The sequence below is a fragment of the Lactuca serriola genome, chromosome 2, assembly GCF_051521515.1.
Source record: "Lactuca serriola cultivar US96UC23 chromosome 2, Lser_US96UC23_V15, whole genome shotgun sequence".
Classification (NCBI taxonomy): domain Eukaryota; kingdom Viridiplantae; phylum Streptophyta; class Magnoliopsida; order Asterales; family Asteraceae; genus Lactuca; species Lactuca serriola.
This window is the reverse complement of record NC_136409.1, coordinates 193,129,968-193,202,056: the sequence shown is the minus strand read 5'-3', so window position 1 is coordinate 193,202,056 and position 72,089 is coordinate 193,129,968. Positions and strand designations below refer to the sequence as shown.

The 72,089-nt window shown below is 35.3% G+C and overlaps 3 protein-coding genes across 6 annotated transcripts; all 3 read right to left on the bottom strand.

Annotated features, from left to right (window-relative positions):
- Nucleotides 1-945: 945 nt before the first annotated feature.
- On the bottom strand, nt 946-4,655 carry CNGC15 (cyclic nucleotide-gated channel 15). The gene is made up of 6 exons (XM_079026049.1): nt 3,845-4,655; nt 3,063-3,606; nt 2,757-2,969; nt 2,325-2,617; nt 1,906-2,254; nt 946-1,833 (listed from the first exon to the last, which is right to left on the bottom strand). The coding sequence occupies exons 1-6, from the start codon at nt 3,871-3,873 to the stop codon at nt 1,132-1,134; spliced, it is 2,130 nt and encodes a 709-aa protein (XP_078882175.1). The 5' UTR covers nt 3,874-4,655; the 3' UTR covers nt 946-1,131.
- An 18,440-nt stretch (nt 4,656-23,095) lies between these two features.
- On the bottom strand, nt 23,096-25,389 carry RRP41L (3'-5'-exoribonuclease family protein). Its single transcript, XM_079026047.1, has 7 exons — nt 25,145-25,389; nt 24,508-24,586; nt 24,132-24,234; nt 23,888-24,011; nt 23,720-23,808; nt 23,484-23,633; nt 23,096-23,373 (listed from the first exon to the last, which is right to left on the bottom strand). The coding sequence occupies exons 1-7, from the start codon at nt 25,281-25,283 to the stop codon at nt 23,284-23,286; spliced, it is 774 nt and encodes a 257-aa protein (XP_078882173.1). The 5' UTR covers nt 25,284-25,389; the 3' UTR covers nt 23,096-23,283.
- Nucleotides 25,390-37,882: 12,493 nt separating this feature from the next.
- Nucleotides 37,883-42,503, bottom strand: NCRK (Protein kinase superfamily protein). 4 transcript variants are annotated; one of them, XM_079026043.1, is made up of 10 exons: nt 42,059-42,503; nt 41,889-41,961; nt 40,553-40,636; nt 40,335-40,451; nt 40,132-40,239; nt 39,527-40,053; nt 39,144-39,446; nt 38,828-39,064; nt 38,452-38,679; nt 37,883-38,379 (listed from the first exon to the last, which is right to left on the bottom strand). In XM_079026043.1, exons 3-10 carry the CDS (start codon nt 40,620-40,622, stop codon nt 38,155-38,157), a joined length of 1,815 nt encoding a protein of 604 aa, XP_078882169.1. In that variant the 5' UTR covers nt 40,623-40,636; nt 41,889-41,961; nt 42,059-42,503; the 3' UTR covers nt 37,883-38,154. The 4 variants fall into 4 exon arrangements, with proteins under 4 accessions (XP_078882169.1, XP_078882172.1, XP_078882171.1 ...); XM_079026046.1 differs by lacking the exons at nt 41,889-41,961; nt 42,059-42,503 and adding an exon at nt 41,350-41,524; XM_079026045.1 differs by lacking the exons at nt 41,889-41,961; nt 42,059-42,503 and adding an exon at nt 41,192-41,335.
- Nucleotides 42,504-72,089: the final 29,586 nt, after the last annotated feature.

Here is a 72,089-nt window from a genome sequence, read left to right as displayed (position 1 = left end):
TGTGTGTGTGTGTGTGTGTGTGTGTGTGTGTGCAGGAGTTTTTTTTCTTGGATAAATCATTTAAGATGTAAGAAACAAATTAATATATTTTAGAACTACAAATATGTATTTTTATGTATTTAAAAATATACATATCAATTCATTCATAAACATGTTTATATAAGTATATACATATACTTTTAGAAGTGTAAATATGTATTTTGATATATGTTTTTTTAAGTATAAATATACTTTTAGAAGTATAGATACATATTAATATATATATATATATAACATTAAAAAAATATAAATACAATATTTAATTAATATTTTTTCGTATATAAATACAATTTTTCTGCATGATTATGTATATTATGAAAAAAATATACTTAGGGTAAAAGTGTAAAAAAAATTATAAACTTAAGGGTAAAAACGCAAAAAAAAATGGTAACTTAAGGGTTTTTTTTTTTTTTTTTGCGAATTTAGTATAATGGTAACCTTGAAAACCTATTATCACCGGTAAAAGAGTAAAACCGAATATTTTTTTCGAAAATGTTTGGGTAAAAACGGACATAAATTTCAATTTTGGGCAAAACTGACAAAACTCTGAAAACTTGATGGTTTTATGACATTAACCCAATAATAAATAGATAAATTAAATATTCACTTACTTTTATCACATAAATTTCAACTTTGTCTCTTTATGTAAGAGCTCTTGTTCTTCTTCTTTTTATTTCTTTTTTCTTTTTCCTTTTTCTTTTTTTGTTCCCCTCTAGTTCCTTGCTAGTTGTGGGTTCCTTTAATAAAATATTCGTTTAAAAAAAAACCAATTAAATGATAACATGTGTCACATTTAATACTTATTTAATGATATTTTAGTTTACTAAAATGACACAAATAATTATTTAATTAGGTAGAAGAATTTATAAGAACAAAAGTAGAAGGATATTTAATTTCTATAATAAATTACATGTCAAAGTCGAATTTATAAACGGATAGTATCCGATTAAAACAAAATTTATATATTTGCATCTATGTACAATTCTAATACATATTATCATTGAATTATAGTGTAAGATTGAACCTCAATTCCTAACAATATTCAACAAATAAGACAACGTTAACCCCGTTCTTATTTCGATCATCAAATAATTATTCTTCATCTACAGAAAAATCAGGTTCTGTTGGTTTCTGTAATGAGCTACCACTACTTGATTTCGTCCCTGAGACCGAGTGCAGGTTCCCTGACCTCCTTGTACTCGCACGATACCCACTCAACCTCGGCTCCGGTGAAACCATTTGACTGACATGCGCCGGCGAATTAACTTCTGACTCATAATCAACACTCGTAAAACTCTCTCGAGCCCTAAGTTCACTTGCATTTTGCCTCCGTTTATACCTTCTCCATGCCGCCTGCACAAAACACGCCGCCCAAGTCCGCCACTGGTGGCTATAAAACCTAAACTTATGCCGCAATTGCTTACTATGCAATCTCCGATACTGCGACGCCACAAACTTTAGATCCTCCGCTATGAGCGCAAAAGCTTCCACTTCGGAAATCGCCTTCACGGTTCTAGTCGATGACGGAATCACGACACTCGGCCGTGGGTCCAGGGCCCACGTCAGAAGCTCCTCGCCGCAAAAGTCACCTGGACCAATTCGGCATGAATTGAAAAACCCTGTCCGGCCGCCGTTTGTGGTGTAGGAATCTAGGTTTCCTCTAATTATAAATAGCATCTTGTCCACCGGATCACCTTCCCTAACCAAACACGTGCCTTGCGTACACAGCGCCGGTTTTAATCGCTCGCAGATCGCATCCAACATCCTTCCGTCCATTTGATCAAACAACGGAACCTGCACCATCATTATCAGAACATCTAAATTTGAAGGTATTATAAACTGTAACTATTTGGGGATAAAACTTACTCGTCGAACTAGATCATAGCAAAGGTGTCGTTTGATATCTCGTCGGAGATCTAAAGGAAGATCTTTGAGAAGCGATTCTTCATCAACCCCTCGTGTAGCTACCCATTTGTATTGATCGTATCTCCGAACAGATTCCCGGAGTTCCGGTGGCAACTGCCGGTGACGCATCCATTGTTCTGTATCAGTTCGCCGGACCCTCCATTCTTCTAATCTAACTGTCGTCGATTGGAGATATGTCTGCATATTTCCGATCAACAACGCAAACAGAACTAGCCCCACAATCGCTATTATGATTGCAAAAATGATTTCCCCGACGTAAGTACTCGTTAACAAATTCTGCCCTAAAGAACTGCAGACGAAAAATCAGTGACAATTTAACGATGATGTAATTCAGTATTTGTAATTCATATGATTGTTACCTAAGATTCTTTAAACCGAACCAAAGACAGTAGAAGTATTTGTTGAAAAACAACGCAGAAGTAACATTTGATGTTAAAGCTTCACCATAGATACCAAATTGATAAAACCCGCTTGTTGGAACACATTGTGTTGAGACATTACTTGAATTGAACCAAATCTGTCTCTTATTGTCGCCAAATGTTTCACAGTCAAAGAATTTATCCTGACAATGTGGATCCTCAAGTAGGCATGCGTGTCTCCAACAAGCTTCTTGTCTTTCTATCGATAAAACATACCAAGAAGCCCCTAAAAACTGCAACAAAAAACAACAACAATTTTAGAACAAGATTCTTTCTTTTAAATCAATCTTTTGTTACACAGGACATGACTATACAAACTGTGATATATATGTCACGTAACAAAAACAACATGAAGGTTGATTAGATGATTACATGGCTTGCTAACATGTATAACATAAGATTATATGCAGCTCCAGCCCATGCAGTTTCAGTTATAACACCCGTAGCCCCAACGATTTCTGATGTTAAAGGGAATATAAGATAAAGTCTCGGGAGATATTGAAAGATGATGATGAACCGAAGAACGTTTTTCGTGTTAGCCATGGTTGAGCCACTTAAACTCGGTATAATGAGCCAGATTAACATCTACATTAGCCACAAAAACAAACAATCAAAACATGTTACTATTTCATATTTCATTGTAAAAACATGAACACAAAACCTTAAAATCATGTATACCTGAGGAAGAGGTAAGGCGGCGATGACATCGATCAAAAAACCACCTCGTATGTATTTTTTAGCGATCTTGGAAGAATCTATAACGAGTTCGCCTCTTCCAAAAACACGGGAAGATGGTGCAACATAGGCAGTAGAAAATCTAATGTAGATATGAATCATGTAAAAAACATCGGCTATTGATCTTACTATGGTGAGACTGATCTCCAGGTTTAATCCAATATGGATGCAAACGTTTTTTGTTCGAACAGATGGAAGGTAAAAGAATAAAGGGTCTACAAACAAAGAGATTAAACAAGCGAACAAGAAAATATTGTTCCATTTTCGAATTGCTAAGCCTCGAGGATCAAAGATTTTCTTTTTAACTCTCTCGTAATCTTCTGAGAAAACTCTTGAAAGAACTTTTGATTTTAATGAAGACCCCCCACTTTCATTTTCCTCTGTTCTTTGATCAGAAACTTGCTTGTTGTCAAGATTGTATTTGATCTTAAATAAGTTGTCTTTGTTCGTGGATGGAAGTTTTGATAGCCCACCATCATCTTGAAATCTAAAGAATTTGATCAAAGCAAGAATTAAAAATCTCATAATCGTAAACCCAATTTTTTAAAATTTGATCAACACTCAAAAACTACAAGAACTAGAGCATAATAAATGCCATTACACAAAACTAATTCAAGAATTTGACCAAGTCAAAACGATTCATAATTGAGCATAAAATTGAAACGATAGTTACCAAGTACACAGCTGAATCTGAAACTGTTAAGAAGATTCGATAGGAAAAATACCTTACAGATCTTGAATTGGCATATGACATGGTGATAATGTGAAAAGACTGAATCTTGGAATTGGGTTTCAGTCTTTTAAGAGGAGGGTTTATGGTTTATGGTTATGGAGAAGAAAACTGAAAAGGGGGATGAATCACCGGAAAATTGACCGGTGATGAGTTGCAGACCACTATTGATGAATACCCATTAATGGGTTTGATTCAAAAAGTAACAAGAATCATGTGAAGTAGGTGAAAATAACAACACAAGTTCTAATTCAATAACTTGAACACGAAACTTAAAGTAGTTCCCTTCCTTTTAAACCATGAAGTCCAGGTCAAACATGTGACCAGTTCTTCGAAAAAGAAAGATTAAAATTTTATAAGAAAAGTTTTCTTGTCAATATCTGAGCTTGACTGAAGTTGAAACAGAGTCATATTGCTCAGTCAAAACATCAAAATTAAAAAGAAATATTCAACGGGAAATGAGATACCATAAAAATCGAGGCTTTCGTAAAGAAAACTTGAAAGTGAAGGTGTAGAAAACATCTGTGATTTTAAAGATGAAAAATCATATTTTATGCACGAGACAGCTTTGATGAATGATGAAGCTCTATGGCCCAAAATAAATTAGTTCATCCACGAGCAATGTTTCTGTTTTGTCTTGTCTGTGTCTGTGTCTGTGAGGCATTTCATCGAACAGATTGTGCGCAGAAAAACAGAGCACCTGATGCCAGTTTGAGTGCGTGTCAATTTAGCTCACAGGGATTCATGGTGATGGGAGAATAATGCTCCTAAACCAATATTAAAAATTTAAAATGTCAAACGGGGAAAATGTTGAAGAAAACCTATTGTATGTTATATCTTTTCCTTTTTATTAATGATTTTGGTAATCAATTTTAATAGAAGAAAAAGAGTTTGATAAAGAATGCTTATGATTAAACTTAAAAGTGTATATATATAGTATTTACCTGCCGTCAGTATTATTCGATAATTTAATAATACATATATTACTTTGAAAATATGAAACAAAAGACACAGATCTTTGTGACCAAGGTGCGGCATACAATTTGTATTATTTACAGCCGGTTTTGGCTCATATGCTTGTGTTTGTATCCCAATAAAATATCCAAAATCTTTTTAAATTTTTTATACATAAAATAATTTATGTTTTATAAAAGTTATATATATATATATATATATATATATATATATATATATATATATATATATATATATATATATATATATATATATATATATTGTTAACAAATGAACTCTATATATTTCTATCATTGAAAAAAAAATTATATTTGGTTTATCATTAAACTTTTTTATTGTGTTTTATAGAAATAGAATTGTAACCCAGTATTGTAGGTTTGGCTGTTTTTAGATATTAGTTGTTCAGTTGCACTTTCGGTCATCTTCTCAAACCAACATCTCCGATCACCTCTTTATATATGATTTTTTGAGGTACATTTATGTAAATTGATTTTTGGAAATACAAGCTCATGAACGATTGAATAGAAGCTCATGAAGATTCCCCAGATCTTCATTGTGTTGATTTTTGGATCTCTTTTTGTGTTTGATTTTAGAACTAACAACTACAACTCATGAAGATTGTGTTGATTTGTGGATCTCTTTTTGTGTTTGATTTTAGAACTAGCAACTACAGCTCATGAAGATCGACAGATCTTCATTGTGTAAACTAACAAACTCAAGAACTTTTGATCCTAATTTCTAAACCTACAAATTGCTTTGGTGCTCGAAAATCAAACGAAGATCTTCACCTAATATATTAATTGGGTTTTAGTGTCCGAAAATCAGTTTTGTTGGTTGAGAACAAGTGAAGAAGATGATCGAAGATGTTGGCCGTTGGTGCAACTTATACCAAAAAACGGTTAAACCTATAACACTTAGTCACAATAGTATTTTTTAACATGATATGTGTTTAATGGTAAATCGTATACAAAAAAATTATCGGCTAAATTTATACACTGTGCAAAATACATTACCTTTATAAGTCACTAACCCTAAATAAAAAACAAGTATATATATATATATATATATATATATATATATATATATATATATATATATATATAAAGTTTCATGCATAATACATAAAATAACATTGTTTGGTTGAGTTTTAGTAAAAAGATATATGGTGACATTTCATAAAATGGTGTATTCTTGTGTTAGTGACTTGGTGTTAAAAGATGCATAATCATTTAATCCTATGTTTATCTCTTAATCTTTTAAGGATCTATATTAGTCAAAATGACGTACTCTTACATGCACTTTCAAGTTTCAGTTGTGAGTTTCAAGTTTCAACTATATATTGGTTAAAATTTAACTAAGGCATGAAGTAAACAAGAGCCACTCTAACAATAGTCTCATCTAGTGACAATCCTACATCTAAAACCTTAATATTATTTTAGAGCACACGTTTCATGATTGAAAAACAGAAGTAAACAAAATGTATACGTACAACATACGCTTTATGGTGAAAATAATATTATTAGATCCCTTAAAACTTACAATGGTAAAAAAATTTATAGAAGACGGTTTCTATTTTTGGTGTTTATACAAATAGAAATAGTTCAAAAGTCGGCATTTAAGATACTAAATGATTGAAAATCTTGACCTAAGATGCCACGTGATCAAGGAAAATCCCAGATTCCACATGATTTACATAAAAAATGGAATAAAAACCCAAAATTCTTAAAGGTTTGGTGTAAATCGAGTTCGGGGTCGCAGGATTTTGGCCCCGATGATTGTTCGTAATCGTAGGCCCATAACCAAAGTTGAACATCTTTTCCACTAGTTTCATGTGTTTCCACTTATATATTATCCGATCAATTAAGTTATTTGTTTATTACTACTTACTGTTGTTAACAGTTAATTTATATATATAGTTACTACTTTCAAGTTTCAACTATAAAAACATATTAGTATATATGCAACATGACGTCTTAATTAGCAAGCATATTATGAGAACGATGGAGATGCATGCAGCATGCACCAAAAAGTCTCATTTAGACTCTATGTAAACAAATATTCAAGTTACTCGAAAGTCTTTAGACTCCTGAAACTTTGAGATTTTTCAAGTGATGTTAGAAGAAAGGATAATTTATAAACAACTTGCATTACATTGGTTTATGTGGTAGGCTTATTATTTACAACAATTTTAAAATATGATTAATTTATAATGATAGGTTTTTAAACATAATAATCAGCTTTTTAGCTTATCTTAAGACTCGTTTTAGTTGACAGCCTTGCATCTTTCCAATTTAATTATCAAACATAAAGAAAAAGTTCTTTGACTAAAGGTTAAAAAAATGCAATTGATATGATTATAAGTTAAAGTATTGAAAGATATATGATAGGTATTCTTTTTATAAATATGGAATTAAAAAAGTTAGAATAAATAAAATTTTATCTATTTTATATAATAAATTTTGGTAATAATATTATCCACCGTCGTTCGGGAAAAGAATGTAGGTGAGATAGAGCTGGCATGACATTATGCCATTAAGGTCGTAATGCCGACTCCGGCAACAAACGTGGAAGATGTTTTTTAATTTATTGTAATATAAATAACTTTAAACGTTATATCAAGAAATTATAATAACTTATAGAGTAAATTACCCAATGGTTCATGTGCTTTTGGGTAATTGTAGGTTTGTCCATAATTTTTTTTAGTAAATTACGTGAGTCATCTCTCATACAGGTGTTGTAAAGAACGTTTAATTTTTATTTTCAAAAATAAACTCAAATCGTCTATCGTTTGGTTAAAAATTAGACGTTTTATCTCTCATTAATTTAAATTTGCACGTTTCTTTCTTTATCAGATATAAAATGACTATATTGCCCTTACAATTTATTTTGAATTACTTATAAATTATTTTGTATTTATCGAAAAAAAGAATATAAATTTTCACAACACCCTACCCACCCTAAAGCATGATATATATAGGCCACACCATGCACACACCCACCACTTATCTTCCTTTCCCAATATAATCTTCTCCGCTTAACTCAAATCTGACTTCGGTCATCTTCTCCGACCACCCCGATTTGCACCCTTTTCACCTCCGGTTCCAAAATTAATATCTGAAACCGATGATCAAAATGATTCTAGAAACTGGAAATCATTTCAGAAATCTCAAAATTGTTTCAAAAATCATACTCAAAATGAAAATCAACCTAAAATCCAAATAGTTCCAAAAATAAAAATTGTGGTTGATCTTTTTGAAAACCTGCTAAATCGGAGCTTTTTGAAAATGATTCTAGAAAAAGAAAACTTGAAAAATATGAAATCACCCTTATCTCTCTGCCTCTCTTGCCTACTATATCAGAGCTAACACATAGAGACCAAAACATCACCGTCGTTTATTGCCAAAAAAATCGTATGAAGCAAGCAATCACGTTCTTTTCCCGGTGAGAGGGTTGCAGGCTACAAATAACATTACCTAAAAGAACAACATATGTCGAAAATCAAACCGTAATCACCTCTTGTTTTTCCGGCGAGAGGGGGTCACACCCCGACCGTTAGCGTAAACGTCAGGGTTGCGATGCCAAAGTTTGATCACAATTAACAACATGTATTGAATAATACAAGGACTTATAATACATTGCATTCTTCTATAGATCCGGTACGAGGAATCACATTGTTGTCAGACTAAAAGACAATAATTACTAGAACATGTTTTGCAAACGAAAGTCAAAATGAAACAAAAGGCCTAACAGATTGGTCAAACATTTAACCAAGGAAATGCATAATTCTAGGACACACATAGTGTGTCTTCCAACTCCTAAGTTCCTGAAGATACATACGTTTGAAAATAATATGCCAACAATAATGTTGGTGAGCTTTACTGGTTTTGCCTCTGTAAGTCTTAAAATCAAAAGTATGTTTAGACTAATAAGTTATAAAAGTAAAATGCAACATTTTTTACCCTTGTAAACCTATAAAAGTAAAAGATATTTGTTTGTGGTTTTGACTTTGTGTATATTTATAATCAAAAGTATATTTAGACTAATGTATTATAATAGTAAAAAGTGCAACATGTTCTACCATTGTAAACCTATACAGGTAAAAGAGATTTATTTATCGTTCTGATGTAACACTCTGTTCCGAATCGTTTCCTAATTCGGGGCTTTGACCCGAAGATCAGGCATCATAAGGCTTAGGGCCTTTGGAAAAGGGGGATTTAGACCCATTTGGGTGTGGGTAATGTAAGTTAGATGATCCGGGAGTTCGGTTTGTGATTAAGAGCCCAAGGGTATAACCGTAAAATGGCAGTTCAGGATTTTATGAATATTGGATTTTAGTTCGGGAAGTTTTAAAGCAAGGATTAGTTGATAGAAGTGTAAGCTTCTCGTTACCTTTTTGTGGATATAAAGATCGTCGAAATCGGATTTAGAACCAAAAAGTTATAGCATTCGGAAGTTGATGGGTTTAAGGCTAAGCCTAGTACGCGGGGTGTACTTAGGGAGTACGTCGGGCGTATTAGGGATAAGGATCGCGACACCTTTGGGAGTACGTTAAGCGTACCGGGGGTACACAGGGCATACTTCAGTTTCATGCAAACCCTAATTTAGGGTCTTGGACCCTATTTAAGCTCTTTAACTCAACACCAAACCCTATTATCTTCAGTCTCCACTCCTTTTAAACCCTATATTTGAAACCCTAAGTGCATTTGGTGAGATTAGAGCTAAAAGGTGAGTTTGTTGGTGTTTTATGGTGAAGAAGAAGAAGAGGAACGCTTGGAGGCAAAGCTTGAGCTTGTAGATCCAGGACTCCCTTCTCATTTGCAAGCTTTTTGAGGTAAAAAGCTTTCACCTTGATGATCTTTTGTGCTAGATCCCTTTTATAGAGTCTTGTATGCATTTTGAAGTCTTTTGAGTTAAATTTGAGCTTTTGATCTACTCCAAAAGCTATGGAGGTTGGATCTTAGCTCCATGAGGGTCCCTAATCATAAAAATGTGAACTTTGTGAGAGATTTTGGTCCATGCAAGCATTAAGACCTTTATTAAGCTTCATTTTAGATGTTAAGTCCCTTTAAGGTATGTAAGAAAGTAAAGTTGGCAACTTTATTGTTTAAGACCTTGTCTAGGGATTATATAAGTATCTGGGACAACTTGACTTAACCCATTAAGAGCTTAATGTTGTTTTTATGGACTCTGATTCTGGATACTTGCATCAACGACTTACCTATCGGGACCACAACTCATATTTGGCTTGCTCCTGAGCCCACAACATAAGTATGTCTTGCCCTCGGGGCCCACAACTTATGTATGGCTTGCTCCCTGACCCAATCAGTCATCAGACTGAAATATCCTCAAGCCCTCAGTATGAGTGTGGTTTATCACTCGGTCCTCAATTCGTATCTGGAATGCATTTAAGCCCTCAGTATGAGTCTGGCATGCCCTCCCCGGTTCTCAGCTCATATCTGGAATGCTCCAGGGTTTATTGGCTACAACATGAAGCAGTACAACCTCAACCCAACACAATATGTCGAAATATAACAAATAACAAACATATACAGATAATCATGCACACAGAATCACAGGTAGTCCTACAGATCTACCAGACTATCACATCAGCAACTAGCATATAACCATGTAGATCTATTCCATACTCAACATATCAGTGTATAGCATGACATCAATCCAATTGGCCGGCCTTGGTGCCTTCAATTTTCAGTTTATGTTTTCAAGTACTTCTGGTTCGAAGGGGAAGAGCCCAGGATGATTGCAGTGCACACACCATCTCGTTCCGTGTTTCATGTTACTCTGATGTTTTGTGATGTTGTTGATACACTTGTTTCACCATGATTTTTATGACAATGTTTTTTATAATAGTTTTATTAACTTAAAAACGAAAATTTTTAGTCTTAATTTTTGGGGCATTACAAGTTGGTATCATAAACTTAGTTTAAGGGATTCGGACATACTCTCGGGTGTGTCTGAACTCAAACTGAGGGTTTGGTAGAAATTTTTCAATAAAAATGTTTTATAAAAAGGTTTTTCTAATAAAAGAAAAAGGGTGTGGTGCATGCAATCGACCGAGCTCAAGTAAATGTTCCCAAACTACCCAACATGTTTATGTTATGCTTTGAATTGTGACTCTGTGAATCGCATGCTAAATTAGGGCTAAGGATTTGCTCGGGATTGCATGATAGAATGCTAGGAGAGATGCCTTTATATGCCTGTTGTATGAGCTTGTAGGCTTTCATGCTAGTACTGATCAGTCAATGATTGGATGCTCAGTTAGGTTTATGCTTGTTCCGATACTCAATGCTCGAATGCTGCTTTGTTTGTGCTTTTTAGGAGTTCCCATTAGCTTCAGCTAACTAGTAAGTGAATATAATATGTTACATATTATTGAAACTAAATAATTTTCGAAGGTTAGGTTTTTACTTTATTGTGCAGCTCTTATTTGAGTCTAACTGTTGTAGTGTGAGACCTTTTATTCGAATAATTATCTAATGTCGGCGATATGTAGCTATATCCATGAGCTAGTTAGAGGAAGTTAAGTGGAGTTCTTTCTGCATCTAATGGCAGAGAGTAGTATAGTATTTGCCCTAGGAAAGCCTAGGAAGATATTTAGTGTGGGGAGCCTTGTCTTGTTGAGGATTGTATGTATGGATAGGAAGTGACTTGGAGGATTCAAGGTGATCATTGAGGAAACAGGAAAGTACGGATAGATATGGAAGGTAGTATGGGTCCGTACTAATGGAAGCAAAGGATCCTTACTTGAGTCAAGGAGAGCTACGACGAAACCAACGAGCTTGAAGAGTGTGATACTCCTCGATATTATTTATGTGTATTCTGATGGTTTATATGGTATGTTTTCAGTATGGTGACTCTTCAAGGCAGACCAGTTGGTGGTTCTGGTGCTGGTGAGGTTTCAGGCTCGGGTTCTGAGTCGGGCAGTTGGATGATCAGACGTGGGAGTTCATTTCGTCAAAGATTACCTACAACATACTTGAGCAGACTCATGTGATCTTTGGTACGATCAAGGAGTGTATCATGGAGGTGTTGGAGGAGCACTTGGGCTCTTTCCATTCTAAGATGGTGGCTTTGATTGGGGCAGGTTCGTTTACCTTTAGGGAGTTCCAGGCATACTGGGCTCTAGAGTACGTCGGGGAGAAGGACCCGGTCGCGAGCATGCATTGTTAGCAGATGTTGCTAACGCCTTCCGCACCAGCAGTTGCCTCGATGGGGGCAAAGGTTAAACTTGCTTCCTGTCTTCTGAAAGACAGAGCTCGAGACTGGTGGGAGGAGGTTGGGCACTCTGTTTTGAGGCGGTTGATTCGATGACATGGTATGATTTTGTGACCAGATTTAGAGCTGAGTTTGCACCAGTGATTGAGGTGCAGCAGTTGGCGAGTGAGTTCTAGGACCTTTGTCAGACTACTGAGACGGTGGCTGAGATCACCATGATGTTCCGTGAGATGGAGTTGTTGGTTCTGCAGTATGTAACAGACGAAGAGATGAAAAATATGAGATACCATGAGATGTTGAGGAGTGATATTCGGTTGTTTTTGAGCTGATCTAGTTGCAAGACACTATAGGATATGATTGCGAGAGCCAGAGAGAGGGAGATTGATCTTGAGATGGAGAGGAAGAGGAATCCGGATCAGGATCAGGTTTCAGGGGGGATTGGGCAAGAGCCCAAGGTATTTGATTCGAGATCGAGAGGCCAGCAGGGTCGGAGCCGCTGTGGCAAGTGAGGCAACACTGATGCTATTATGGGGAACTTACTAAGCTTTGTGCTTACGGTTTTTAGTTTATGTTTTCAGGTACTTCTCATTCGAAGGGGAAGAGCTCGAGATGATTGTTGTGCACATATCACCTCGTTTCACATTACTCTGATGTTTTGTGATGTTGTTGATACACTTGTTTCACCATGATTTTTATGACGATGTTTTGGATAATAGTTTTATTAATTTAAAAACAAAAATTTTTAGTCTTAATTTTTTGGACGTTACAGGTATTTTCAAAACAAAGAGTAAGGTTGTTGTATCAAATATTTGTTAGCAAAATGCAAATCAAAATTTATTTATAGGATGCTTAGAGATTGCAATTCTCTGATTAGAAGCACGGTTTCAAAACTCCAATTTATGTAAAATTTTAGCATTTATGTTTTACCCATTAGAAACATTTTCAATCCTAAAATTGATTTGATCCATAAAAATCTCAATAGAAGGAAAGAAAAAAAAGTTATTTATTTATTTATTTGAAATAATTGAAAAACATCACTTCTAGGGATGTCAACAGGGGCAAACGGGATGGGGATTGCATCCCCCGCCCCCGTCCCCGCCCTACCCTCGAAATCTCCATCCTTTCCACCCCCGCCCCCGCCCCTGAATTCCCCTTCTGACCCCCACCCCTGCCCCCGTTCCCCCGCCCCCGATTGATTTTGGGCTAACTTATTTGGGCTAAAATAAGTTTTTGTTTGGGTTAAAAGAAACTATTTTTTGGGTAACAAATAGATATTTATAACATAATTTTACATGTTATAAACAATTTAAAAACATGTTTTTTGTTGAATTTTTGTACGTAAAAATCATTTTATTGTTTATTATATTTATATAATTAATATATGTAAATTTATATAAATTATTAACGGGGTCCCCACGGGGGTTTCGGGACGGGGCCCCGACGGGATCGGGGTCTCACGAGACTTTTTAACATCCCTAATCACTTCTATACTAATGGTAACATAAAAGTTAAAAGGGTTTATCTTTCATAAGCATGTGTTTTTCTTCTTTTTAATTTCTTTTCTTTTAATTTCTTATGTATTATTTTCTCACTATTTACCAGGTATTTCATTAAAGAGTACCACTTGTCTGAATTTCTTTCATATGAATGTTCATTAAAGAGTTTACCCCACTAATTAATCTAATTATGTTATTTTGACATTAACTTCTATTTTGTATTAGTTTATTTTTTTAATAAGTACGTCATTTGTACATGTGGAAACAGCCCCCTTACTTTCATGCCCTCTTATCTCTTTATCCCGTGAAGTGCAAGTTAAGAAAAGTTGACTTCCAAACAACAAGAATAAACAACCCAATGAAATAATGAAAATGTTTTACAAAAAAAATAAAGAATTATAATTTCCAACTGTACCATAAATATCATACACACAGACGGCACGTATCAATTAAATATTGGCCGGCAGTGCTTTGCTTTTATTTATTTCTTAAGAAAAATAAGAAACTAAAAAGTTTTGTTTATATACGAATTATAAACATTTACATCAAATAGAAAAACGCACAAATTATAATGTGTTATATGTATGATAATTGCAACTCCACTTGCAAGTTGATAGAATAACTGTGACACCCACTTTTTTTTGTTAAGCTTGTGGTTTTGAATATGGTTGATAGGTATAGAATTCTATGTCCAACATTTATATACAAATGTAAGGTGTTGTTTGTTTTTCTGAAGTCAAAATGTATGCAGTCTGCGGACCATATCTGCAAGCCTCTGCAGCGCAGCAGAAGAGTTTGACCAAACGTCTGCAATCTGTAATAAGAAGACTGTTTATTTTTTAACGTCTACAGGCTGCTGAAATAAACTGAATTTTAAGTAAAATGATTTTACAAACTTATTTCCAAAACCAATTAACATTCATATCATTATTTCATAATTCTAAATCAAAATAATAATGTTCAACAACAATTTTTAGCACATTCAACAACAATTTGAAACAATAATAAGTATTTTCAGCCTCCTATTTCAACCACAAAAAAAAAAAAAAAAAAAAAAAAAATCAACCTCCTATTTCAACAATTTGAAACAATTTTTAGCATATTCAACATATTCTAACACCAATTTCAACAAAAAAATATTACTTTCAGCAAAATTTATAACCATTTCATCAAAAAAAAAACAATCAAATAACAATTTTCATCAACATTTAACAACAAATTGAAACAATTTGAACAATTTAAAACAAATTTCAGCAACATTTAACAACAATTAACAACAAATTGAAGCACTAGAATTTTCAGCAACATTTATCAACAATTAACAACAATCCAACAATTTGAAGCAAGAATAATCCTCAATTAACAACAATTTATCAACAAATTAGTGCATTAGTGAGTTTTCCATCAATAGTAATACTCAATTTCATGTTGGAATTGAAAAAAAAAACACCCGAACGAAACAAACCTTTTTCGTTGTTGGTCGCTGATAGCCTGGTCGGAGGTGTCGCCTGCTCGCCTGGATAATCGGAGGATGACGGCGACCGGCGGTGCTAATCGGAGATTGGTCGACGATGGATTGAAGATGGAGTGGTCAAGGTATCGACTGGGAAGTGTGGGATGTTTTGACGATGGAGGCGCAAACAAAAGAAAGAGACGCATTTTTTTAGGTTAAAATCAATTTGCAGACCTTAGAAGAGGTTGACCCAAGTCTATGTGGTGAAGACCTCGCGCAGATGTTTTTATGTCTGCGCACTTCAAAAAAACAAACGCACTGCAGACCTCTAGGTCTGCACCGCGCAGACAGAAGACACCACGTAGATCTGCAAAGAAAAAACAAACGCCCCCTAAGTAAACCCTAGATACATGGGACAAATGAGGATACAATGCCATAACTGGATAATTGTAATGATGATGAGAAGTGAATTTGAACACTTGTGCAATGATGTTTTATTAGGCAAAATGACATAAGATAAATTTATAGGAAACTAAGTAATCTAAATTATATAAATTAGTTTTCAGAAGAAAGTAATTTTTTTTTTAATTTTTGAAAAATAACAACTTTTTTCGAATGCACATTTCACACACTGTTCATATTCTGGAGTTTTTATTTTTTTTATTTTTTCATTTTTTTTAAAGAATGCTCCGGTCCAAATGCTCTTTTCCGGTTTGATCTTCAAAATCCGGAGTTGTTTTTTGGTTTTTTTTAAGAAATATTTTCACTTATGTCCGAAACATCCGTTTCGAAATATTTAATGTTATCGTTTTCAATAAAAATGTTTTTATGCACTAATATCGTATGTAGTTCACATTTACTATGTTTGTTTAACCTTTTTTTAGATTTAAGTAAAAAAACGATTTTTTTTCTCGAAATTCCAAAGATGTACATCGGACTTCGGACGTGTTCTTGAAATTCCGAAGTTTTTTATTTTTTGAAATCCGAAATTTCTGTACGGAATCCGGAATGTCATTCTGAATTTTTTTTCCTAGAAAAAGCGTTTCTTTTTGTTTTGAATGCCCATTACGGACCAAATGGTTATTTTTGCTAAAAACCAAATTTTTGGGTTATTTTTTTTAATAAACATTTAATTATGGTTAGATTATTTAGTTTGCCTAAATTTATTGATGACTTAAATTTGAGGTTGGAAGCAAGGTTAAAGTAACCTAAAATGGTGGATGAAATATGTCTAAGTAGACATAAATATGTTTAAGTAGGATCGTAGATGAACCGAATGTTTAACGAATTGTTCGTGAACCATTCAACGAAAAATTTGTTTATGTTCGTTTATTTAAAAAATGAACTAACATGAACACAAATTATTGTTCGTTTAGTTATATTAAAGAACATGAATAATGGTCTTGTTTGTTTAATTATGTTTGTGAACATTCCTTTCTGTTGTTCATTTATGTTCGTTCATAGTTCCTTTTATGTTTAAATACGTTCAATTCTGTTTGGTTACATTGTTAAGTTATATATTTGTTTACGTCTATATATGTTCAATTATATTTGTTTATCTCCGTTCGTTTATGTTCGTTTAGCATGTTTACGAACTTAAACGAACGAACATAAACAAGTAAACTCGTTCATTTATTTGTTCATGTTTGTTTATTTTTTCGGCTAACTTAAACGAAAAAACACAAACAACCCTTGTCTGTGTTCATCCGGTTCGTTTACAACCCTATGTCTTAGAGATAAAAATGTACTTTAATATTGATAGATTGCTTCAATGAGCATTTTGATTGCTATAATGAGGAAGTTATACATAAGGAAGTTTATGGCTAGTGAGGTGTAGGGTATATTCCTAACCTTTATCAAAACATTACCTAAAGAATTTTTTTTTTCCTTAAAAAAAACCTTGAATACCCATAGACGGGTCATTTTTGAATTGAAAATTTTGAGTCTTAACCTTACACATTTAATATTTGTGTCGTGTTGTGAGCTGTCAGTTTTTGCCAACTCTAATTATATGGAGTAGAACTTTGTTGGGTGAGATTTCAAATGTATCTATAAAAAAACTTGTTGTAAGTGGCATAGAAAACCGAAAATTGAGGTAAGGACGATTGAGGTGGTTTGAACATATCCTAAGGAGGCTATAATCATAAATGATAAAGAGGGTGGAGTCGATTATAATTGATGGTAAAAGAAGAAGAGGATCTCTTAAAAGAAAGTGGGATGATAGTGTTAGGCTAGACATGAATAAGCTTACTATTTCCAAGGGCATAATCTCATATACAACGATGTAGAGGTTAAAAATCATGGTTGATTGGTAGCCTTTCTGGCATGTTTTATTTGTTGATTTGTATTGTTGATACATCATGTTGCTATTTTGAATTTATCCAACTCACATTGATTTAATTCTCTTGTTTGCATCTTTTGCGGATTCCCGGATTCATATTTTACGAATTTGATCTATCTACATTATGTCTTACTACTCATGTTGGTATCCTTTCCAATGTTTACCTCTTTTATAGATTATGGTTGCACATGTCGAAACTAGAGAAATCATTAATAAAAACCAGTCATTCTATTCGTACGAAGATATAATTATTGACATCCAACTCCCATCTACCATGAGATTATCATGGTTTGTTGTTGATATAAATCAACATACTTAAATAATTTGATTTTAAATTTGGTAGCATCGCAGTTAATGTTGTAACATTTATACGCTTTGACCCCATACATGGGACCACTACCCAATAGCATGTCGCCACTTAGAGAACCTCCTAATTGTTCTAGAGAAACTAGAAAGATGTGACATCCCCATTTTTACGGCCAGAAAAGACCGATTTTGTTTATGCTTTGTTTAAAAATCAGAGTAACATTTTAAATAAAAGTGTTACGGAATTTGTCCCAAAACAAAATATGATAAGATTTATCAAAAGCATTTCCATAGAAATGTATTTCATTAAAAAGACTCGGGATGTCATGTTCGATACAGATCATAAGCATAAACAATACATCATAGGCCTTACTACATTATTCCGTATTTACAGGCCTAAAATCCCTTAATCTCTCATCTCAAGACATCACATCTATGCTCATGCGTCACTACCTGTAATACAAGAAACTGAGTGGGTCGGGCTTGGGAGCCTGGTGAGCACATAGGGTTTTCAACCCACAATAAATAAGTTTATTAACTTTATCAAACCAAACAAACCCGATTACCCGTTCCCGTTATCCTCACTTTATGTCCCTAAAACATCTAACACAGGGGACCTAGTCTAAGGACTATCATCGGGATGGACACTACTGCTAAGGGGATTCCTCAGCAATAAATGCCCTTAAGGTAACCATGTGGGGGATGGAGTACACCTGGTGAGCACACAGTTCAAATAAACACCTACAGGTTGTGAGCCTGCTAGCATTCCACTGGACTGTCTAGAATAGTCCGTGGTCGTCATCTATACTCCATTAGATGACTAGATCATCAATAACATCTATACCGAGGCCTCTCATTATTTTATTTTGTCACACAACTATTACATCTACCCATGTTTTGCCCAACACATTTTGTAGATATAATATATATATATATATATATATATATATATATATATATATATATATATATATATATATATATACAGTTTAAATCATTTAAAACATATATAAAATCGTTCATCCAACATAGATAGCAAGTATACAGATAATTTGCACACGTAGCACGTAATTTATATAAAATACTTCATATCTATGTGTAAGATGAAAGTAAATATGTACTCATTTGATAAGGCGGTGATTCTGATCTCAGACAGCGCATCGCTTCTTAAAAAAAATAATTTCCTTCGACGAAGCCTACTATTATTACCACCAGAGTTTAGTTTATTATTCGCCGAGACTAATTAATAGTCTAGCTATTATTACTATTATATAAGCGTTAATCAATACTTATATAACCCATAATAATATCCAAAGTACTTATTATAAGTTCCTAATAATGTTACTATAATTAATTAAAAGCTATTTAAAAAATAGCGTAGGCGTAGCTCACTTACAGCGGGTTTTATAGAAAACTGGGCTTCGCTGGAGCAGCGTTTCCGAGCCGAAAGCTTTTCTTCTCGGAGCCGTCGGGCGCTCCGTGGCTTCCTTCTTGTGCTAGGGAGGTTCCCTAGAATTAGGAGGGGTTTAAGGAGGCTAGAGATAAGTTAGAGAGAGAAAGAGAGGTTATGGTGTGAAGAAAATATGATGAGTTCACCCTTTATTTATAGGAGTTTTATAATAAAGTAGTCTCTAAGCTTTGTCCGTATCTTCCGCGTACGAACTCCTTTTTCTACGTTATTTATATCCACGCGTTGGTATTTATGAGTACTACAACTTTCATTTAGACCCCGTCGGCTAATTCTTATTGTATCTCAGATTTACAAAACTGTATTCGAATTCGCCGCGCTCGAAAAGTAGAGACTAAGCTTCGTCCATATCTTTCACATACGAGCTTCGTTTTCGACTGTCTTTTTATCGTTTAACTCCTACTAACGATATCTTCATTTCTCATTTAGATTATTTTGGCTGAAAATCGACCGATCTAAAATTCGAATTTCTGGGTTGTGCACTGCTATGCAAAATCTTAGAAAATTCATAACTTCCTTATACGAAGTCAGATTTGGGCGTTCTTTTTATGGATGTTCTCGGTTTAACATATTCTACAACTTTCATTCAGATCGCTAATGCTAAAAATCACTCTATCATAAATTCACTATTTATGTCTCCCGGTGTCGTGCCGGTTTTGCCGTAAAACTTCGACGGGCCATAACTTCTTCGTTATAACTCGGATTTTGGCGTTTTTTTATATGTACAGAACCCTTGAGACATATTCTACAACTTATATTATTTATTCTAAATAATCTTTTGTCGAAAAGTTGTTTTCGACCCCTATTATTTCTAAATTGACTAGCCCGGATCCACGGGCGTTACAAAAGAGATTCTTTAACTAGAAAGAATTCGGTTCAGATGTAGGGTACCTATCCATAAGTTTTTACAACTCAATCATGGATGATGGAATCATCAAAGTTTTGGCCTTTCGAACTCTATCTATAACTAACTAGAGGTCCCAAAAACAAAGAGAAAACGCATACAACCGAGATATGCAACAACAACAAGAAGGAAAAGGATTGCGAGGAACTCCAAAAAAAGGTTGTCCATTCTAATGAGCCTTTTGTACACCTCTACTTAAATGTACCCTTTACTATCAAAGTCAAATATATTTTGTATGGCCATGCCCATGCGTTTTTTTAAGTCAATATATGCAAAAATAATTTAAAAATCTAAGGTTGTAAGGGATCTATTTTTGTAATCTCGCTATTACACATATGCAACATTTGTAAGTTTGCTATTACACATGGACTATTTCGGTAATATCTTTAAATTAACTATTAAAGAGGGATTATTTTTGTAAATTTACTATTTTACAAGGACCATTTCTGTAACTTTGAAAAAAAAAAAGATAATGACTTAAAAAGTAATAAATTTTTTGATTTCTTTTTTTTTCTACATTTACCTCCTTCAACTTGCTCAATTGTACTCATTCAGTTCTTATGACCAGCTACTCCAGGTAAACTGAAAAAAAAATGACTTAACAAGGTAATATGTTTCTTATTTTGTACAAATTTAGTCTTTAGTATTTTTGTCCACGTTTAATACTTAATATTTTTTGTAAAATAAATCTTTGTTGTTTTTGTACACATTCAGCACTTATTATCAGTTTCTTTAGGTTTTTCTCACAACATCGTATGTAGGACAATAATTAATAAAGTGTTCGAGGTTGTTGATGTTATAGTCACCGTTGACTTGGCTACTTGGTTGCTTATGACTTATGGTTCGGCTTAAGCCTTTTGTTCTAAACGTCGTAAATTCTTAATATGATCTCGGATTCTAGCAATCTTTATGTATGCATGTTTGTATTTGAATCTACAACATCTTTTGTTTAGATTACTCCCGTTAAAAAAGTAATATATTTTTACTTATGATCTTTATATCCATACGTTCTTTATAAATGTATGTATAAACGTTTTTTTTATAAAATCGTAAGTAAAAATATATTATATTTTAACGGAATTAATCTAAACTAAAATTGTAGTAGATTCAAATACAAACGCATAAATATAAAGATCGTTAAAATCCAAAATCATATGAAAAAGTTACACTTTTATAACACAAGACCTAAGCAACCAAACAACCAAGGTTGCGGTGGCCATAAGCATCAACGGTCCCAAACACCTTATTAGTGACTGTCTCACTTAAGATGTCGTAAGAAAAATCTAAAGAAACCGATCATATATACTAAATGTGTATAAAAACACAGATTTATGTTGCAACAAAAAAATATTAAGGGCTAAATATGCAAAAAAAAAATATTAAAGACTAAATGTGTACAAAATGAGAAATATATTACTATATTAAGACTTTTTTCCCGGTTTACCTGAAGTAACCGATTGTAAGGACTAAGGACTACATGTGTAGGGATGAGATTTAGAACCGGAAAACCGGACCGGAACCGGACCCGTTAGAACCGGAATATATAGAACCGGGTCCGGTTCCGGGTTTAAAAATTGGTTTTATCCGGGTTCCGGGTAATCCGGGTTTGGGTCCATTGGGTCCGGGTAAACCGGGTCTAAAATCCGGAACCTGTTTTTGGAACAGGAACCACTTTTAGGGCCGGAACCACTTTTTGTGAAACGTTTACAAGATGCATATCTTATTCGTTTCAACTCCAATTGACATACGATTTTTTTCAACATGTAGTTTAGAGTTTGTATATGATTCTAGACTATAAATTTGTCATTTTTAGTTTTATATTCATTGACTTACAGTCCTCAAAAGTTGAGATACCAAAGCTAAAAGTTTTTAGTTTTTTAGTTTTTTTGTATTCGGTGAAAGTTTTAAAACATGCATATCTAATTCGTTTGAAGTCGGATTGACATGTGGTTTTTTCCAACTTCTAGTTTACAGTTTATACATGAGTTTAGACTATAGTTTTGTCATTTTTAGTTTAACATTCAATGATTTACAGTCCTCCGAAGTCGGAATATCAAAACTGAAAATTTTCAACTTTTCAGCTATTTGTTTTTGTACTTTGTATTATATTAAAATATTAACACAAGTATATCTCATTCATTTAAATTCGGATTGACATGCGGGTTTTTCCAGAGTGTATTTTAGAGTTTGTACATGATTTTAGACTCTAATTTTGTTAATTGTGGTTCCGTATTCAATAAGTTACAGCCCCCCAAAGTCGGGATATCAATATGAAAATTTTCAAAGTTCAACCCACTAAGTAGTAAGTAATTACCAAAAAATTCCGGTTTTTTCGGGTTTTCCGGGTCTAAACCCACTTTATCCGGTTCCAACCTACCCACTTTGATGTTTCCGGGTTTTCCGGTTCTAGACCCACTTTACCCGGAACCGAACTGGAACCGGTTCCTATATACCGGTCCGGTTTCCGGTTCTATAAAATCCCGTTAACCGGGTCCGGGTCCATCCGGTCTGGGTTTGGACCCACTTTCATCCCTATACACTTTAACAAGTTGAAGAGGTAAAAAAAAAAATGTGATATCTCAATTACCAAATGTGTCCGAATCAAAAAGTATATGACCTTTTAAGTCATTATCCCAAAAATAAAATAAAATAAAATAATTGATGCAACCATGTGAACAGTAAACACGACTTCATAAATGTTGGTTATATAAGATAATACAATAAACCATATGATAGATATATAGAAGAAAGTGGCATGTTTGATAACTACATCATATCCAAGATCTACCACTCAAAGATTCCGTATGTCCACTCAAGTAACAACAAATGTTGATCCGGTTGAACGTATCAACCCATAACAACAAAAGTCAGTGCAGAGGTAAAACCTAACGTGCTTCAAAAAGTCCTTTTAAATTGATTTTTTAAACCGAAAAGCCCCATTCAAATCTTCATAACCCAGTCAAGGTGGGCTAAGAAGTTTCCATAATTAGAAAGGATCAAATACACATAAATATTTCTTACAATCTATAACAATCTCATACCTCCAAAAACAGGAAAGAAAAACAAGACATTCAAAACCAAAGAAGCAAAATTTAGGCCGCCAACAACAAAAGACCATGTTTTTTTTGTTTTTCACAGGTTCAAAACTTGGACATGGTAAAAAATAATAATAAACAAGATATTCAAAACTAAAGTGCCTATTATGTATCTTTAATTGAGAAAAATAGAATCCAAACATATATGTCATGTTTTGAGCAGCTACTCTTGTGAGGTGGAGGCTGATTCTTTCAAACATGATCTCATGATCTTCCCAAGCTTGGAACAGGCATCAAGACATAATTCCATTGCCTGTTATAATTTATATATATATATATCATATTTAACAAATTTTTATCAGTTCAATGACGTAAGTAACCCGTTAAAACATCAATTACAAAAATGCCATTTTGATGGCATACCTCATGAATCTTTGGGGAAGACCATTCTCCAGTTATTGTCAACTGAGTTACCTCATTACGTGAGGGTAAACATGTAATCATAAGACTACCATCTTGATAATTTTCCTCTTCTGAAACAGGGTCAATCACAAGATTCTTCCCCAAGCAAGACTTTTTTTTTTTTTTAAAAAAAAAAAAAACAAGTGTCAAAAACCTTACACAATCAATCAAAAAATAACATTGATGTGCATACATACCACAGAAACTGCAGCAACCAAATCAAACATCATAATCCCTGCATCAGCTAAAGCAAGACTGGCACATGAGATTACTACAGGAAGATCACCTGCAATTATTATATAAATTTTTAAAAAGAGATGAAAAATTAGAAACATATGTTTTGAATAAAAGAGTTAGGAAGTTACAGCCACCAGACTCCAATACTAATGCAAAAACATCAACAGTTGTTTTGGGAAATGTATCAAGCATTATGGCACCCTCCAAAGACTTGTGCAATTGTGATGAAATCTCTTTGTTGTCTGATGATGCCTAGCATGTATAAAACATTGACTACAAATGAAATATTTTTAATAGAGCCTATTTTACTCTAAAGAGAAGTAGATCATTATTATCATTATTATTATTATTCTAATAATTCCATAAACATACCTGTCCTCGAACTGGAGTGGCAAAAGTTGTATAAGTAACATTACAGTTTAGGCGACCAGTATCACTGTACATCATTGCTTTCTTACTTTCCCTGGGCCCAAATCTGAAATAAAATTATAATGGAAAATGATATGTTTATTAGTAAGGATAACATTTAAAAGAATTGTGTCCCTGTGTTATAGAGAAGTGCAGCTTTTGTATGGAAACTGTGGTTTATAAAAGAAGCTGCATAAATCAGTTTCAATTTCTCAAGGATGTATGTCAGCTTGTATGAATACACATGATTGTTTAGTCAACAAGTAGTATGACTTGAAAGAATCAACAGAATATATCTTTAAGAAACATCAAATATCTATTACATAAGAGGTGAACTTACATGGACACAATGACCTTAGTATTACCAAACTCTGCATAAGCAGATCCTGATGCTGCATTTACAGCTCCCGTTCGTAAAACTGAAAAGTAGATAATGCAGCACACAAGTTATGCATAATCCACTGTGTAAACCCCTAAAAAGTAGTAAATTATGAGCAAAAAGAACAGAACTAGGAAAAAATCAAGTCAATTGGAAATATATCACATCATAACCTAAAACATTAAGGAACCTCAAATGCATGTGATATTTTCATGTTTAAGCCAAAATAATTGTTCATATGTCTAAATTAGGGCGTTAGAAATTGATTCTTATAGAAAATGTGCAGGCTTTATATAGAAAAAACTCACACAAGTACGTTATCTGGCCCTTAATGCTGAAGATAATACGTATCGACAAGAAATCGCCTTGAAAAGCCGATAAAATTAGGGTTTTATTCTTCTTATATTGTTTCTCCCACTCTTCCTTGAGTGTAGGGGCAGAAAATACAGCATGATTAATCGAAAGGTAACAGAAAATCTACTTACAGAACATCATACAACAAAATATCATACTAATTTTCATATCAAAACATCAATAAACAAACGAGTTGAGCAGATGATTATGGAGAGGAAGAGCGATATAGGATACTAGGACATACATGCAGGTCTGCACTGGTGAAAATCGCGACCGTCGGGGCGTACCCAATCAACATCGGTGAAAATGGGAGGTCTCTTCTTCTTAAAGGTTGTCGGGGACGGTGAGTACGTCGCCGGAGCTGCTCCTCCTTTGGCGGCCATGAATCGTATGTCAGACTGGGACCCTTCCGCTTCTCTCTTGTCTCCCCTCTCCGTCGGCTTCAGGGACGCACTCTGATAGTCTTATGTAACCCCTCCGTGGTTCGAGTTTGAGCCTTGAGGAGTTGTTGAGTTGAGGTGTTTGTATACTTGTAAATGGGCCTATGTTCAGTCCATAGATTGGGCTAAGCAGCTTAATGTCATTCACTTGATATCCAATAAGGGCCCAGCATCGTTCTTAAAATCCAGATCAATAGTTATTATTGCTATTTTGAATCCAAAAATTTACACAATTGTATTGTATCCCAAAAAATGTAATTAATGATGATCTATTGGAAATATTGGATTTTTCTTCAATAACTTTTAGGACATGAATTGTTACAAAAGGCATGATAGAGTATGTCGATCATATAATGCAAATGGTTTCAAAGGAACAATTAATAAATATTCTAATATTTTTTTCCACACAAAAGATGGAGTGAAGTAGGATATACACTCCATCTCGATCTCTTGTTTGCCTATGATATGTGTGTTGCATCCCCGCCATCAGAAGTAATATTAAAAACTTAGTCTTTTTGTCTTGTTCAGTATAACAAATATAGACGATGTTCATTCATTTATAACTTTTGAAATCAATAGGCTATTTTCTAAAATAATTTTTTTTTCATCATATACTTTTACATACCTAGTCAATTATATTTCTTTAAGCAACATTTTTAGTTTCTAATGTCATCTATCATCAAAATCCTCCAACAAATATGTCATTGTCATGCGTTTTGTCATTTTTTTTCATAATCATTTTATCTTGTATGATCATCTGAAGAATATTTATGTTTTATTTTCATAATTTACGTTGTAAAATGCTTGCTAAATAATATGGTTGAGTAACATATACTATATAAATGTAAATATTTGTCGTATGTTTACTTGAAAGTTGGATGTTTACTTTAAACGGATAAAAATTCATAAGCGGTGTATGAGATTAAACATGACTATCACGTTTTTTTTGCTCTAAAGACATTTTATTTTACATCATTCATGTTGGTTGTAAGATTGGATGCACCCATCATGTTTACCTTCTTTCACAAATGTGGATATCTAGTTTAACCAAACATACCAAATATACCATTTTAAAGATTTAAAGTCTTTTCTCAATTTTTTTTTTTCTTTTTGGATAAACTTCTTTTAGGTTATCCAACCAAGAGTTCAAGACCATTCTCGGGTGAGGGTTTTTTTTTCTATTGCGGTTAGCTTATTTTTCAGAAAGAATTATATTGTTATGTTGTTTAAGTAAAAAAAACTTTGATTTATAAGTTAACGTTTTGAAAAGTTACCTAGATAAATATTTCAACGATTTTATGGATTTTTTTTTAATTCTTCTAAATATATTTAATTTATTAATTATAAAAAAAAACTTATTCCTTGCATGATTTTTTATGCCCTTTTATATTTCCAGCTAATCTATCATTTATTTTTATCAAAAGTCATTTTTTTATTAATTTTTTTTAACCGGCAAATCTAATCTACTCCTAAGCTAACAACACCTATTCCACCTATGTCCACAAGGGGACTTGAACCCTCGACCTCAAAGAGGGAGGGCACCACCTGATACCGCCGGGCTACTTTAGTTAGTCCACCAAATATAACACATACCTATTTCATGATTTATTGCTCTAGTTTATTATATTAATAATTTTTTTCATGTGTAACAAATTATTGTCAAAATTGACAATACTATTCTCTTTCGGTTTTAAAGACAAGATAGGATGAAACATAACAAAAATAATTTTGATTTTTATCGTTTCCCAACTTTTCAAACTTTTCATCTTACATACATACATATGTATGTATATACTATATAACATCAATACAGCATTTTCCTTTGATCGTGGTCTAGCCTTAGGATTGCCAAAAAAAAAAGTTGATCAACTGAAAAATGTGTCTTGAAAACCATCCAATAGCAATATTCTTAACTAGAAACCAACGATTTAAATTCGATTATTATTATTATTATTATTATTATTATTATTATTATTATTATTATTATTATTATTATTATTATTTTTGATGTTCATCAATACAAGAAAGCATTACAATCTTTCAACAATTCAATTGGTCAAACCTCCATCTACCGACTACCATTCAAATACAGTAGCTACCATTAATGAAAGCTTTAGTAGCACCAGCATTGAACTATTTCCATTCAAATTTATTCAGATACAATAAAATCCAAAGTCAAACTTGTAAATAAGTTATTTAAATTTCTGAAAACCTGAGTGACTAGTATACATTTTCAATGGTATTCTGACATCCAAACTTATTTCTTATATTATATTTAATGAATAAAGTTGTGGGGCATATACAAAACACTCGACTCACGTGAATTCGAAAATCCATTAATGGCACAACACAAGACCCAAACAATGATCGAAATCTAACTCAGTCTTCACAGAAGAGTTTTTTGTGTTAGTAGGTACTTGAATAAAAAAGTATGAGTAATCAGTTACCTATAATTGTTATTTATTAGTTGTTACGTATCGATAAATGTCAAACAAATTACTATATGAACACATATAAATTTTGGGTGAAACAATTATTATATCAAAACATATGACATACGCTACAAATACAAGTACAGTCGATGTTAAAAGTACAAAAAATTAAAAAGTATTAATTAAAACTAAACAAATTTCCGCAAGTTGCACAGAAATAAAACTTTGTTGATTAAAATTATAACAAATATATTATGTATAATACAATAATATAATTAAATTATTGAAATGTATATTGTATTAAAAATAATTATATCGTTGTTATTAATTTAGAATTGATAATTTTACACTAATTTGTTATTGCACATTCTAATTATCTTAAATATATGATAAAATGGATACGTATTAAAATCATATTAATCGTCATTACCCGAAAGTTAACGATGAAAATAAAAATAAATTATTTTTCTTTTATTTATAGCAATATTTAACTATTAATAACTAATCAAGTTAGTTTGAGATTTTTTTGATCAATTTATATTGCATGTGAATTTGACATCTAGATATTTAACATTATATTTAAAATTTTATTATTTTTAAATAATTAAGAAACTTCTTTTATTTTTTGAAAAAAAAATATTATAAATAATAGTTTTTTTGTTGAATTTTTTTGTTATTTTGATAGTCAAATTTAAGTTTTTCATTTAAAAATTAACCAATGTAATCATTATATTATTAAATCAATTAATCATTACTAGTTAAAAAAGTCTTTTGAGTTGTAATAGTAAGACGAAGCGTCGTGGAAATTTCAAATGCAAAAGGTTTAAGAAAAATATCATTATAATTACCATAAATTTCAATGAATCAATTAATTATCATTAACTAAAAAGTATTTTGAGTTGTAGTGGTAAGGTGAAGAGACATAAAAGTTTCAAGAAAAAATACATCGTGTAAACCCCAAACATCATTATTGAGAATCTTGAAAAATTAAGAAAGAAGTTCATTTGAGGAGGTGGGGTAGATAAATGATAAATCCAATATTCATTCGATCGCTTGGGGGAAAGTCAATGCTTATAAGAGACGGTGGTTTTGGAGTTGGCTCCCTTAAAGCCCAAAATCTCGCTTTGCTAAGTAAATTGTGGTTGCATCTTAGATCGGAAAAGAACTCGCTGTAGGGAGGGTGTGGTTTACAGTATTCATAATCTTAAAAAGAAACTGGTCGACTACATCGCTAAGAAAACACTTCCCGAAGTGTGGTGTGATATCTCCAAAGCAATGAAAAGTCTTGACAACCTAAATATTATCTCAAATGTAATTTGATTTTTTGTTTTTTTTTTTTTTGGTTCTAGGTACTGATGATAGTATTTTATTCTGTAAGGATGTGTGGTTGGGACCTAACAAGTTGCAAGATGGATTCCCTTTCCTTTATGTCCTTGAATCAACTAAGAGGTGTTACCTAATTGACACTTTCATGAATGCATGTTGCTTATGGAATTGGAAAAGCTCCCTCGGGAGCCCTGAAGCCATTTTTTGAATTAAATGTCTTGGAGTCTTTACTCGGCTCCTTCAATTTGGGGCAATCACACATTGGTTTTTGTTTTAACATAGCCTCCGATCGGCGATTTTCAGTTGACATCGTGTGAAAGTTTATAGATTCCAAGATTTGCTCATACATTGGGCTACAATCTCTTAATAAAAAATAATCTCGTTAAAGGTGTGATGCTTTGTTGGAGGGCTATGTTATGAAGAATCCCTATGGCTGGAACCCTTAATCATAAACGTCCAATCAACATCATTTATATGCTCTTTGTGGTGAGGTTAATGACACAATATATCATACTCTCATTAGATGTAGCTATGCTAAGGCAGCTAGGGAGTGGGTTCTTAAATGGTGTGATATCCTTGATTGACAATTTTATAATATGACTGATTTCATTGGTTTCGCAACATCTTGGGGTAACTGCCCTCGAAAACTGTAACGACCCAATTTTCACGTCCAAAAATTTCGTTTTAAAACATTACTTTAGAAAACATTAATAATTAAAAACATTGTTTGATCAAACCATGACACAACGTAACCCATGTCTAAAAGCCAAATCATACAACCAATCAAAATATCAGAGTACAAATCCCAGAGAATATCGTAAATGCGGAAACCAGAGAGTGTGTGTGTGACATGCTACTACCGTGCCGGCTCCTTTCCCTAGCTGAGGAGGTACCTGAAACCAAAACTGAAAACCGTAAGCACAAAGCTTAGTGAGTTCCCCCATCGTACCAGATACCATACAAACACATAACATACATACTGCCAGGCCATTCTGGGGTGCCTGACTACCCGGTACGGCCATTCTGGGGTGCTGACTACCCGTCGGTCCTAACAACCGATCCTCGGGGACTAGTCCCCTCTTACTACCTTATCGCATATAACATAACAAGCCAGGATGCAAACATATCATCACGTACTGTCAGACATTTCTGGGGTGTTTGACTACCCTTCGGTCCTATCAACCGATCTCTACTTCTATCTCATATAATATATCATGCTAGCATATAACATATCAGGTAGTAGCAAACCTAGATGACATCACAAAGACAATCATCTAACATACGACTCCTACTGGTGGGCCGGCGTTGTGGCCGTAGACCCACCGCTACTGGAAGGTAACTCACCTCGAAGTAGCTGCTGATCTGATCGGGAACTGACTATCTACTGCTGCTGCTGCTGCTCCGGAAATCCTCCGGCTGCAATTCCCACAACATACTCAATCAAACACTGCTAACTGTCCTTTGGGTAAAATGACCATTTTACCCCTGATCATGCCCTAAGTCAAAGTCAGAGTCAACTTTCAGTTGACCTGACTCGCCGAGTTGGCTTTCCAACTCGCCGAGTCCTACCCAAACGATTGTCCTGAATCCCGTTCCTACTCGTCGAGTTGGGCGACGACTCGACGAGTTCTCCTTCTAAACTGATATTCAAGTCCTTCATCCTACTCGCCGAATTGTATGAACAACTCGTCGAGTTCGTCTTCATCCGAAGAACACTTGCTGCTTCGACTCGCCGAGTTGTATGAACAACTCGCCGAGTCTGTTCTTGATCTAAGGAGATTGCCTTGAACTCGTCGAGTCAGGGCATTGACTCGCCGAGTTCCTCCATAGATGAGTTCAGCTTCCAACTCACTGAGTCACACCCCGTGACTCACTGTTCACTCGACACTACGAAAAGGGGACAAACTCGGAGACTCGCGAACAGACTCGCCGAGTCACATGAACGACTCGCCGAGTCGTTGCCATGCACCCACTAAATACATAGATTTGCTCGATTCCAGTCCATGCCATTCACAGATCTGGACTCCTAGAACACGAATCACACGTAAAGTTTCCAACTTTACGTGTAGATATTCACCAATACGGATTTTAGGGTTCAAAATGCCTCAAAAGGGTAGATCTAGGGTGAACAAGCAACATGGGTCCATAAAGGTAACAGATCTGAGCTCCTGGAGCTCAATCTTGCCTAGATCTAGAGGCCAATCAACTTATTACGACTTATATTGCACATACAAGCTTAAGGATTGGTTCAATAATGACTTAAATGAAGTAATAAGCATGGAAACATGGGGAAAAACGGGTTATACCTCAAAGGAACTGTTGAGAGAGCACAAAGATGTTTGGATTCCTTCCCTTCCTCTTGATCTACTTCCCTTTTGCCTCAAAACCTTCAAGATCACACAACAATTGCTTCAAACTCTAAATGAACAACTTAGAACGAGGGTTGGAAGCTCTGGGGGGGGGGGGGGGAGGGAGGGTGAATGGGGGCTGGCTTGGGGCAGATATGTTGTTTAAATAGGGTGCAAACCCCTGAAACTTAGGGTTTCATCCAATAGCTATGACTCGCCGAGTCCAGGATATGAACTTGCCGAGTCGCCAACTTAAACGTGTCCTGGGTCCCGCATCTACTCGGCGAGTCGGACCTATGACTCGCCGAGTCCAAGGCTAAAAGAAGAGAAATACTCAAATAAGATTTACGTACCAGGAACCAGGTGCTACAAAAACATAAGATTACCATTTCAATATTTTAAAATTTACTCTAGATCATTTGGAAAGCGAAAAACAATAAGTTCTTCAACAAAATGTGCTCATACCCATCTAGGATTGTGGAATATATTATTTCTTTGTCTTTTGTTTCATGCAAGTTTAGTAGTAATATAGGAGTTGGAAGTTGATCAGAGTGTTATTGTGCTCCCACCTCTCGCTAACTATATATATATATATATATATATATATATATATATATATATATATATATATATATATATATATATATATAGAGAGAGAGAGAGAGAGAGAGAGAGAGAAAAGGATAAGAATGAATGAATGAATCTAAGTCACCTATTTCGAATCTGCCACTTAAGCGCTCCAGCGTACCGGGATAGTGCAACAGATCATATTCATATATTAAAAGTATAACGGAAATGATTGTTCATATATGAATATAGCGGCGGTGGGTGGTAGCAAAGGTGGCGGTTGTTGTTGGTGGCAGATGTGGAGGTTATGGTGGTGGCGGCGGCGGTGGTGATTGGTGGTTGAGGAAGGTGGTGTATTCATATATGAATACACTTATATTTATATTCATATATGAATATTATTCATCCTTCGTCCCCCCGATACGTCAGCGCGTTTTACGACAATAATAACTGATTGGCTGTGAACGATTCTCTCGTTCTCAACATTTTTTATTTTCTCAGTTGAACTTACCCCTTTCTTTCTCTCTCTCTCTCTTTCTCTCTCTCTCTCTCTCTCTCTCTCTCTCTCTCTATATATATATATATATATATATATATATATATATATATATATATATATATATATATATATATAAGGGAAAATGACACATAGGACCTATGAACTTTCTAGGGTTTACCCTTTTAGTCACTTAACTTTTTAGTGGCTTAATGATGGACCAAACTTTATTTTGTCGGGTCAATTACGTCATTATGTCAATTGTGAAGGGGGCAGCCGGTCATATTTATGTCACATATGTTACTTAAACCCCTTGGCTTGCTGACTGTATGACATGTCATTTATTAATAACTTTACTTAAATGAGATCTTTTCCCATCTATTGTTCACGATTTCCATCTTTTTCGATAAACCCTTACTTTACTTCGTCTCCTCAAACCTCAAACATGGATCCCATATTCATCCAAGTCGATGTGAATTTCCAAGGAATCTTCGCAAAATACCCCATACGCTACACCGGGGGGAATACTCAGAGGTTGTCGGACATCGATTTCGCAAGCATAGACAAGAACGGGTGTTATGAGTTTATCGAAAGGTTCACTGGAGAAAAGTATGAGAAGCTTTATTATTGCCAACCAAATATTCATTTTCCCAAAGGTTTGACCTTAATTTTGAATGAGACGGACTATGCCGATTTTATAGCAATATCGTATGCATGTGGTGTTATACTCCTTATGTATGTAGACCATTTTGGTAATAGTAACATGCAGGAATGGTTGGAAGAACACAAAGAAGAGGTTATTGATAACATAGTGGAAGAATTTATTGATGATGCAGGACTAATTAAAGAAATTGAGATAGGCCATTTGGATGAGGATGAGGATGAAAATGAAGATGAGGATGAGGATGACCTTGGGCTGATGATGTGGATGCTGATGAAGATTAGGAAAACCATAGCATCCCTCATTTTTTTTCAAAAAGGATAATGGCCATGATGTCGTCATGGGTGAGAATGCAGTTGTGGGTGACCCTTTGGAAGAAGCCATGGATGACGATGAAGATGTTTATCCTCAGTTGCCAAATATTATTAATGAAAAGTTGCACTGGAAGGAGCAGGAACCTGTGTTAGGTATGAGGTTTGAGAGTCCTAAACAACTGAAACACATGTTCTATAACTACGTTGTTGCAAATGGTTATCAATTATGTTTTTTGAAAAATGATAGTAGACGGTTGCTAGTCAAATGTTATGATGGAAAATGTACATTTAGGGTTTGGGGTTCATGGATGAGTGATGATAAGTCTTTCCAAATCAAGTCTCTAATTAGTGACCATAATTGTTCAAAGAATTTCAAATTCGGATCAATTGTTACGTATAGATGGATAGGTACCCACTTTACCCAACAATTTTTCAACAATCAAAAGATGAGTGTGAGATTACTTAGAGAGGAGGTGAAAACTACTTTTGGCATTGTTTTAAGTATGAGTCAATGTAAGAGAGCAATAAATATGCATTGAGTCTAGCAGAAGGCACTGTTGCATAAAATTATGCTAGAATATGGTCTTACGGTGAGGAGATTAAAAGATCAAATCTTGGACCCACTATTAAAATTTATGCGGATACAATGCCTGATGATACGAATTACTTCAACAAGATTTACATATGCTTTGTTGTAGTCAAAGAGGGGTGGCGTGGAGGGTGTAGAAGGATCATTAACTTGGATGGTTGTTTCCTAAAAAGTTTTTGCCAAGGTGAGTTGCTTTGTGTTGTTGGTAGGGATGCTAACAATTGAATATTCCCAATTTCTTGGGCAATTGTATGTGTGGAAAACAAGGACAATTTGAAATGGTTCATTGAAAATCTTGCAGAAGATTTGCAATGTCGGAATGAAGGAAGTGGTTTGGTTGTAATTTCTGATCAACACAAGGTATGTTTGTAAAATATTAAATGTAGTATAATAAATATTTACATTTCAAACTTCACATAGTACTGGTACATATGAAGGGTTTGGTTGAGGCAGTCAAAGAAGTATTCCCAGCAGTAGAACATAGGCAGTCTGCTAGGCATATATATGCTAATTTTAGAAAGAAGTTTAGTGGAGCCAAGTTTGAAAATTTGTTTTGGAGAGAAAGCAAGGCAACAACTGAAGCACATTTTAACACAGTAATGAAAGATATTGAAAAGTTGAATCTTGAAGTCGTTAAGCATCTTATGGATAGAGATCTAAAGACTTGGTCTCTAGCTTTTTTTAGAGTTCACAATTCATCATGTGAATTTGTGGAAAATGGCTTTTCAGAGAGCTTTAATAGTGTCATTTTTGATGCTAGGAAGAAACCTATTATCAGCATGTTAGAGGACATTCGTATATATGTGATGCAAAGGATGGTCGCTATGAAACTCACAGGTGAAGGATGGAATCGTTATTTTGTTTATCCAAACATCAAAACAAGATTGAATATTCTCCAAAATGAGCAAAGGTATGCACACTTATTTTTTCATACATACCTTACCTCTGTCAACTCTAAACATTTTCATTACATTATGTAGGCATTGGCAGGTTGTGTCTTGTGGGGTATGAAGTGTGAAAAAAAGGAAAATGCATGAGTTGTACATTGTCGATGTCACAAAAAAAGAATGCAGTTGCATGTTATGACAACTAAATAGTTATGGTTGTGTTCATTTGGTAGCTACATTAGCGTTTTTATATGTAACACCTGATGGGCCATATGTAGACCCATTGTACCTGGCAGCCTTCTTCCATAATACCTACAATTAGTCTATTAGTGGCATAAATAGGATGAACATGTGGCCTTCAACAAACTTTATACCTCCATTGCCTCCTTTAAAAAGAAGAATGTCATGCAGGCCAACAATCAAAAGAATAAGGGATGCTTCTGAAAGGTCTGGAAAACACACGGTTTGAAAGGCATGGAAAAAGGTTTCTTGTGGCATATGCAAACAGAAAGGGCACAACAAGACCACTCGCACTCAAGTGCCAAGTCCTCCTAAAACCAATGTCACAAAGAAACAAAAGATCATGCAAACACAAGAATCAGTGAATATACAACGGGGTGGAGAAGATGTTGTTATGGGTGATGCAGTTGAGCCACAAAATGATGAAGTTATGAGGGTAAACAAATATGAGCAAGCGGTGAGGGTAAACAAATTTGAGCAACTGGTGAAAGTTAATGAAGCTGAGGAACTAGGCAGGGTTAATCAAGTTGTTGGGCAAGTGTATACTACATGTCAACCAAGCAAGAGGAAGAAGTCAGAGAGAATTCTTAAACTAAAGTTTGCTAAAAGAATTGAAGGTGAAGGTAGTAGTGTTGGATCGTCAATGGAGTTAGATTAATTACAGTTTTAATTGTGCATTTGTTATGTGGATTGAACAAGGAAATTTATGTTTGCTATGTTCATGTATGTTATAATAATCTTAACATTTGATATTTGGATTCGTGTATGTATTTATAATATGTATGATCTTATTTATATTAGTGTGTACAGGGTAATTTAGTCATTAAAAATATTTCAAGAGGGCATGTGAATGTTAGTTTAGGGGTAATTTAGTCATTCGAATCACTTAATCCAATATTATGTGTATGTTGTTTCAAGTAAGTATTAAAGTAGGGGTATTTTAGTCAATCAAATAAGTTAAATTACATAAAGTCCCCTTAGGTGTATTAGTTTCATTTTAATTAGTTAAAGAACTAGGTGTATTTCTATCATTATTTTTTATTTGACTAAACCTAGCAGGGGTATTACAGTCAATATTTCTTATGTGACTTAACCCACTAGGGGTATTTCAATCATAACTTTATTATTTGACTTAACCCGTTAGGGGTATTTCATTTCTTCCAGACAATTATCCAAAGTGGGCAATCAGAAATACAACAAAAAGGCACTTTTCCATTGTTTTCCATTTCTGGGTTATAGGCAACGACAAATCTGGGTATTAGATTCTTCTCTTTTGTCCCATGTCCGACACACTAACATTGGGGTTCATGTTTAAATGGTTTAAAAAGTTTGACTGTTTCATGTGGTCCCAGGCAGAAAATCAACAAAAAATATGCGTATTACTTCATGACACATGCACATTTACATTTATAACAGGAACATTTTAGCTTAACCAACATTTCATTCATGGGTTTCTGCATCTTTACATCTATTAAACAAGTTAAAACAGAATTTCCACGTCCGTCTAAGTACATACGAGAACCATCACCATCAAAATACTGATCATCACAACAACATGATCACAAAACCATTAAATACTACAACCAGAAACCAAAAGACAATGAACAAAACGTGTTACTAATAAGGAGAATAAACAATATGCACATCAAAACAAAATAGAAACCCAAGATTGAAATGTTATAACCTAAAGTTCTTCTGTCATTTTAAAAACTTGTAGGTTAACACCCCCCCCCCCCCCCCCCCACAATAGCAACGACAAAAACTCCAAGGACCCATTTCACTTTCTTCCACTTGTTTTTTCCCAAAACGATGTTGACATACGACACTTGCAATGAACACAAATGTTTCTTCAAATCAGCAACCATGTTAGATAGATCGAGTTGACCTGCCCTAACATCATCGACTTCATGATTGAGGGTGTCCAACTCTCTAGTGATGCTGCATCGTAGTTCACGAAGGTCGTTTGCAATCTCTTCCTCACAAGCGACACCTCCAATTGCGTCTGCAGCAAATTGATCGTCATGTCTTCATTTGTGACTCCATTCGAGACATTTTCATCCATGTGCAGACTTTAGTTAGGCGACCAACAATGATTTGGAGATGATCGTAAAGGCATCGTTTTCTGCGATTGGTATTGAAATTTAGGGTGCAGTTGGGGTAACCAGGTTACAAATTGTGCCATTTTAGGGCACAAGCTTCACATTTTATACGGAGGCGAGGTAAACATTGTGAACGTGGCCTCTACGTTTCACATTCTAAAACGACGTTGTTTGGGTCCAAGACGTAAATACAATTTCGCCATGTCATCGATGATGTGTCAAATTGGGATGATATGGCATGGTTACCGAGTATAATAAGTAAAAAGGACTAAATTGCTAGGTTGCAACATAATTCGTTCCCTTATTAAGCCACTAAAAAGGTTAATCGACTAAAAGGATAAACCCTATAAAATTCATAGATCGTATGTGTCATTTTCCCTATATACAATTGCACGCGAAGAATTTACTGATTTGCAGTGTTCTTTAAAATCAATGACCAATTACTGAAACCAAGATTAAAAGCTTGAAACTCCAATAAAATAATGCCAATATACCCTCAAAAGGAGGATCGCCATGTACGAACTAGGGTTTTGTAGTGCAAACATATCTTTCTAGAATGATAACTAAGAAAAGATCATCTCTATGAAAGTTAACCAACCATATTGTAATGTTATAACTATAACGTGACATAAAATACATGTGTACAAACACTACTACACTAATCATACATGATCTCTACACATTCTCTACAAAGCGGCACTAGAAAAATGAAATGAATGGTGAATGTTCCTTTTTAAAATATGAAACACAAGAAAGAGAAAAGGAGAGAGAGAGAGAGAGAGATATTTAAACTGTGGGTTTCAAGATTTGGTTATAAACCAAAGATTGAAATAAATTATGAAAATTGATTGCAAGTTATGAAGCAGATGAAATATTGGACACACAAAAGGATTCAAAACGTGGTTCAGTTAAATCAACAGTGACTTCATCATCTCCACGATGTGAACCGGGACCTGTAACCGTAACTGTAACTGGCTCTTCATTTTCATGAGGGGTATGCACAAGCAATGAAGATTCAGACGAAAATGATCTACTGGATGACATTTGCTGAAGCTCGCGTTCCATTCTAATGGTGTAATCCTATTTAAGAAATTAAGATTTGTTTCAGAAGGCAGAAAAAACGACTTAACAGAGACAAATTCAAAGTGAAACCTGAAAGCGGTCAACGGAAAAATTCCTCCGTTTAGATTTTTCTGGTGCTATAGTTAGAAGTATCTGAACAACTTCACTCATTGTTGGGCGAGCATCAGGATCCAACAACAAACACTCTTTTGCTAAATAAGCCATCACTTGCATCTCTTCTTCTTCAAACTTCCCTTTCAGACGTGGGTCCGGCAGTTCCTTACTCACCCTCCTGCTATCTTGTAAAAGTGGCGTCGCCTGAAAATTATCATTTCTTTTACTAAATTACATTTTTGATCCTTTTTTTTTTTTTTAAAAAATTTGGTCCCCAATAATTCTTATTATTGCAATCTTCGTCCTTACTTAGTAAAAGAAAAAAGAGTAAAAAATAATACTAATGACTAACCCAAATCACAAGGCTCTCTTCCCCTTTGTCTTGTGACTTGTATATCGGATGCCGACCACTAATAAGTTCAAGAAGCACAACACCAAAACTAAAAACATCTGACATCAGCGATGCCCTTCCAACAATCGCATATTCAGGGGCAAAATAGCCAAATGTCCCCTGCATTCTAGCAGGTGAGCTAGAACAGCTTGGAACACCATCACTCACCAAACTCTTAGCCATTCCCAGATCAGTAATCTACCAACAGACAGTTAAAAATCTAAACTTAATAATATTCACAAATATGATATTAAAAAGTATTGATCCCAATTCCCACCTTTGCTCTCCAGTTTTCATCCAAGAGAATGTTACTGGATTTAACATCTCTATGCAGGATTCTTGGTGCAGCTGCTTCATGAAGATACTCCAACCCTCTAGCAGCTCCAATGGCTACTGCAATGCGGGCCCCCCAGTCTAGACATTTTTCTGAAACCCCATCTAGACACTCTCTCAGGTTGCCATTTGGCATGTATTCAAACACCAAAAGCATCTCAGGCTGTTTTGTGTGGTATTGGTATTCCAAACAGTACCCGAGTAATGGCACCACATGACAGTGATGGAGTCTTGACAGCAGTTCAATCTGAACATTAATTATTAATATCATATCATAAAACCTTATATGTATATTTATTTAACTAGTAATTATTAATTAGTCATTACCTCTGTTAAAAATGTTACTTCAGCATCTGGGCCTCCTCCTTGAGATTTAAGACGTTTGACCGCAACAAGTTTACCATCTTTGAGTTGACCGTAGTAAACATGGCTACTTACCCCAACTCCAATTAAATTAGTTTCAGAGAATCGATTGGTTGCAGTTTCTAATTCAGAATATGGAAAGCTTGTGATTGTTCCTTGAACAGTTCTTGTTTGTTTTCTAAACAAGAATGAAGCCTTGTGTATAAACCCTGTGATTGGATTTTTAGGAGAATGGATGTATATTTTGGAGTTTTGGAGTGAAGATGTTTTGTAGCTGATTAAGTTTGTACTACTGTTGTAACTTGTATCTTTATCAGATGATGATGATAAAGGAGGTTGTTTTTTAGGGCATGTATGCTTTCGATATATGTAGAGGCACATTACTGAAGTGAAAATTGCAAGAGTTGTGATCACCATGCATAGCAATAAGATGATTAATACAGCTTTGCTGGAAAATTGCTTCTTTAAAGATTGTGCCTCACTCAAAGATCCTGTGAACAACAACATGATGTGTAAGATTTTTGTATTTAGTAATTCTAGGAATAATGGAACATCATGATTTAATTTACCAGAATTGCAGTTGCAGGACCTGAAGCAATTACTTTCATGACTTGTAGCCACTTCAGGGAGTTTATCACTGGGACATGTGCATTTCCATTTGTTTTGACTTGAATTTTCTGTGTTTTTAACATTTTGTTCGTAAATGTATATATATATGTATTAACTATTAAATATATATGTATATACTTTAATCTAAGTAGTTAAATGATACCAGAGATGCAGTTACAGGAAGAAGAGCAGTTTGGTGGAATGATAACATGATGGTTTAGTTCGTTTGCATAGCATGTACATGTCCACTTGTTTATATCCGGGGTCTCTGCAACTTCATCTGTTCAAATTAAAGCAATAATTTAAGCTAATTTCATTATCAGATAAAATGATGATCAAGAGTTAGTTTAGAATTATAACAATGCTAGAGTTGATATTAACCGCATATGATGTGTTGAATCAAGATCAAGCTGATAAAGCAAGCCAAAGCAACTTCCAGTTGGAGCTTCATCTATTTGGATGAATCTGAAGACATCAAGACTAATCATGAGTAGCAGAAACAAACCCAGAAATTATAAAAACAAATAAGCTGATAAAAGACTGTGTAGAACATAGAAAAAAAAAAAGAGATCAACTAATTTAAGAAACAATGGACATGCTAAAAAAAGTAAAGAGTAGCCATAACCAAATAACCAAACACAAGGTAGACCAACAACCTCTTTTACTTAAAATTTCTCATTAACAATGCGTTAGGTGAAATAGTAACATATATAATGAAAAGAAGCTCTTTATCACTGAAGAATATAAATAATGGGTTATATTATAGCTCAATTACAATGCTAAAAAGGGAAAGTTTGTAGTTTGCAACTTTATATAAGGACACCTACCTTAATATGAGTATTATGACTAAAGGAGCAAGAGAAGCTAAACAAAATGCAGTCAGTATATTATACTTACAAAAACACTTCATTGTTTCTGCATATATGTTTGCTAATTTGCTATTATTTCCAAGTAGGATACCGATACAGATGAAGGATATAAAAAGGAGGTGAAAGCTGGTTAGCAGAAAGAAGCATATACCAGAGAGCATTGATCAATTAAAGACCGACAATTAATCTCAGGCAATATCCATCACATATTAAAACAAAATTGTCAAATTTGATTGAAATGGACATATATTAGTGAGTTGATGAGAGATTTGTATTAAAAATAGAAAGATTAAAATAAATCACCCTCACCCACTTATCTCAAGCTACGAGAGTCGCCTCTTAGCTAATTGGAAAGCGACTCCTCAACCAATTTCAAACGAATACATATTTAATATTCCATCCCCACACAATTATCGAACTTATTTAATTGATCAGTAGTGCTTGATGCCATCATTTTGCATACTTTTTGAGTTTTGAAACAGGAATGATTTCATTTCCAACAGTTTTATAACGGATAAAACAAAATATCCGATTATCCTTGCCTTCAAAGAAAAGAAGGTTGTTTGTATCTAATTCTTGAGCAATGCTTGAAAAAGCTTAAAGTATTGTAAATCCGACCCCACATATATCGTGTCGGCTGCCCGGACATGAATATACAGTCCACTTTTATCATCATGAACCCTAATTTGTACTTCGTGCTTGTATTGTTGTATATCTCGTTGAAACATCTTTTTCGTTTCAAATCAACAAGTATTAAGTAACAAGAAGCTTGAATTCAGCGTAGATTTTTCAACAAAAGTATCGTTGAAACATAAAATCAAGTAAAATGGCGTGTTGTAAATTCGTACCCAATAATAACAAGAAAGAGATTGAGAAATATGTACGCGCTTCCACCAACGACACTCTACTTTACTCCGACACCTGTCCAATAAACAGAGTACCTAGGTGTCAAAATCTCCAGGAATTAAATTTTGACAATTATATGTGGTTTAAATGAAATGAGCTAGATTGAACTCACAAATGAAGAGAATGCAAGCTGTAAATCTGCTAACGAGCTGAAATTAGTCTCAAAAAATTTCGTAACAACGCCAGAGACTTGTTGAATTGAGACTCAAAAACCGATTCTCGTGTAACGATCAATCGAACTCCCGAAGCTACAAACAGCAGCTTACTTAAGAGTGCGAAAAAAAAAAGCTTGAAAAAAGTATCTAATTGCGGAGAGCTAGAGCGATCGCCGTTGGTGATACTCGACTGTTTTCGTGTAGAGAGAGATGCAACGGTCGGCTGTCGTGTGAGCTCCGAACACGCAGTTCGAGAAGTTGCAGAGGAGGAGGATGAGAGAAGGTGGTGGTGGTGGAGCTTTTGGAGTTCAGACTATCTTCTAGTTCTCGTCATTTTTTACACATCATCGGCCATGGTCCCTACTCTCCACATGCCTTTATTGCTTTTGTGAATTACGCATTTAATTCCTTGTCAAATGTAAATCACGCAGATTTAGTCCTTATAAAGTAATTGTATCAATTTGGAGCCCCTCTCGTTTGTGAATCCATGAAAGAAAGATTTTTTTTATGGTATTTCTCTTTCTTGTTTCATAAAAAAATTAAATTTTATATCATTTTTTGGAATAGACATATCACACATTCATTAAATTTATTTTTAAATTTATATTTATTTACTATCCACCCTCTTAATCTATTCTTAAATCTATATATATTAAAGACACTTTTACAAAACATTTAATATTATCTATTGGTTCATATTTTATATCATTAGTTTGTTTCTTATTTCCTTTTATTTATTTCTTGAAATTGATTAATTATTAGCTTTTTAAACTTGCATTATTTATTAAATATATTTTATATTTCAAAAGTATATGATAAATCATTATTATTATTATTATCATATATTATTGATTTCATTTCATAAAATTGTTCTTTAAATTTGCACTATTTGTACTTTGGACAAATGGAGCCATCTTATTTTAGAAAAATTCTAAAAATAAGCAACTGACTTTAAATTATTAAATCTTAAATGATTATATATAATAAAAGTCTCCAGTATTCATTTTCTCATTTTCCTATCTAAAATCTAGTCATTGCTTTATATACATCAATAGTGTTAGACTTCCAAAATATATTAAATAACAATGGTGAAAACGAGTGGCAGAATTCATTTTCTCTAACAACTGGCAAACTATAACCTTTTAAAAATAAAATAAAATAAAAGTCTAAAAAGGTCATTCACCATAAAAGTTTCATTGTTCTGCAATTGATTTGGGAACACATTTTTATCATTTGTGGCAACTTAAAGTCTTAAACTAATATAGAGTTTAATTTAAAAGCTAAAATTATCATTTTGTATTTTTGTATTCACAAGGGCTAAGTTTTGTAAATTGTCCAAATAGGTTTTGATGAAATCCTTGTTGGATCTTGGGGCAGTCAAACGTAAATCCTTACAGTGCATCCCCAATACAGGAGAACGGACCACTTCAAAAACAGAGCTTAAAATCCTTCCCTCTTAAAATTTAGCCCTTTGCTTTTTCAGGTTTTGTCTTTAAACTACCCTCGTATTCTTTTTTCGCTTTCTTGGAAAGTGAGAATCCGTCTTGGTTATTTAATTTTAATAATTAAATAATAATTACGGAGTATTTTAATATGCAGGGAATGATGGGCAATAATTATTTTAAAAGTAAACCATTATAGTTTACCGTGTTTTACATTTATTTATAGTTTCAGTTTAATTTGTTTTTTTTTTTTAACCGTCAAATCTAATGTACTCCTAAGCTAACAACACCTATTATACTTATGTCCACGACGGGACTTGAACCCTCGACCTCAAAGAGGGAGGCACCACCTAATACCGTTGGGCTACAAGCCCTTTGGACCGATCAATTTAATTGGTTGCCTTTTATAAGATCATCTCGAAGGTGCTAAGCCGAAAGGTTAAAAGCTATGATAGACAAAGTCGTTAGCCCAACCCATACAGCTTTCATAAAGAATCGCAGCATACTTGACGACCCGTTGATTGTAAATGAAATCATCTCATGGGTTAAGAAATCCAAAACCAAGGCTTTCCTATTTAAAGTAGATTTTGAAAAGGCTTTTGATTGTGTAAATTGAAAGTACCTGGATTCTATAATGACACAGATGGATTTTGGATTAAAACGGAGCAGTTGGATTTGGTCTTGTCTTACCACCGTCGGGGCCTCAATAATAGTCAATGGATCAGCAACCAAAGAATTCTCGCTAGAGAAGGGAATTCGACAGGGGGCCTCTATCTCCTCTCTTATTTATCTTGGCTACTGAGGGACTCAATATTGCTCTGGAAGAAGCTACAAACCAATGCATCTTCAAAGGCATTACCCTTCCAAATAACGGCCCAACCATATCTCATCTTCAATATGCGGACGATGTAATTTTCCTAGGAGAGTGGTCAATGCAAAATGCCAAGAAGCATCCAATCTTGAAATTGAACTATTGGCCAGAAGCATCCAATGCTCCATTGGTAAATTACCTTTTATCTATTTGGGTATGCCTATGGGCGCTACAATCTCAAGGATATCCCAATGGAGTGGGCTGACTGCCAAATTCCAAGCTAAATTATCAAAGTGGAAAGCCTCTACGCTCTCCTTTGGCAGCAGATTAACATTATGCAAAGCGGTGTTGGGTAGCCTTGGTACATTCCTCTTTTCATTATATAAGGCGCCAATTAAGTTCTTAATAACCTTGAAGAGATAAGAAGACGCTTCTTCTGGGGTGGCTCATCAGAGAAATCAAAATTAACATGGATTGGCTGGGAAAAAGTTCTATCAAAACAAGAGAATTGAGGCTTAAGTATCGGTAGTCTCAAAGCCCATAACCTTGCATTGTTAGTAAAGTGGTGGTGGCGTTTCAAAGAACCCAAACAGGAACTGTGGAAGAGTGTCATCACTGCAATCTATGGACAATATGGGGGTTTTAATGCACCCTCCAGAACAAAGCGAAAAAGTTGTTGTTGGGGTAATATTGCAAACCTACCAGCAACTCTAGCAAAATTAAACATTGACCTTAAAGAGCTCTTCACAAAATCACAGTCTAATCAGCGATCAATTTGGAACTGGAAGTTGGAACCATCAGGAATATACTCGGTAGGGATGAGCATCAGAACCGGGTACCCGCTTTTGGAACCGGAACCGCCTCGGAACTGCCGGTTTTGGAACTAGAACCGCCTTAGGCGGTTCCGGTTCCGGTTCCTAAAGTTATGGAACCGCCTTAAGCGGTTCCGGTTCCGGTTCTCGTTTTTTCGGAACCGCTACCCGCTGGGTACCCGCCGGAACCGGTATATATATATATATATAATTTCATATAAAGGTGTGTTACTTAGACCGGTTTAGAATATATTGGTCCGATTTTGTCCGTCTTTGGTCCGAATTGATTTGATTTGGATCGAACTAAATTACGGTTTTGTCGAAAAAAGTTAACAAAATTAATGCGACCGGGTTACCCGCTTCCGGAACCGGAACCGCCGGTTCCGGGACTAGTTCCAAACATTTAAGAACCGCCTAGAGCGGTTCCGGTTCCGGTTCTAACTTTCTAGGAACCGCCGGTTCCGGTTCCGGTTCCGGTTCTCACCAAATGAGGCGGGTACCCGCCTACGCTCATCCCTAATACTCGGTCTCTTCCCTTCGGACTTTGATTGACGAAATGTCATTGCCTAAATCGACATTAGTCTGGGATTGGAACAATCTAGTCCCTAAGAAGGTCAATATACTGGCCTGGAGAGTGGCTCACAGTCGGATCCCAACAAGGGTGAACCTCTTGAAGAGAGGAATTGGTACTAATCCCATGTGCATTCTATGCAAGCAAGAAACAGAAACCGAAGAACATCTTTTTCTCAATTGCATAATCTCTTATGATGTCTGGAATAGTCTCAAAACATGGTGGTGCACACTCCTAGACTCCCTGACATCAGTGACAGACTTGTTTTGGGAAAACAGGACATCAAACATCACTCTTCAACTCCAGTTAGCAATAATGCTAGTCTACATATGGGTCATCTGGAATTATAGGAATCCGAAGGCCCATTCAGAAAAAATAAAATCTCACAATGATCTGGCAAATAATATCCAAACGATATCACACTTATGGATAAATGCAAGGTTAAAAAATAGGTCAATTGGGTGGAAGGACTGGTGTTTCGATCCAATCAATACAATACGCTTATTGTAAGTGATATACTCTTGGGATGTGGCGAAAAAATAAAGGAAAAAAATCTTTTTGTATTCTGATGTGGTTGTGGTGTTCCAATCAGGTTGTTCATATTGTTTCAACTTTAATTGTTTGTACATTTGATGTTGGTGTCGCATTGAATAGGGGGTGGGTGGGTGGGGGAAAGGGTTATACTTTGGGGTCTCTTGGTGACATATCTTGGCGCAACTAGTATGTGTTCAGCATGTGTTTTAATTCATAGGGTAGACATCAAATAGGATATACGTTGTGCCGGATATTCTTTAATTTATGTGTTTAATTGATTCTTTCATGTGTGTATTGGGTGGTGGGGGGATAAGCTTTAGTGTGTGTAAGTATTTCTTTGATTTTCTTTTCATTCTCTTGTATTGGAATATTCTCCTAATTGCAGGAAAACACATTTCAGTTAGCTCATTCGAATCAAAATGTGAAGGTGTTGCTGTTGGAAGTACTGAGGAAATTAACCCTAGTAATGGGGTGGCGGTATCATTGAAGTTGTCTACTAGGCTTGGTGCATAAAGAGATGATGATATCAGTTACGAACTTGGATCATGGATATGCAGATATTGAAGACTAGTTCATGTTAAAAAAAATGCCCTTATTGGGTGATGGGATAGCAGTAAAGTCATTTGTCGATATTATTGGTCATGGATTGTCTGCTCCATAAAATTTGGTCTCAAGGAAGCCTTAAACCCTTGAGTATATTAGGCAATTCTAAATTTGATTTCTTCCCTGGCTTCTTCTTAAATTTTGTGGCCGTTGTCTTTTGGTGAGCCCCAGTGAAACACCATTTCATGTTGGTCATCAAATGATATAAGTAATTGGCCTTAAAATAAAGGCTGGTATTCATTGTTGGATGTTGCTGCTGTCTTTCTCCTAGATATTCTCTTCATTGGACACTAGGTACCTCTTCCAGTCAATTAGATATTGCCCATCAGGTGTTTTAGTGTTGCTTTTAAATTCCTATGTATTTTCTCTTTGTTCTTATGTATTTGTAGTCTATTTCCTATAACTGTCCCAACTCCTAGCTGGTTCTTTCTATAATATATATATATATATATATATATATATATATATATATATATATATTAATTCAGGCGTTCAAAAAAAGGGATAATGACTTAAAAAATAATATATTTTTTTCGATTTATATATATTTGATCATTGAAATTTTTTTCGTTCATATTTGTTTTTTCAACTTGCTTAACTGTACACATTCAATCCTTATAATCGGTTAATCAAGATAAATCGGAAAAAATGACTTAACATGATAATATATATATATATATATATATATATATATATATATATATATATATATATATATAGTCCTCAATTTTTTTATGCAAAGTAAGTCTTTGTTATTTTTGTATACATTCAGTACTTATGAACGGTTTTTTTAGGTTTTTTTCACGTCATCCTACGTGAGACAATCATTAATGAGATGTTTGAGGTTGTTCATATTTATGACCGTCGCGATCTCAGCTGTTTGGTTGCTTAGGTTTTATGTTCTGAACGTCTTAACTTCTTCATACGATCTCGGATTTTACGATCTTTATATCCACATATTTATTGTGATCTAAACGTCCTAACTTCTTCATATAATCTTATATTTAACGATATTTATATTCATGTGTTTGTATTTAAGTCTACTACAACGTTCATTTAGATTACTCCTGTTAAAAAATAATATATTTTTACTTACGATCTTTATATACATGAGTTTTTTGTAAATATATGTAAGTAAAAATATATTACTTTTTAACGGGAGTAATCTAAACGAAAGCTCTGATAGACTCAAATACGAACATGTGGATATGAAGATCATTAAAATTCAAGATCATATAAAGAAGTTACGATGTTCATAACAGAACAAATACGAATATGTGGATATAAAGATCGTAAAATTCAAGATCGTATGAAGTTACAACGTTCAAAACATAAAACCTAAGCAACCAAGCAGTTGAGGTCGTGATATCCATAAACACGAACAACCCCGAATACCTCATTAATGATCGTCCCAAATAGGATGTTGTGAGAAAAACCTAAAAAAACCGTTCATATATACTGAATGTGCACAAAACTGCAATGACTTATTTTGCAATAAAAAAATATTAAGGACTAAATGTGTATAAAGTGAAAAATATATTACCCTATTAAGTCATTTTTTCAGTTTACGTGAAGTAACCGGTTATAAGGACTGAATGTGTACAATTAAACAAGTTGAAGGGGAAAATGTTGACGAAAAAAACTCAGTGACCAAATGTTTACAAATCAAAAAATATATTACCCTTTTAAATCATGATCTCATATGCTTAAATACATTTTAATTATATACAATAGTTTATGTTAATATAGTGATACACTTTAACTTTTTTAAGTATAAATTGTTATATAAAACTAAAAAAATATTATGTACAAATCATTTATTTTAATAATTTTATTTTTGACATTACTTTTTAATATAGTTTTCAATAATTACATTCATGGTTTTTAAGATTTTTATTATTATTAACTCTACTCTATTAAATACTTCTAAGTTAACATATTATCCTAACTTTTTCTTTTTCTTTTATTGGTTTTAAAATTCCGATTGTCTATTATATGATGTTTCTTTTTATGTGATTATAGTTTTTATGTATTTATCCAAGAGAGAGATTATTGAGTTTTTTACTAAAAATCGAATAATGTTTTATCTAATATTGGTATATGGAAGAAAGTTTGAGTGATTTCTAAACTTATAATAAAGACCAAGACTTTGGTTTCAAAACATCACAATCAATACACTTGAATTTGTTTGATTTCTTTTTTTATTTTTCATGTTTTAGAATGTATAAAATTGTTAATCAAAACTTTAGAAAATGCGAAAATAATTTAAAAGGAAGCTTAAAAGATTAATATGAATGATTGTAACAAATTATCATATATTTTCTCTTTCTTTTTAAACTCATTTTCCCAATAAAGTTAGTCACTCGATTTAATTAAGTTATGTAATATAAATCATTAACAAGTCCATTTGATTTATTTAAATCATGTAATTTACTAACATGGATAATGTGATAGACATTACTTTTCTAAGTCATAGCAACAATAATGATAACAAAAGGAACATACATAAATATAAGAGATGATATTTTCATTTATTTTTTTAATTAATCTACTTAAAAATAAGATGTTTTGACTTGTATACTATTAAATAGGTTTAAACCCATGAAAACCACGATTGAGAAACAAAATGAATTACAACTCAAAATAAGAAAAAGATTTGGAAGTATAATGCTAAAATGGAAAAAAAAAAAAATCAAAGTAGATTGCTGAAATACATAGAGTTTCAATCTACAATGCTGAAAAAAATGCAAATTAAATCACCAATGGTAATAACATCCACACCGACTAACATGAAAAATAACCACAAAAAAAGAGCAGCAAGAGGAGCCAACAAAGGCAAAATAGCCATCATCTGCCCCGACCATCTTTGTAACCACCATAAAGACAACTAAAGTTGGATCCACTTGAAACATATGTTGATAATAAGACTGGAGGATCAAATACAAGCCTCATTACATACAAAACAGATATCTAAGGACAAAATGTCAACTGCTAAATAAAAATATACATTTACAAGATAGATCCCTAAGCTTGTAGTCTTTTAATTGTTTTGTTTTTTAACCTTTTTAATTTTCTTCTTTCATATTGTAGTTTTAAATTATTTATTTTATATGATTTTAGTTTTAACATTTCAAGGTTTTAGTTTATATATTACAATTCGAGTTTTAACTGAAGTAACCGGTTATAAGGACTAAATGTGTATAGTTAAACAAGTTGAAGGGAAAAATATTGACGAAAAAAACTCAGTGACCAAATGTGTACAGATAAAAAAATATATTATTCTTTTAAGTCATTATCTCATTTGCTTAAATATATTTTAATCATATACAACAATTTATGTTAATATAGTGATACACTTTAACTTTTTTAAGTATAAATTGTTATATAAAACTAAAAAGAAATTTGTGTACAAATTATTTATTTTAATTTTTTTATTTTTGACAATACTTTTTAATATAGTTTTCAATAATTACATTCATGGTTTTTGAGATTATTATTATTATTAACTCTATTCTGTTAAATACTTCTAAATTAACATATTATCCTAACTTTTTCTTTTTCTTTGTATTGGTTTTAAAATTATGATTGTCTATTAAATATGATGTTTCTTTTTATGTGATTATAGTTTTTATGTATTTATCCAAGACAGAGATTATTGAGTTTTTTTTTTACCAAAAATCGAATAATGTTTTATCTAATATTGTTATATGGAAGAAAGTTTGGGTGATTTCTATTTGATTTAGTCGGGTTTTTTTTTGTGTTCTAGTAATAGTAGGAATGTCGATAGCTTCAATATCTAAACTTTGTTATCGAACAATTAGCTTTTCTAAGGTATTTATCTTTTATCTTTTATCTAAATCTTTCCTAGGGATTTCCTATAATTATCGCAATATAAGTATTTTATCTTATATTTGGTAGTTATAATCTTTTATTTTTTTTTGGAAAGGGAACTTCCCTAACGAGGGTTTCCGGGCCAGCTTTCGCGCACCGACTAATCCCCCGCTGCAAACATGAGGCTTTGCCTCATGCCCTGGAGTCACTGCAGGCGAACCTCCATGGCCACAAGGGCTTAGTAGTGCCAGGATTTGAACATGGGTCAATAGGTTATCCACCATATCTTCCACATGCCTTACCAAGTCACCATAATCTTTTATCTTAATCCTTCCTAGGGATTTTCTATAACTATCACAATATACTCTTTTATCTTTTATTTTCTAATTATAATCTTTGATCTTATAATTATTATATATATAAGTATTTATATATACCCTAATTATGGTCATTTGAAAACATAATATTTGGGCAGAGTAACAACTAACTACATTGCATATCCTTATATTTGACCAACATAACTTCTAGGTACTACGTTATCTTTGGAAATTTAGCCATTATAATAATTAGGTATTATCTTTTCCTATACTATCAGACATGATATCTCTTAGGCATAATAACACACGATTTGCAAACTCTTCACTTTCAAACCCTGGAGGTTGCTTTAGAAAAACTTCTTGTTGAAGATCTCCATGTAAGAAGGTTGTTTGGACATCCATTTGATAGACTTTGAAGTTCTTAAATGAAGCAAAGGCAAGAAACAGACGAATAGAATTTTAAGCTTATGCACCTTCATTGGATAGCATATATGTGTGTGTGTGTTTAACCTTTCAGAACTTATAGATATATGTCTTGAAAGTTCAAACAATTCCTTACCATTCCTCATAATTCGAAATATAAAGAGGGATGCCTTAATTATATTATGAATTTGATAATACAATTAACACAACCAATATCTTTATCATATTTTTTAAAATCTGTTAAAGTATTTCCTCATAATCATTCTCATGAATTAGAGCGAAAACTTTGTCACCTAGATTCAGGAGCGGAACACAAGCATTACAAGTGAAGGGGCCGAAACAATATAAACAAGTTTAACTTGGTTTCGAAGTTATGATTTATAAAACAAATTATACCACATTACCACTTAAAACTTAAAAAGTCTCTCAAACGGCCAAGTTTCACTATCACCATCATCATTTGATATTGATTAATTATTAATTCTTTATATTACTAGTTATTTAAGTGGCAGAACTATTAAATATCAAACCTTGTCATGATCTAATCTTTAATGCTAAAAAATTTAAGTAAAAGGAATAACTTTATGAGAAATAAATTACGTTTACAATGGCTTTATGTGACTTATAGATTTTAGAAACTATCGGTTACAAAATCCTCTTATTACTCATTCACATAAATATTGTCTAACCATGCAAGTTCTATATCACAAAATAACCAAAAAATAATTAAACAACAAATGATAAATCACGACATAAATGAAGTGACAGAACACTACTACTATCAATTGAAATTTTGGAAACACAAAGCATAGTAAAGCAAAAGCAAGAGAGTATTGTAGCTTCTACATGACAATTAAATAATAAAAAAATTATACCTTTTTAAAGCAAATTCAGTGAAGTTAAAAACCTAAATTTATTAGAAGAGTCAAGAATCAAATTAGAGGGCAAGAATAGAAGTGAGAGCGTGAAAGACTAACAGGGAGAGAGGCGAAGATCGGAGAGGCCATCCAGGAAAAGAGTAGAGCCTTGAGATGGTGTCGGACTGCTAGTCACATCGGCACGACAAAAGGTTGACACCATAGAGAAAATGATTGTCATATGATGATGCTAATGCGTGTTCTGGTAGGCATGACCAACAGATTTTGAGAGGATTTTAAACGGTGAAATAAGTTTTTTTTGGTTTTGGCATTTGAAATATTTTGAATCTTGTTTCATTTTTGTTTAATAGTTTTTAAATATTTTCAAATCAGTTATCTTTTTCACTAGTGTCCTGTGATTTCATGAGAGGCGGTATTTTCTTTCCTTAATTTTCTGAACTCTTTTATAACAAAATAATATCTTGTTTTCATTACTTAATTTTTTGGAGATCATATCTCATTTTGAGACACATTCAACACAGGTTAGGCCCTAATCCATAGTATTTAGTAGTTAGTAGTCCAAAAAGCTGGGGGGCCATGGCCCCACCTAGGCCCCTTTAGGGTTCCGCCCCTGCCTAGATTTTATGGTGCATACGTTCCCCTCCATGTGAATCTATCATGTCCAACATACAATCATAAGACAATGTTTAGGACAAAACCAAATTCAAATTTAGCTTTCCTTCATCGACTAAACTTTGGTATTCTAAATTTCTTGCCCTATGGTAGCACAAGGGCCTATCGTGCTTCCATGTTGTTAACAGCTCACCCATATTGATCAATGTACTTTCATTGATCAACGTTATATGTTTTTGTAGTTAAACGAAAAATATATAACTCATAAGCATTTCCAACTCAACTAGATGTGTACAAAAATAAGAATGTGTCAACCAAACACGATAGGTTATCAATCTCAGGTCGTGTGCTAGTGATAACTAAAAGGATTATTGTCGATTGACTCTTGAACTCTCAAGCTTAATATGACTCCCACTAAATTCTTGACATATGAGTTTTCTCTAAAGAAGCATTCCTTGACGGGCGAAAACAAATATTCAAAAGCTCGTGTGGATTCTCGACAAGAAAACATTTCATAGAAAAGGTCATAGTTTATCTTTTGTTTCTTGATTAACGAAAACATCACAGCTCCAATTTTATATGTGCTAGAGTAAAAAAAACATTTTTACTCCACATATTTCAAGGTGCTTTCAACCTTCTTAGTTTCAAAAGAGTTTCAAGATATGATTTATTTTTACTAGAGCATGACTCTACAACTTTATTTGGAATGAAGTATGACTCATCTCTTGATCGAAATATTTCCAACTATATCTGATTCCTCTTGTTAGTCATAATCACTAAGATGATCATAAAACAGGATACTAAAGTACTGTCATTTCCTTTCAGATCGGAGAAACTTTTATCTTTCTGCCTAATATAACTTATATTCATTCTACTACTCTTTGAATTTTTTCAAAGTATTAGAATTATGCTTAATCATAAATACAACCATATTTACCGAAGCATCAGTAAATTATGACGAATAGAGTTATCGTCCTTTGTGGTGGTGTAGCACCCACAAAAAATCATGCCAAATTTAAACTTTTTAAAACATTTCAAAACCAATAATTATTACAAAACTTGTTTTCAAAATGGTTTAATGTCAGAGTATCGCATAATCAAATCATAAAAATATAAGGAGGTGCACGATCACGCTTTCTCCTTCCCACGATCATCAGAAGTACCTGAAACAAAATCAACAGCTGTAAGCCCGAAGCTTAGTGAGTTCTCCTAAAATACCAACGCCATACAAATATAACCATATCATATAAACAAACAACATGCATAATGAGCCATCAGCCTGACTGGACCGCCTGGCAGACAATCAATCTATCTGGACTGCTCTTCGAGCCAACGACACGTCTGGACCGCCTCGCGGGCCTTCAGCCTATCCTGACCGCTCTTCGGGCCTTCGGTCTGACTAGTATGCCCTCCCGTGTCTGCAGTCTATCCTATCCGGACAGCGGCGGCGGCCACCTCATGGTGGTGGTTATGATTTTTGGCTAAAAAAATATCCAAGCATCCCAAAATAACAATCACACACACAAAAGCACACAACCACCCAAGGTGGGGGCTGGTGGCAACATAATAGCGTCGTGAGGTGGCAACCACCACCTCACGGCGGTGACGGGTTGTTTTCTTTGATTATTCCGGCCACGATAGAATGATACATCTATACAACAAATATCCAAAATAAACATACATAATAAATCACACACACAGCCGCCCCTTGTGGCGACAGGCGGTGGTCGGAGGTGCTAGCCACCACCTCACGTTGGTGGTGGTGGCTCTCTTGCGATTTCCGACCAAGTAACCACACACACACACACGTTGTTTTGCTCGTAACTGAGTCCAACCACCCACCCGGTGGCGTACGGCAGCGGTGATGGCACGAAATGGCGGCGACAGCCTCGGTTAACGGCGGTAACAGCAGCGTCTTCGGTGCTAGATGGCGGCATGGGCGTCGGCGACTACGTATTCAATTATTTCGAGGCAACAGGGACAACAATCTCGGTGGTTCATGCAACAATCCCGGTGGTTCATCACTTCTTGTTCCGCCTCCAGCCTTAGGTGGATCTCCTGACTATTTGCTACGTTCCCAACAGTGGTGGTGGCATTTCGATGGCGAAGTAGCGGGTGGCAGATGAGGGATTCACATGGTGGCGGTTGGAGGTTCGTAAGGTGGCGGATGAAGAAGGAGAAGAATGGAGGACGTCTAATGGTCGCTGTCGTCGTTTTCTGATCGGAAACGGCATGGTGGTAGCACCAGTGGTGAAGGGAGGCATAAGGGTGGTGCGATGCCGGAAGTTGAAGAAGGAGGGTGGCGGCTGAAACATGGATAGGGTTAGGGTTTGGACGGGGTGAAGTTATATACCTGATCCATTCAAACTTTGGTCCATAATGACACTCTTAGTCCCTCCTTCTCCCTTTTCTTTCTAATTAAATCCAAAAGTTACCAAATGGCCCCTCATCACAAAAACCTTCTCAACTTAGGTCCAGACTTTACCTTTCATCCCCTACCCCCAAGAGTCTATTCAATATAACTCCAAATGATACCAAACACCCCCTGAATTCTGAAAATATTTACAAAATAAGTCCCAAAATTACACTTTAACCCCCTGAAGATTCAAATCTTGTCATTTGACTCCCCGAAACCAATACCCCGCTAATTATTATTTGATTTTGGTTACAATAATATAAAATAATAATAAAAATTACATCTCGGGGTTCCGAGTTTATTATTTAATTACTCTATTTTAAACGGATGTTACAACTCTCCTCCACTTAAATTGGATTCCGTCCTCGAAATCATTCCTTACCATTCCTAACACGCCAAATAACTTGAGCAACACGACCAAAACTAGAAGCATACTCCAGCCTTTCCAAGGCAACCGTAAACAACCCTCGTAGGGTTCTGAAACCCGAAGATGAATGAATTCCTTAAAATATGATCACATTTACACAATATGGCATCTGAAGTCTCGAGATGGTCTGGCTCCCTGACAGACCGCCCACAATGAATCATTGTCGGACTCATTGCACTTATCTCCTAACTGGCTACTCAAATTCTGATAACCTGAGGTTCCTACTAGAACACAAAGCCATAAAAAATTTCCCTACGGTACACTTATACTTGGCAGAAAAACTCATCCGGGATATTGGGTTCCTGCCTGGTTGCTGAACCAACGAGTGACCTTACAGTCGTTCCACGCAACCTCCGAAGGAAACTTCGACTAGCAATAACTGCCCTAGATATATCACCACTCATGGCTCCATCAATCCTTCCGGTTCATCCATTTGTAATAGCCTGACAACTTGTCACCATCGAATCCAATGCGAAAATTGAATGCTACCAGAATAATTGTAGTCTTACATCATGCCTGCTCTCCAACGACCTACCGTTCCCTGATTCCAATCATGCCTTGGTCTAGCCACAATATTACGAACTGGTCCACCCTGGCCTAATCTGTAACACCCATAATTAGGAAGACCAAGAAAGGAAAGGAAACCCTAAGTTTAAGGGCCAACTCGTCGAGTCTGAACGGGATCCGGGTCGAGGAGTAAGTGACCGACTCGGCGAGTCGGCTAAGGGGACTCGGTGAGTCTGGTCTGAACGAGAAAAACCCTAATCCCGGGAGTTATATCCTATATAAAGGGTGTTATGCCCCTCCCTCATCCTCCATATCATCCTAGAGAACCTGTAAACCCTAGATTTCGTGTGAGCTTCCATCATTTGAGAGACATAGCTTTGGAGGAAGGAAACTTTGGAAAGGAACTTGAAGATCAAGAAGGTTGCTTCAAAGGAGAGGTGTAGATCCGAGATCTACTTCAGTTTGTGTTCATCTTAGAGGTAATAAGCTGCTATTTTCCCTCATTTGCATCTAGATCTATTTTTGTTTTAAGATTTGGGGGTTTTATGGTTGTTTGAGACCCAATTCGAGTTTGGGGCTTAGATATGTTGTTGCCACTTCAGATCTAGTGTTGGGATGGCCCAATATGTCGTAAAGCATCGGAAGATGAGTAGTCGATGAAGCCCTTTTGTCCTTAAACCTAGCCCTAGAGTGTTTTGAGCCTAGATCTCTTTAGTTATACGTAAAGTTTGCAACTTTACGTGAGGATTGAGCTTTGGAAGTATGGATCTATGATTTGGAGCCCCTGCATGGCTCGAAAAGCCACTGTATGGATTAAGAACTGGAGCGACTCAGCGAGTCACATGGGTGGACTCGGCGAGTTGGATGAAGTTGGGCAGGAACTCGGCGAGTTGGAAGAACAACTCGGCGAGTCTGTTGAATATTGCCTTGGACTCGGCGAGTCTGTTCTTGGACTCGGCGAGTCAAGTCGCGAAACCTCAAACCATTCGAGTTAAGACTCAGATCAGTGCGTTAAGTGGGGACTCAGTGAGTTGGACAGGTCAGGACTCGAAAATCGGTAGACTCGGCGAGTCAGGGGCTGACTCAGCGAGTCGAGTCGCGGATGAAAGGATTCTGAGCTAATGAACTCGGCGAGTCAGTAGGCAGACTCGGCGAGTAGGGTTGACCTGGAAGGTTGACTTTGACCAGGACTTTGAATTTGACTAGAGTTGACTTAGTTGACTTTCGGAGGACAGTTAGACTAAGTGTTGCTTTGATATTGGTAGCTCGGGGAGCTAGTGGAGCAGGAGTTCAGAGAGTTGCCGGGCAGCAGTTAGAGGGGTTATCAGCAAGTTCAGCAAGTGCAGGTGAGTTTCCCTTTGTGTGAATGGGTATAAGGCCACAATGTCGACCCATGTAGTTATGAGTAGAAGACCTGGGGGTTAGCCCTAGGCATAGTATGCTAGTATGATATTCAGGACGAGGTCCAATGATAGCGGGCGGGTGTCCAGGGAATGGTTTATATGATAGTTTAAACTTGTTGTCTGTGTGATACTTGTATGTGTTGAGTTTTGAGCATTCTAACACTCCTAAGTGTACATGCAACCCTAAATACCTTGGATCTATGTTTTCTCTATTATACATGCAATTATGAACATCCAAAGTATTATCCTAATCTAGCATAAAAATAATGAATATAACAAGATAGAATACATACCTCTTGATGTAGAATGTCTTCATGAGGCTTGAGTGCCAAGTGCCTCAAGTGTGACACCTCAAATGGCTCACACAACACCAAATACACTTGGAATAACTTGAGAGAATTCTACACTTCATGAAAATCGGCTAGCCCTTCTATTACACACACTAGTGCCGATTTTGGTGAATAATATGATGCTTATATAGTGTGTTACAATTATGGTTACACCATGTAAACCCTAATTGTCATGACCTTTCATTTCCATGACCAATGGGTTATGTAACCTCCATGGAGCATCCATGGAGCATCCTATGGGTTTAAACCAACTTGATTATCCATGGAGATTTGGCCCACTATATAAGTTATGGATGATTTGCACAATCAACCCATATATTTAATTAGTCTTCTTTTGATCACATAATTAATTCTAAATTAATTCTTGATCAATACTAATTAGATATTATTACTCTTATTATTAATATACTAGAACTTATAATACATTAATAACCATAAGTGTCTTATTTCTCTCATTTAGTCTATCCAAGTGCATGATGCCATGCAACCCAAATGGACCATGCCGGGTCGGGTCAAGTCTTACCAATTATAGTTATGGACTTAGACATTAATCCAACAGTATGTGCCTGGTAGGGAGGTGAGTGTGGACGAGGTCCCGTATCTCACCAATAGCAGAGTGTGGATGGTGTTCCACATCTCATTAGCAGCAGATCAGGGGCGAGGCCCAAGTTAGGGAAAGAGTGAGTGTGGGTTGGGCCCGTATCTCACTATCAGTAGGAGCATGGACGGGGTTCCATGACTCATCAGTAGCAGGACAAGGGCGAGGCCCAGGATAGGCGAGGCCTTAGGACAGGATCTGTTACTACATGTTTAGCTTATGTGATGTGATATGTTTATGTGCTATTATACGTTGGCGGGCGAGGCCCAGTGACAGGTGAGTGAAACAAATTTGTATCCGAGCGAGGCTCAAAGCCAGGCGAGGCCTGGAGCGGCGGGGCCGTTGTATCGGGCGAGGCCCGAGGTAGGGGGTGAGGCCCAGAATAGCGGGTGTGGCCCAGTATGTGCAGTATGTGGTTATGCATGGTATGTGGTAGGGTGGAGAACTCACTAAGCTTCGTGTTTATGGTTTTTAGTTTTGGTTTCAGGTACTTCTGGTAGCGGAGGGAAGAGCTCAGGGTGATCGCATGGCACACACCATAGATTAGACAGCCTGGGAATGTTTTACTCTGATAACGAACATGTGTTTTTGGAAGTTAATACTCTGATTATGTTTTGGATTGATGAATTTGCTTTAAGTAATGTTTTATTAAAATAAATTTTTAGTCTTGAATTTTGGGATGTTACATAATCATATGAAAGAATCTATGAATGCTACAGTTACCCCCGCAGTCTTACAACACTTTTTCCCTAACACAGTTATAGCCCGATACCTTACTCTCGATCTATCAATCAAAAAACCCTTAAAGTCGAACACACACTCGACCGAACACCCGAACTGAACTCAATTCATGACTAGAACCCCAACCTGATTCCCCAAATTCTGCTATCAAGCGCCAAGCAGACGCAATTCACATGCTGGGAAGTTTCACCAAACTCCAAACTCACACAACACTCAAACCAAATAGCCACTTGGGTCGCCTTCCTCCCTAACGGAAATGCAAAACTTATCCCAGTTTCAAAACTGTTCCTGCTTCTGAATCCCGGGATAATTCTCCCCCACTTTGAATCGACTAAATTCTCAAAGCACATGAGAATTAAAGGACTCCCAATCCTTCTTTTTCTTTCTATTAGTCGACCTGATGGTAACCAACGGTTACCAATGCTAGTGTTCCATCGCTAGTTGAACCCCAAAAGTTCACACAATTTCTAAAGACCAAATGACACTTCCTGAATCCCAACGTAACCGACTGCCCCTGATGCTTAAAATGACACTGCACTCAACTCTTGAAGCTCAATGACAGATTCTCCAACCAATACCTCATCAACAGGCCACTTCCCTTGGTGCTTCCAACAACCAATCAATAACAGTTACTAAAACCACTGGATCCTGACAATGCTAAATAACCATCCTGTGGTACCCTATCCGTAGACCTCCCACATAATACCCCTCTTCCCAATGTGCTCTAAACAAATCTCCCGCTCTCAGGCACTAGAAGTCATAACATCCAGAGTGTCTCACCCTGACTCACTCACCAGCTCAATCGTCCACAGTTGAACTGCAGTAGTTAAAGCAACCTCTACCTTAAACCGGGCTACAAACTACTCCCAAGACATAGTCTCTAATCCCAAAAGTGCAATAGATCGCACAACCAATCCTTGTGGCCCGATACAAGAGATCCAAGGCGAACCAGACCTTAGCTCCTATGGGTAGGGACGGTAATCGCGTACGCCTTTCAAGATACTCATGCCATATCTACCCACCCACGCTCACCAGCACTAAAATACTGTTTCCAACCCCTATGAATAACTGACCTTGAGCTGGAAATACAACCTAACCCAGGGTTCACAAGCATGCTCACTCCTTTGAACTCAGAAAACTGAAAGGGCACAACCCTTGCCCTCGAAAACATCATTCCAATCCATCAATCAACCCTTCTCCTTCCAACTACAAAACTCGAGCTGATCGTAATCATCACTCCCTTCCTAATCCCCGCGACTCGCACCCCTGCCTCGAGCAAAACCCCCGAAGCCTCAAATCCAAAAACTCCTGTGCCAGCCTCTCCCGCTCAACCCGCGAAATGTAACGAGTACGGAACATCTCCCTGATCCTAAGTAACTACAACCCTCTGCTCATCATAATATGTCCCAGTAACAAGTCTTGGTATTGGAAAGCTCGATCAGCTCCTCTATCACACCCTCGAACCAGACGGCGGAAATGTACGGGGGCTTGCGTGTGACTTCATTATTGGAGTATCATCACAAAGTATATAATTGAAACATAACATCATCATCACCACACATGTAATATAACAACGTACATTGGTTACATCGAGTATTGTGTTTGAATATTACATGCCAAAATAATTAAAGTCTGATGAACCAGAATATAACAAAACATCCACTAGTTTGTTCATCCCAACCTGCTTCAACAGTTTCCTGAGAATACAAGTTAATTTAAAAAGGTCAACATAAAAATGTTGGTGAGTTCATAAGCATGTTTGCGAAAAAGATTTGTATAACTTTGTAACCACCAGAAAATCCTATATTTTATGAAAACAATTTAGTATGTTTGTGTCAGATCTTGTAATAATGCATGTGTGTTAATGTTTATTAGATTATATCAAGATCAAGCAGAAAACGTAAGGAGAATGTAAATAGAATGTCCCTATACAACCCTATGTTGTCTGTAAAAGAGAATGCTGCCATACCAACCCCCGAGGTTGAGTACCAGTGTAAGTATGTATTCGAGTAATCCAAAGAAGAAAGAAAGGATGGTCTCCTGTAAATTTCATAATGTTAGTTCCTCTTAGTGAGTCGTTATAACCATACTAAATAATGACAATTTTGTCTATCTTGGCGTTTAAGGACGCCGACGGAAAATAGAATAAGGTTTTCGTCACCCTAGACTGATGTAGTCTAACTGTAGCGAACAACTCAGGTGTGGGGTGTCATCCCCGTATAGATCTATACACAAATCCCCGCTCTCCCTCCGAGAGACTCCGGTCATAACTACAGGCTACGATCGTACACTTAATAGGTGTCAACCGATATGTCTCACTAGATCCTTAATCGAATTTTACGCGAAGAGAAACATATAAACTCATTCCGGGCCCAGTGAACCATGTCTGCGGACCACTGAGTCTCACTGAACACGTAAGTCATTTTCAGGCCCGAAAGAAATGAGATTATATAACATGGGTCCAAAATATATGTAAAAGGACAACTAAGGCTCATTTCACATGTAAGGTATTTATAGGCCCAAATAGCACGCAAATAGTATCCAAGGTTCATCGTGCATGTAAATGGGTCAGTAAGGCCTAATAAACAAATAAATAGTATTCAACACCTATCAAACATATTAATGGGTCACTAGGGCCCAATAAACCTAAAAATGACCTAATTAGCCCATTTGATATTGTATTGCTAGTTTTAGCTCAATTATTTACTAAAATGATATAAAATGCCCACTTTTTGTAAGAAAATGACACTAGTCTTGGCCCATTAAGCCAAAACTTTACACTTAAGGCCCAATTTTAGTAAAAATAACATTTTAGGCCTTTCAAAGACCAAGACTTGCATCAAACACAAGTATAAATACTTTTAGTAAGTTAAAAACAATTTTATGATTTTTTTGGCTTTTCTGTCCCTATTGTTAGAAAATTTGTAGAAAAATCATTGTAAGTCGAATTTTGGATCCGTAAACTCTGGAAGTTTGTAAATTTTATCTACTTTGTTCACCATTTTTCTCATAATTTTTAATGGCCTCAAACCAGTGTGAAATTGCTCACCTTCACAGACTGGTCTGAGATTATTTTAAATATGATAGCCAATTTTGTAAAAATCGCTAAAAATTATAGAAAAATAGTATGAACACGTGAGAGTAGTCATTTTAAAGTTATAAACATGAACTTTTTTCATTTACAACGGTTTTGAAAAATATTACCATTAAGGTGGTCAAACAGTCCAAGATTAGACCAAAACTTTTCTGTTAAAGGCTGATTTTTGAGTTTAAGTTATCCATGTTTGTACACAACACTTATTTTTGCTATTTTAGGTGTATAAATCCTAGATCTACAAGTTTACATGTAATATATGTGATAACACATACTTTTCTCAAGATTTTTATTAAGATCCAAGTGCTAAACTTCAAATTCAAGTAAAACTCCAAAAATAAAACACATATCACAACATATAACATGAAAACACACAAAATCATGTATACACACATAGATCTACACAACATAACTTGTATTCTCACCCAAAACATTATGAAAATAAAAAATAAGGGGTATGAACTCACATTTCTTTGATGTTTTTGTTTTTCGTGATGAAAAGAGGAGATCTCGGCCCTAGGTGTGTTCTTGGGATGATTTTCGAGCTCTAAGATGTTCTAAGAGCATAGATCATAAAATAATATGGGTTAAGAAGAGTTTTAAGGTGTAACTTGAAGTTAAACTTCTCGAGTAAGAGTAGCTTACCAAAATGGATGAGTTTTTGATGATGTCTTCTTGAAACACCCACACAATTCACGGAATTGGGGAGGATTTCTTTGAGTTTTGGGAGGAAAATATGAGAGGAAATGTTGAGTTTGAAAGTGAAGGGTGATGGTGAGGAGGCCTTATGGCCGTGAGTTTTGAATAGGGGATAGGGAGAGAGAAAACTTGCCTAGATACATGAGAGACTTACATTGTTATATGGTGGCTTTGGTGCATGGGTGACCACCATGCAATATTGAGGTAGCACTTGCAAATTAAACCCATTTTCCTCTTTTTTTATTTAAATGGGCCGAGAATAAGCTAGGAGAAAAAGGAAGTGAGATAGTTTGGGCCATTACTTGACCTAGTTCGAATTTACGGAGCCAAATAATATTTTTCCGGCCCATTGGGCCCCTTTTATGGGTTTACGACCCAAAGGTGGTGAAGGAATGGGGTTTATGACCCAATAAGGCCCATGAAAATGATATGAGACATTCTAGGCCCATTATGGGCCAAATGCTATAGTTTAATGAATATGGTCCAATTAGAGCCCAAATAGGGTTCCTAGGCCCAAAGTGGTTAAATTGAAAGTTTATTGGTCCATTAGGCTCTATAAGAGAATCCTAGTCCATATTAACTTGAACCGGGATTTACAGGGTTTTCAATCCAAATGAGATGTATTGTATTAGGTTTTGAACATAGATCAAGAGTTCGGATTCAAATGGATGGTTTGATTAAGCATAGAGTATGATTTTCACTTAGAGTACATGCCTTACAATAGATGATGTTTACATGAGAATAGAATTTCCTAGCTAAAATGCTAGTTGTGACATCCTCCCCCTGCCGCCATTACAACTGTTGAAGCTGTTGCGGCAGCCGTCTCAGCAATGGCTGCATAACGCTCGTCAAAGTACTCAACCATGGCGGTCTTAATAGACCCAAAAATCTCCGGAATCTGACCCTGGACAATCTCGACCACCTCCACCCGGATGAGCTCCCTGACACGATCCTCTAACAATACTGGCCTATCCTGGCTGCCAGCTCCCGATCCTGACCCGGATCCGGTCTCAATACGTCTCGTGACCACCATACTGAATATACATACCAGGACGATATCAGACATTCCTTGCAACAACAGAAAGCCAACTACCAACAAAACCCTAGGGGTCGTGACTTCCTTGCTACACGTATGGGTCCTGTGCTTTCAGTAGTACGGGCGCATACTACCTTCCACACCTACCCATATTTGTCTCAAGTATCATCATAATTCCCTACCAATATACGTAAACATGGTGAGCGCTCAATCCTCACTCCTAAAGGAAGGCTGAATATCTCATATATGGCCTACCGACCTCACACAACCTACCCATTAAACTTCCAACAACCCTGCAGCACTTGTGTATGCTAGCCATACATAATGTTGGACGCTATAGACTTTCGAATACCTGATCCTACCCTAAGTCCTTCATCAAACAAGAACATGAAATAAGGCCAAACCAAACATTCTCATGCTATAAGATCTTAATTATGTATAGTCGTGATGCATACACTGAGCAACTGCAGTAATGATGTCAATTTCAAATAAGGAAAAACCCTAGGCTACCAGGAATCATATAATCAGACAATTCTATCTTGCAATTCCTGAAGATCCCTAGCCTAGTACTAGCATATTGTTCTAACATATCACAAAATCAAATATTTCGTAAGGTATTTTGGGGTCTATTCGCGAGCTCCAGCTGATCATTCTCCGATTAAAAGCACCATGAACCCACTATGTAATAGACTTAATATACTCTATTCCAGACATTTTATGTAATTAAAGGTTTTACACTTAGAAATGCATTCAAAATACCACTTTAGTCTTCGATGGATCTAGATCGTTGACAAACAAAACGTTGTTCATAATACATAAGTAATGAACTGATACACTAAAACAATATTTATGTATTAAGTATTTTATTTATGTGCAAATAACACACTAAACAGATAGACCATAAAAATACGATTTTGTGGATATAAAGTATGTCGAAACGGAGATCATAAGTAAAAGTTATGATTATTATAAGAAAAAACGATAGTGCAACACAAGCTTTTCTCGTAAACAAATATTCGAATGATTTGTTGCAAAAGCTACACATTTTGTTAAGTAAAAATGATTACATTTTATGAATCAGACAATACTCTAGTATTTGATTCTACCTTTGAAAGTTTTGAACCTTGAAGTTATTATACTTTCGTGAAAACCGTCGAATCACAACAACCGAAAATACCTAGTAAACGAATTATAACACGAGTTTGATATAGCTACGCTATTCATTCGGTGCATGTTTTTACATATTCCAAATTTTAATTTATGGGACATCGAACTAGTGTTTTCTAAAAAAAATATGAGGTTTCGGAATTGGACGTAGATCGAGGTGATGATGTGTTGTGAAATGGATGGTGACACTCGTCACCATTCTAGAGGTGTCACTTGTCACTCAGTGGAGGGGAACATTTGTTAATATCTTTTGGACCATATCCTCCTATAAATAAGAGAGGGGAGATCATCTTTCTCCCTATTTTTCTCTCTCTCTCTCTCTCTCTTCCACTCTATCCCTCTCGACGCCATGAAACACCGCATCGTGCCTTCTGTCACGCACCACCACCATTGAAGCACCACCAACACCCAACCTGATCCAACCACCTCTATAGAAGCTCCCCTACTCTCGAGCACCTCAAATTCGACGAGAAAGGCTTCGGCAACCACCAAAACCGCCACCAGTTGCTATCATCGACCACCACCATCACCTCCCAAAATTTGATCTCCTAACCCTCTTGAGCTCCTTTATAAGAACCAAACACCCCTCTCCTTAACACCTCCCACAAACACTACAAAACACATCTTTTTGTTCAACGACAACCTTTGTCGACCATTTTCTGGTGAGTCTGAACAATTTTCCAACATGATTCTTCCAGCCTGGATAAGATCCAAAGTGTCGTGATCTACAACTCCATTTCAACGTTTCATTAAGTGGAGTGTTGTTTGCTTCGTTCCGATTTCCGATTCTCGATCTGGTTAAAGCACACAACGAAAATGAGTTTTACGGCCCCGCTTTTAAACTTTTTAAAGTTTTTCGGGGGAGAATACACGATATATTATTGATGTTTATTAGTTATATAAATGTTAAATATTTATTTATAGTTTTATAATTATAAATGTTAAATAGTTATTTATAGTTTTATAATTATAAATCATTAAATAGTTGTTTTATTGTCAAAAGCGATATATACATCTATTTAGACTATTACATATATTTGGAATTGTTTGTTTTACGTTGGTTAAAACCTAGTTTTTACTCAATTAACAACTGTTATGCTCCCCAATTTTTGTTAGAAACTTTATTTGATTATGACGTACGATCAAACTTTTTGTCTAGTAATTTTATTACTTAAAGTTTAAGGCTCACAATCACTCACTTTTGGCTATGATCAACTTGGGGAGTCTACATGGGATATCCATTCATCAACATAGAACAGAAACATAGTAAAGACATTTTCCTTATAACTATTAATCCTGAGCGAGCTAGGAAGTTGTGTATAGATCTATACGGGTTGACATCTCCACCTGTGGTTGCTAGCTACAACCATTGTCTGACGAGTCATAACATGTGATAACTGCCCATGCGTTTAAGATGTCGATGAAGTGTCTAGAGAACTTGTTATGGCGTGCCACTTGTAGCGTCACACAAAAGCTTGAACTGGTCATATAGCTCGGTTATAGTCTCATAGTAATACCGACTACACTCTAAAATCATTCATATAAATATGAATAGTACTTATATGTAGTCCAAGCATATACTTGTACGATTACAAGTATTGTTTGATTTACAAGTATGTATGTATGTATGTATATATATATATATATGTGTGTGTGTGTGTGTGTAACGTTTGGTTCTTGGTACGTATTTAATTATAACTTATTTACTTTTGTAGAGCTACTCGACGAGTTGGGAGCCCCATACTCATCGAGTAGAAACGAGATTGGATGCGGGGTTTTAAGTAATCTACTCGACGAGTTGAGAGCCCTCAAATCGGCGAGTAGGTCTGCCAGAGTGAAACCCTAATTTCAGGGTTTTGCATCCTATTTAAGCATCTTAATCCCCACCTTATGGCCTCATTTCTAGCCTCCAAGTCCCAAACCCTAATCCATGAAACCCTAGAGCATTTTGTGAGTGTATGAGTCATTCCTGAGTAATCTTTGTGTGTTCTTGAAGCTTGAAGAAGAAGAAGGAGCTAGAAGGTTCAAAGAGAAGATAGTAGATCCAGAGACTTCCTTCCATCCTCATCATTTTCTGGTAATCAAGTCTCTAACTTGGCTATTAGTTCATTAGATCTCCTTAGTTCTATTTTATGAGGGTGTTGGTTCAAGAATCTTGATATTTGGCACATGGACGTCCCAAGTGGCTTACCTTTCAGATCTGGGATCTATAAGGGGTTTCATGGCATAAAGGTGCAAACTTTATGGCCATGGAAGCCCTATGCAAGCTTATAGACGTTATTATGGCCTTTTAAGCCGCAAAAGGCCATGCATGGAAGTAAATTCTGAGAGTTTACGTGTTCATTTGGTGTCTAGGATTTAGATCTCAGTTTTCATGCTTTGGTTGGAGTAATAAGGCTTTTGGACAAAGATCTATGTCCAAATGAACTAGGATTTTAGCTAAGCCCACTAAGAGGGATTATTAGCGGGTAAAGTTGGAAACTTTACCCTTAAAAGGGTTTCTCCAGTGTGTAGATGAAGTATGGACTTTGGATTTGGAGAGTAGAGGCTTAATCTGTTAAGATGGCCCAAACAGACAGGGGAACTCGTTGAGTCCATAGAGGAACTCGACGCGTTGAGTCGTGTTGTCATGTTTCAGCTTAAGGTAGAAGTCAATGAGTATGTGAAGGGACTCGACGAGTTGATTCGCCAAATTGCGACTATGATTAGCCATGGAACTCAGCAAGTCAAGGGGTGACTCAACGAGTTAGATCGCGATTTCAGGGTTCTGGGACTCGGCGAGTTGATGGAGCAACTCGGCGAGTTGGGTCAAACTAGAATGTTGACTTTAACCAGGGGTAAAATGGTCATTTTACCCTTAGAAGGATTCTCAGTTTTTGAATAAGTGATTATTGTGATAATGATAGTCGGGGAGTCGTTGGAGCAGCCATCAGAGATTCCTCACTCGATATTTCAGCAGCCAACTTGAAAGGTGAATTTTCCTCTAGTAGGAATGAGTCTACGACACAAATGTCGACCCGTTTATGTATGTTAGTGTATGTCAGACTTAGGTTTAATGTTGGCGCTAGCCCGATGTAGATTATATGATTCTGGACTTCGGTTTGATGCCAGAGCAAGCCTGAGGAGCGTTTATATGCTTAATGTCTTCGTGATTCTTGCATCTGTTTGTTTATATGTTCCAGACTTTGGTCCGATGTCGGGGCAAGCCCGATGAATGTTTAGTTATATGCTATATGTTATATGTTCCGGACTTCGGTCTGATGTCAAGGCAAGACCGATGAAGGATTTAGCTTATATGTTTATGTTATGTGTTAATGTTATATGCTTGTTCATATGTGATATGTATACCGGACTTCGGTCCGATGCCGGGCGGGGCCCGATGCCAGACTTCGGTCCGATGTCGGGCAGGGCCCGATGTAGTGGGCAAGGCCCAATTTATGGTATTATGTGATTATGTGTATGGTATGTGATAGTTTGGGGAGACTCACTAAGCTTCGTGCTTAGAGTTTTCAGTTTTAGTTTCAGGGACTTCCGCTAGCAAGGGAAGAGCTCAGGATGACTGAATGGCACACACCATAGCTTTTAGTCTGGGATGTTTAGATTCTGACATTTTGACACGTGATTGATACAATATTTTTGATACGTTGTTTTGAGATACATGACTTGTGATTTTATTATTATGATGTTTGATGAAATATGGTTTTTTTAAATGATTTAAAACGAAATTCTTGGACCGTATTTTTTGGACGTTACAATATATATATATATATATATATAGATAAAGTCAACTGAGCACTTATACACGGTAAACACATACTTTTTGGTTATAAAAAAGTACGTTAGAAAACACGTATATACTATAAATGTATACTTTTTTGTTGTAAAAAGAATTATTTTATGTAATTTGGAAAGCACTTATGTATTGTAAATGTATACTTTGATAATAAAAACTACTAAGAGTTAAAACATGTGAACTCACCAACATTATGTTGACGTATTCTCAGAACACATTTATTCTCAGGGACGTAAGAAGCTATAAGTACACCCACTCGGGTTACTTCGAGAACTTTTGTTTATTCATCACTATACTATATTTTAATGCCTAATTGTTTAAGGCACACATTATCTTTCAAGATTTTATGTAATGATAAAAGAAGATGCAATGTAATTTTCTTTTGAACAATTAATAGAATTTATACTCCTCGCTATGTATTTATATTATTATGTCTATGCAAATGATTGTGATCCATGAATAAGTTGCACAGTCTGGCGTTTGCGCCGCTGGATGGAGGTGTGACACATTTATACCCTCTAGGATTCTTGAAGCATAGTCAACATAGGTTTCTTTCTAGCATCTATGGTGATTGCATTAAAAAACTCAGCAACCTCATCTCTACAGCCTCACAAACCAAGCCAGTAGAGAAATAAGCCATGCACCATGAATATGGTTCCATAGCCATGAGATGATCATAAGCAGGAGAACCTATTGCCTTGATACTTTCCATGTTATATTTGAAATCCCCTTCTATTGTAAATTTTGCAGTTGCCTAAAACATGTTTGTGAACTCCACTCCACTATAAACTTTTCTAAAATTGGCATAGATATGCCTGACACATTGTCTGTGCTCAACATAGGGTAGAGTATTCGTCCTAGCTTCAAGAGGACCTTATCACATGAAAAGTTAATTAGCAAGTGCACAAACTAATGTAAACAAAAAGCAAGTAATCACAAATAAAAAGATAGTTACTTTACCTTGTTTGATCACTGATTACATACACACCCCTTCCACCCTGCAATCCAAGGTTATCATTAACCAAATCCGTGAACCATTTTTATTTATTCTCGTTCCCTACATCAAAAACTTCCCAAGCTATAGGATACACCTGATTGTTTGCATCCCTACCTATTTCAATCAACAATTCTCCTTTGCATCGTCCCTTCAAACAAGAACCATCCAACCCAATTACCCTACGGCATCCCCCTTTCCACCCTTCTCTTATCGCTTTAAAGCAAGTATGGATTCTATGAAATGTTGTAATATTACATGGGTTTACATTAATATAAATCCTAATTGTATTGTCTGGATTGGATCTCATCAGCTCGTGTCCACAATCCCAAACTCTTGCAAAATGGTCACTCAATTTGCCATCAATTAATGAGAAACCCCTCATCCTTGCTCTATATCATTTTGACCATGACATTTGGTAATGAAATTTACTTGTATAATTATCTGCATCTCCTTGCATTTTAAGTTAGGTTTCCTGATCACCTCATTCGCAAATTTCCTTGCTAACCAGGTAGGATTCATAAGCCTTGAATTGTTAAAATTCCTAACACATGTATGGATGTCAATAATGTTTTGACTTGGAATGGCCTTTCAGTACTCATCCAAGAGGCCTTAACTATGAATGGGCACTTCTCTGGACCACTGTCACATATTCTCACTAGTATAACACTATCAAATTTTTTAAACGAATTTGATAACCCTTACTAATATCATAGTTGGTTAAACACAATTTCAGTTTATGTTGGGATTCATACCTTTCACCATGCATTGGTTCATTAAGTCCTATTTCACCTTTGGGTTGTGGGTGGAATAATCGAAATCGTGATCAATATTTTCTTCATCACTATTTTTCACATACTCTTTATCCGATTCTTCTATATTATTTTTAGGTTGAGCACCATCTTTTTCGTCGTCATCGTCTTCTTCACAAAGAATATTTAGAAAATCGTCTTTGCATCGGAAAATTTGTTTCCTTTTAAAATATTCATCAAGCTCCACATTTATGGTATCCAAATCATGGATCTCTTCCATGATTTCACCAACGTGTATGTGTTCAAGGGTAAAAACCCTACTTTACTGAGAGGTTGAAACCAGAGAGGGGAGAATAAATGTCCAGGTTTGTAAATGAGATTGAGAATGATTCCACACAAGTCGATTAAGGTCACATTATCAAGTGTTACCGGTTAAATGAGGATCATCATATGGAAAGGGCCAACATGTTCGATTTATCCGATTCCCCGAGTGTTTTTTTCTTCAAAAGTTTTTTGGGACTAAAATGTAAATTATTCTAAAATAAAATAATTTTTAAGAAGATTTTCATTTTTATACATAAAAAAAAGAAGTTAACACCCTATCATTACACGATAAATACCTTTTTTTGGGACTCCTATAGCATCCTAGTTTTTTAATACATATCCTTCATTTCGGTGCCCGAATTGATTACAAAAGAACTACCATCATACAAGATTTGCCAGTTACATTTATACATCAATCATTGTTTGTGAATATTTATTTTTAAGAATATTCAAAAATCAGTAAGGCTGCCATGTCAAAAGAACTAATATTTTCAGTAAGTCATGGTAGACTCAAATACATCTTTTATTGATATTTAGTATTTCATAAAACTAGTATTTTTTTTTTTCGTTTAAATGCGGGAACATGTGTTTTTGCATCTTCATGAATTAAACATTTTTATAGTACATATATTAAAAATGACATCAACAACTCAACAAAAATGACCAAGAAACTTTACTGATATATATATATATATATATATATATATATATATATATATATATATATATATATATATATATATATATATATATATATATATATATATATATAAAAGTTGAATAAAAAAATATTAAATGCGATGAAATAAAAATTAAGGATTTTAACAATGAAAAAGTGTTTCGATCTTCCCTA

Excerpts from the sequence above, each read along its gene's own strand:
- CNGC15 (XM_079026049.1), bottom strand. The coding sequence starts at position 3,873 with ATGTCATATGCCAATTCAAGATCTGTAAG. Across the intron at positions 2,618-2,756 it reads TATACATGTTAGCAAGCCAT|TTTTTAGGGGCTTCTTGGTA; the intron begins GTAATCATCTAA and ends TTTTTGTTGCAG. Across the intron at positions 1,834-1,905 it reads GCTATGATCTAGTTCGACGA|GTTCCGTTGTTTGATCAAAT; the intron begins GTAAGTTTTATC and ends ATGATGGTGCAG.
- RRP41L (XM_079026047.1), bottom strand. The coding sequence starts at position 25,283 with ATGGCCGCCAAAGGAGGAGCAGCTCCGGCGACGTACTCACCGTCCCCG. Across the intron at positions 24,235-24,507 it reads ACTAAGGTCATTGTGTCCAT|ATTTGGGCCCAGGGAAAGTA; the intron begins GTAAGTTCACCT and ends ATTTTATTTCAG. Across the intron at positions 23,374-23,483 it reads CTTCCCCAAAGATTCATGAG|GCAATGGAATTATGTCTTGA; the intron begins GTATGCCATCAA and ends AAATTATAACAG.
- NCRK (XM_079026043.1), bottom strand. The coding sequence starts at position 40,622 with ATGAAGCTCCAACTGGAAGTTGCTTTGGCTTGCTTTATCAGCTTGATC. Across the intron at positions 40,240-40,334 it reads TTCCTGTAACTGCATCTCTG|AAAATTCAAGTCAAAACAAA; the intron begins GTATCATTTAAC and ends TTAAAAACACAG. Across the intron at positions 38,380-38,451 it reads TTTCCGTTGACCGCTTTCAG|GATTACACCATTAGAATGGA; the intron begins GTTTCACTTTGA and ends TTTCTTAAATAG.